The following is a 72,089-nucleotide window of genomic DNA, read 5'->3' on the forward strand; positions in this document are numbered from 1 at the left end:
GGTGTTCAAGGGCTGATAAATTACAACTTCTAGACAAAGTTTAGCAGGAGCCCAAAGGGATGATTGATAGCCATGCCTCACTCCAATTTCTCTTTGTAGGAGATTTAAACCCTTCTTACCTGACCAATTTGCCACATGCTCCGGCATATTAAAGCATCCCATCTCCTCCCCATTCTCCTCCATTTCACGAGTAGCTCTAAGCTCACATTACCCCTAATACCTAGACTAGAGGGTGTTAGGAGACATCGCTCACACCACGTGATCTCCACCATAGGCATCCCAGGACAATGGCCAGCTACCAAGACACACATGCATATAATCAGCACTCTAAATCAAGCATTCTGATGGGTGAACTGTGTATGCATGTGTGCATTCATGTGTGTGTGTGTGTATGTCTGAGAGAGGCAGAGAGAATGATGGAGATAGAGACATTGTGAATGGGTGTGTGTGTGTGTGTGTGTGTGCGTGTGTGTGTGTGCATGCGCGCATGTGTGCGCATGTGTGCGTGTCTCTGTCTGTGTCTGTGTGTGTGTGTGTGTGTGTGTGTGTGTGTGTGTGTGTGTGTGTGTGTGTGTGTGTGTGTGTGTGTGTGTGTGTGTGTGTGTGTGTGTGTGTGTGTGTGTGTGTGTGTGTGTGTTTGGCTATGTCTGTGTGTGTTCGATCCCCGACCAGTAGGAAAAATGTGGGCGAGGGAAGTGGTAGAGCACTACTCTCCCATGCCCACATCCACGGCTGAGGTGCCCTTGAGCAAGGCACCTAACCCCGATCACTGCTCCCCGGGCGCAGCTGAAGGCAGCTCACTGCTCCGGGTTAGTGTGCTTCACTGTGTGCCTCACTGTGTGCTTCACTACCCTGGATGGGTAAAATGCAGAGACTAAATTCAGAGTGTCTGTGTCACTATCTCTGCCGTTAAAACAGTCACTAGTCACTAGGGCTCCATTTCCATTCCAGAAAGATGGAGCGACATAATTGTGTTGTAGTCTTGCCCTGGTGATAGTCATGGAGGCATGGAGGAGAGGGCCTGCAGACACATCATATATCACTGCTGCTTCATCTGCATGAGTGCTCTGCCCAAAGTCAGAGGCAAAAGAAATCAGACGACAGATTTTGGTGCCCTTTTTATAGCAGTGTGAATATGTGAATTTTTCTGTGGATGTGCGTATGTGTTCACTCTGACACATTCACTCACACACCCTTCCACAGCTGTGTGTGTGTGTGTGTGTGTGTGTGTGTTAGTGTGTGTGTGTGTGTGTGTGTGTTTGTGTGTGTGTGTGTGTTTGTGTGTTGGTATAGTCTTGTTTTCCTTGCCACAGCTGATCTTCCCATTTGTTTTCTCCCCTGTCTGCTTGTAAGCCACCTGGCAGCTGAGGGCTACAGCATCCACATCAGCAGTGGGTGGTGTGGAGTTGGGATGGAGTGCCTGTGTACTAGGAGCACTACAGAGCCAAACCAGGCTCTAGATTAGCTCTCTCTCTCTCTTTCTCCCTCCCTCTCTCTCTCTCTTTCTCTCTCCTTTTCTCTCCCTCTTTCTTTCTCCCCCCTCTCTCTCCCTCTTTCTCTCTCTTTCCCTCTCCCTCTTTCTCTCTCTCTCTCTCTCCCTGTCTCTCTTTCTCTATCTCCCTGTCCTTCTCTATCTCTCCCTCTTTCTCTCTCTCTTGTTCTCTGGCTTCTCTCATTCGCCTGTTTCTTTGTTTTAGCTCTCTGTCTTTTGCCACAAAACATGAAAGCTTGCAAATTCTCTCCTGCTGCGTGGACTCCCAAATACACCCTGTCCTACATTCATCACCACAATAAGGAGCTGGATTCTAACACAGCTATCACATACCCCACACAGTCACTCGCACACACACCACATGTTCACACCACACACCACACACCACGCAGAGCTCAGTCACACCGCACACATCCGTCCGCCCCCACTCTGCTAAAAATCTTCAAAATATCCCATACCCATCCCTATTGATTTTGTTCCTATAGACATGCGCTGCCCTCACATACATATAGTAAACCACACAAACACACACACACACACACACATAGTGAACACCACACAAACACACACACACACATAGTGAACACCACACAAACGCACACTTACACACATAGTGAACAACACACAAACACACACACACATAGTGAACACCACACAAACTCACACTTACACACATAGTGAACAACACACCAACACACACACACGCATAGTGAACACCACACAAACTCACACTTACACACATAGTGAACAACACACAAACACACACACACATAGTGAACACCACACAAACTCACACTTACACACATAGTGAACAACACACAAACACACACACGCATAGTGAACACCACACAAACTCACACTCACTTACACAAACTCACACATAGTGACCGACACACAAACTCACACTCGCACACATAGTGAACACCACACAAACTCACATAGTGACCACCACACAAACTCATACTAAAACACATAGTGAACACCACACAAACTCACACTCACACATACTGAACACCACACAAACTCATACTAAAACACATAGTGAACACCACACAAACTCACACTCACACATACTGAACACCACACAAACTCACACGCAGTGAACACCACACAAACTCACAATCTCACACATAGTGAACACCACACAAACTCACACATTGAGAACACCACACAATCTCACACATTGAGAACACCACACAATCTCACACATACAGAACACCACACAAACTCACACATTGAGAACACCACACAATCTCACACATAGTGAACACCACACAAACTCTGCCCAGCTCATTTGGACTCACACACTCTCAGTCTCAGACTAGCGATACTCTCCACCTTCACGCATGTCCTCAATGTCTCATCATTGCCCTGCCGTCCTATTGTAACCTCTAGTGTCGTACACTAACACACTCCCTCCACACCGCCTCCATCCCCTCAGTGGGCTAAAAGCACCCTCTCCCTCTACAGGAGAGTTCAGTGACGGCAGCGCAGAAGCTGGAGGTGTGTACCAGGTGCTGGAGATGCCCTACGAAGGTGAAGACATGGGCATGATGATTGTGCTGCCCAGGCAGGAGGTGCCACTGGCCACCCTTGAGCCCATCATCAAAGCCCCTCTGCTGGAGGAGTGGGCCAACAATGTCAAGAGGCAGAAGGTGGAGGTGTACCTGCCTAGGTAGGATTGCCAAGAAAGAGAGGCAACCAGTGTAGAATGGCTGCATATATGAGGCTAATTCTGTAGTTCAGATTACAAACCAAGAAAGAACTCAATGTTCCTCAGAAAGTTTAGGGAATGCAGAATGCGATATGAAAGAGAACTCTATTGACCTGAATCTCAATTCACTACTCTCACCCACTCTCACAACCATCTTGTTAGTGTACTTAGCTTAAGGCAAAAGAAGAAACTGTACTATTAAAACTCCATTGAGAATAGCACTGCCTGCCTACAGTTTTGTGCATTGGTTCCTGTAATTTGGTTTTTGAAACATGGTTTTGATTGTTTGATAGGATGAGGTTTCTGTTTGTGTATGTGTGTGTGTGTGTGTGTGTGTGTGTGTGTGTGTGTGTGTGTGTGTGTGTGTGTGTGTGACAGGTTCAAGGTGGAGCAGAAGATTGACCTGCGGGACACACTGCAGGAGTTGGGCATCAAGAACATTTTCACCAAGGATGCAGACCTCTCTGGCATAACCACTGACATGGCCGGTAGCTATCAACAAAAACACATGCAGCCCACATAAACATCTCATACACACACACACACACACACACACACACACACACACACACAACACTATGCTCCCTAACTCTACCAAACTAGATGCACTGTATTTGGTCAATGCAGAAGGGTGAAGTGACAGTTTAATTACAGGAAATGCCAGCAGCTTGCTTCCTGCAGTGCAACGCTGTGAGTCTGGTTCATGCCTGATACCTCAGCTAAAAATAACTACCTGATAGCTTTTATCTGCTGTGGCTCTGGTCCCCTCACCCGTTTCCCTCAGCTCCACTGGCCCACCACAGGGTAGGCTCTAATGATAGGCTCCCTCCAAAGGTTATGCAATGATGGAATAGAAAGAGAAGTCTAGCTGAAGGAAATCTGAGCTGACATGCTATGAGGCAGTTTTTTATATCTTTTATGATGCATCAATCAAAATGAAAAATAAATAGAGGCAATACAAAATAATTCTAGCTTGTCTTATATGCTGTCTACTCGCCAAGCAATGCCCTGTTCCGCGTTTAGTGGCTCTTTGATCAAGCACATTCACAGGCACCACACACACACACACACAAACTCACGCTAACACATTCACAGGCACCACACATGCCTGTTTTGTTAATTACATCTGATAAAGCATCAGCTGCCAGGACAGCTTCCCTACTCTCCATCTGTTCTTCTTTCCTTCCTTTTCATGGTGGTGTCCTATTGGCTGCCTCAGATGGCAAGGATCTGTTCATCGGGAAGGCTGTGCAGAAGGCGTACCTGGAGGTGTCAGAGGAAGGGGCTGAGGGTGCTGCAGGATCAGGTGAACGCCTCACTTTAATCTGCCATCCTTGATAATCACCTCCCTCCATACTCTAAACGTGCATATAGATATAACACTGTCTGTCTGTCTGTCTGTCTGTCTGTCTGTCTGTCTGTCTGTCTGTCTGTCTGTCTGTCTGTCTGTCTGTCTTTCTTTCTCTCACTTTATTGCTCACTGTCTCGCTTGGCCTCTTCATCTCAGCCCACTAAGCCATGAGCGTTTTCTTTGCATTCTCTTGCGTCTCAACTCTTTCCATGCTCACTTACCCCGTCTGTTGTCTTGCTGTGCAACACTGTCGTTTGACTATTTATAGCTGCTGAATTCTTCATGGATAGCAGCAAATGCTTACAGTGCCCCCTTCTGTTAACTGTTTGCTATGGTTTATATGTGGGGTATGTGAAGGGTGTGTTCTCCATAGCACAGAGGGGCATGTGAGACGTGCTAGACGTGTGGTCTTTTACTGAGGAGGAGTCTTACTGATAATATGTCCATCCTGCAGGTATGATTGCGCTCACAAGGAATCTAGTGCTATATCCCCAGGTTATGGCAGACCACCCCTTCTTCTTCATCATTAGAAGCAGAAAGACAGGTAAGGGCTTCGGTACATGCACACACACACAAAGCAGTTGCCTTTGCCACCTAGAAACACATAACACATGCTTGTATAACTGAGGCAGTGACAGTTTTTTCTACCTGAACTCAAGGTACCGCTTCCTCTGCCAATTAACTTCTCCCCGGAGACTCGTGTAGAGAACATTTCTCCACTTTGAACTAACAATGCTCCAGAAAATAAAAGAAAAAGAAAAGAAAGAACATTTCACTTAAAAAAAAACAGCTCTAAGGTTAGTCCTATTCTTCTTAATCTACCTGTTCTTTTCAAGGGTCCATTATTTTCATGGGGAGAGTCTTGAGCCCTGAAGTCATCGAATCCAGCATCCAGGACTTCGACGCTGTCTAATCTTCATGGACTACTCTTCTGGCATAAAGTCCCTAACACCTTGATTGTGTTTGTACTGTCTCAGAGTCTCAGAGCCTCAAAAGCACTCCACCTCACAGCACAGTAGTCTCACCGTCATCACTCGACATGGTTTTATAACCTTATGACAACGCATACAATATTCTCCATAACATACAAACTGATGTGTTTTGATACTGCAAGATTTAACCACTTGGGAAATGGACAGTGCTAGAATTATATGGATGAGGTGAAGGTCAGCGTGACCTTGAGCAGTGGGGGAGCAGGACACAAACAATACATCCATGGGTTAACCTCCATTTCTGTGTTTCTGTAGGAGCCTTATAGGCCAGGCGCACACATACTCTGCTACAACTCATCTTTTCTTGTATATTTGCTACTGTGTCACGTATAGGACGTAGATATTTATTGTGAAATTATTAGAAAACAGATGTGAGCAGTATTCTATTTAATCACTTTTGGAATCTTTAATTACATTGATTCTCTCTCTCTCTTTCTTCTTCTCTCTATATCTTTCATACTTCCTGAAGTTATTGCTTTTAGTAAAGTTAAACTGAGATATATGCCTTATGAGTTTCTGATTGAGCAGATGTATACAGGTCAGCAAGGAGGTTATCATGCCAGTGTGGCATTTGATGTACAGGGAATTTTAAAAAGAACATAGAACACCAGCTGTATTCACTCTTTTGAGAAATAAACACGAATGTGTTGACACCCATTTTGTCGTTGTGGTGATTGTCATGACCAAATGTATGCTAATAACACTAAGCTATTGTGAACACACAGCAATTAATCAAACGAAGCCAGATATAATGAAACTTGATTTCGGTGCCATCACACTATATTGATTAAGGACTCATGTTGCCCAAGAGGGTAGTTAAAGGTTAGTTGGCGTGGGTGATGATGACACAACGCGAGCATGAGCTGGTGTGGCAAGCTGTCATTCCAGTTTCTTAAAGGCCTACGTCTTATGAGAAAAGACTAGAGGGCGGTGATAGGGAGTTCAGAGACTGATACTGCATGCAATGGGAATAGTATGTTGTTTAAGTGAGGGAATATCATTAATGTAATTTAATTTAAATAACCACTTGACTTGTGCAATGTTGTTGATAGAATTTGTTAACACCAGCCCTAAACCTGTGGTATGCTCCACATTCCTGTACTACGAGTAGCATTTTTAACTTCCTTCTATTTCAAGTAGGCTATGTAGCCCCAGTTCAAAGGCATCCAGGATCAGTTATAAGGGCACGGAAACGAGCAAACAAAACCTGATAGACTAGGACTTTATTGGGCGCCTATTTTTTTTACCATCCCTTTTACACCTATTGTCTCTCACAACAACACGTATTTAATTGCACAACTTTTCTATTGCTATGAAAGAATGCTTTGTCCTGTCTGCCTTACCTGCAAAATACTTGCCGACACATTTTTCGCACCACCTTTGGATAACTTACAGCATTGCTAAGCAACAGCGCCTGCCCCTACTGACCTTCGTTAGACTCGCAGGTAGCTCCGTTGTGTCAGCAGCGCGAGTTTACGGGAATAGTCTTGCTTCTTGGCAGCACAACTTGTCCCAATGGGAAACTTCACTTTCGCTCCAAAACGCTGCTTCTGCCGTGTCTTAAATGCCACTGGATATCGCCACAGTCGTAGGACATGTCAGAGAGGTAAGTTGAACTGGATTGTATAAATGTATTTTCTCTTGGACAGCCAGCGTAGTTTGATGATTAAAGACATATTGTAATAGACATGTAGGCCTATGGTCAAGGTGTGTGGATTTGTTGCAGTAGTGTGATGATATTTCCTTAGTGTTTTTTAAGCGTCATTGGTATTGGTATCTCTATAGGCTAATACGTGAAGTGTCGAGGCAATCTTGTCCAGTCATTTTATTTACACAGAGCTTGCTGTAGCGTAATTCACTACTTCAGTAACGAAATAGCCCGTTGACATGTCAGTAAAATACACTGAATTAGAGACACAATGTTAATCAGGATGTCATTATGTTAGTATTATAAAGCAGTGACACCTGCTCAGGTGTCTCGCTGTTATGGCGACCGCTTAATCCGATGCAGGGTGCAGAGTTCACGGTAACCAAAAACGTAACAGAGCAGGGTCAGAATTTCAGCGCAACGGATGTAGCTGCAGTCTCCAGTTTCAGGGAACCTCAGCTGCTCGCAAGGGACCTTTCTTTTGTACAGGGAACATTTAATGTTACTTCATTTTCTGTCCGAATTTTTACCAGTGATGCCAACTGTTGGATACAAAAATACTTTTTTATTTATTTACTCTGTTATTTCTTGTTGCTGATTGATAATACAGCCGCGGAAAAAATTAAGAGACCACTTCAAAATTATCAGTTTCTCTGGTTTTACTATTTATTGGTATGTGTTAAAGTAAAATGTACATTTTTGTTTTATTCTATAACCTACTGGCAACATTCCTACCAAATTTCAAATAAAAATATTGTCATTTAGATCATTTATTTGCAGAAAAATGACAATTGGTCAAAATAGCAAAAAAGATGCAGTGTCTTCAGATCTCGAACAATGCAAAGAAAACAAGCTCATATTCATTTTTAAACTACACAATACTAATGCTTACACTTAGGAAGAGTTCAGAAATCAATATTTGGTGGAAAAACCTTGATTTAAAATCACAACTTTCATGTGTCTTGGCATGCTCTCCACCAGTCTTTCACATTGCCGTTGGGTGACTTTATGCTACTCCTGGCGCAAGAATTCAAGCAGCTCGGCTTCTTTTCATGGCTTGTGACCATCCATCTTCCTCTTGATCACATTTCAGAGGTTTTTGATGGGATTCAGGTCTCGAAATTGGGCTGGCCATGACAGGGTCCTGATCTGGTGGTACTCCATCCACACCTTTACTGGCCTGGCTGTGTGGCATGGAGCATTGCCCTGCTGGAAAAAACACTTCTCAGAGTTGGGGAACATTGTCAGAGCTAAAGGAAGCAAGTTTTTCTTCCGGGACAACGTTGTACTTTGCCTGGCTGAGGTTTGTAAAAGACCATAAGGATTGAAAAAAGCGGACTGGAGGGTCTTCTAGTTCGTCTTCTCTGATGAGTCCAATTTTCAGCTTTGCCCAACACATGGTCGTCTGATGGTTAGACGGAGACCTGGAGAGGCCTACAAGCCAGAGAGTCTTGCACCTACTGTGAAATCGGACTCATCAGAGAAGACCAACTTAGAAGAACCTCCAGTCCGCTTTTTCAATCCTTATGGTCTTTTACAAACCTCAGCCAGGCAAAGTACAACGTTGTCCCGGAAGAAAAACTTGCTTCCTTTTGCTCTGACAATGTTCCCCAACTCTGAGAAGTGTTTTTTCCAGCAGGGCAATGCTCCATGCCACACAGCCAGGCCAGTAAAGGTGTGGATGGAGTACCACCAGATCAGGACCCTGTCATGGCCAGCCCAATTTCGAGACCTGAATCCCATCAAAAACCTCTGAAATGTGATCAAGAGGAAGATGGATGGTCACAAGCCATGAAAAGAAGCCGAGCTGCTTGAATTCTTGCGCCAGGAGTAGCATAAAGTCACCCAACGGCAATGTGAAAGACTGGTGGAGAGCATGCCAAGACACATGAAAGTTGTGATTTTAAATCAAGGTTATTCCACCAAATATTGATTTCTGAACTCTTCCTAAGTGTAAGCATTAGTATTGTGTAGTTTAAAAATGAATATGAGCTTGTTTTCTTTGCATTATCCGAGATCTGAAGACACTGCATCAATTTTGCTATTTTGACCAATTGTCATTTTTCTGCAAATAAATGATCTAAATGACAATATTTTTATTTGAAATTTGGTAGGAATGTTGCCAGTAGGTTATAGAATAAAATTAAAATGTACATTTTACTTTAACACATACCAATAAATAGTAAAACCAGAGAAACTGATAATTTTGAAGTGGTCTCTTAATTTTTTCCGCGGCTGTATATTGATTTGAGAGTAATACATGCATACATACGTGAATTTTACAATGCAAATATGTCATTCCACCACTTAAGAAGTTGTAGGTGTATTTTTTATATTTACTTGAAAAATACTTTACAGTTGATAAGAGTACAACATTTGAGTTGTATTTCCTTGATCACTGTTCCCTTCTTTACCTATAAGTATGTATACAGTATATATATCTCCTTCTTCTTTTTCTTCGTCTTTTTCTCCTGTCCGTGTGTGTGTGCATATGCATGTGTGTATGTCTTTGCATGTGTGTAATAATTATTGCTACAAAATCATAATTTCCCTGGTTCCCTCCTGTGTTCTCGCTCCTCCTCCTTAGTTCCTCAGGAGTGAACACAAGCAGTGACAGTCTCCCTAAATCTCACACGTCTCACGGTTCTGATCTCCGAGACACCCACACTCCTCTCTCAGTGGAACAGAGCCCAGACTCTGGCATCGTCTCCACTCCAGTAAGTAATGCCTCGTAGCACTGTATAGGGACTACCATCACTAATGCGTGTGTTCAGATGACGGAGTGAGTCACGTGAAGAGGCACTGTTTCAAATTCAAATTATTGTAGCCAGGAACTGAGTTCATCTTTTACTCCTATTCAATTACCTTAGCGAAACCCCCACAAGTGGTTTGTTTCCTCAACTATTCCTGTGCTGGGGATATCCATGTGATCATCATGCTCCTGCCGTCTGACACTATGATGCATTTATGTCATGTCATGTCATACAATGCAAGAATGTTTCAGGCTTGAGATTTTCATTCAGGTGGAATTCAGTGTATTTTGCAAAGTCAGATGGACCCTCACCTGCTTTTCCCCCCGATTTTGGCAGAGGTTTATGGGCTTGGACATTGGTTCACCCATTCACACTGCATATTCCCTAGATTATACATCACCATGTGAATTGCTGGGGAGAATGACTTGTGTGTCTGTTCACCCCAGGTACACACATGAATGGTAAACCTCTATAGGCAGGCTCTGGTGTCACACTGCGATGAAAGCCAGTGCGAGGGGTCATCCATAGAGTGTAGGCTTACTCCTCACAGCTTAAGCTTTAGGCCACGCATGCCTCATGTAAATTTGATGCAGACCTCAGACCAGGAAAAAAGCACTTTGCCGGGGTCACCAAGGGTCAGCTAAACACAGGTCACAGACCAACCCCGGAGTGTACTTTAGCACAACATGTCTATGGGCTTCCACTACCATGGTTACAACTACATAAAACATGCTCATGTTCTATATTGTTTGTTGCTTGAAGGCATTTCTAAAAGTTTCCACAGACAACTGCTTACTCTAGTTTTCTGTTTCAGTTGCCATCCCACCGGTTTAGGTTTAGCTCATGGCATCGTCTGGAGGAAAGTGATGTCCGTGGGGACCAGCTTGCCTGTCCCAGGGTCAGAGAGGGTAATGGCCTGTACATGTATCACTGTGTCAATGTTCTACTGTAACGTGCTCCACATCTGCATTTTCACATTACAGTGACACTGATGGGAGGCAATTAGCACAGATGAGGTTTCATTGTAGAGATCGGATCTCTTGTGTAGGAAGCAATTAAGTCACGGATCAGCCTGGCAGTGTACCCAATTAAGAGACGTGGAATCAGGGCTGTGTTGTTTTGACATGGGAGATGGTTATCTGTGACGTCATCAAGCAGGGCCTGTTGAGGAAGAGCTGATTCTGAGTGGGGAGCTGAATGATCTGCGAGCCGGGGGGAGGAGGAGGACGAGGAGGGAGGACGAAGGACAGAAGTGGGAGGAGAGATTGCAGGAGAACTGGGAGAACTGTGTGGTGAGTGTGGTGTGGAACGTCACATGTCATTCAAAGCAGATATTTACTGTTGTTCTGAATGCACCACTGTATTGAGTATTGTTGAGTAAAATTGTTTTTGTATTGTTGAGTAGAATTAATAAAAAACTTCTTTACTAACCTTTATACCTAGATGATGATCTGACAAATCTGTTTGAGTGCTTGTATGTCCCTGTCTCATTTTATCTCATATCTCCCATATCTTTGATGCTATTTCAGGAGCTGAACCTATCCTACCAAGACCTAGGAGATCCATACCAGCTGGAGAACTTCACTCGGATTCTGAGGAGACTGATCCGTGTTGAGAGGCTGCAGCTGGTGGACAACTGTCTCAGAGACCTGAGCTCTGTCCGTCTGCCAAGGTACAGAAGGTCATGCAGTGTTGTAGTTCCCTAAATTCCCCTCAGATGATTCTCTTCATGACTCCCTTGTGGAGTAATGATCATCTCGTCTTTCATGTTTGTTTTTTTTAAACATGAAACCTGAAAATATATTCTGTGGTTTAGATGCAAATACCTGAATTTGCACCGCAACCACTTGACATCCATCCGCCAGCTGCCAAAGATGCCTCAGATCCAGCACCTGTGCCTGTCTGAGAACGGCATCGGGACCCTGGGGGAGCTGGCCATGCTGGGCGCCACTCCGCTTCAGTCCCTCACCCTGCGCCGCAACCCCTGTGAGTTCCTGGAGGACTACCGACCACGGTGAGACAAACCAAAAGAGAGAAGGAGAGAGAGAGTGCGTTCTTTCATGAAAGATAGAGAAGTGCTGTATTTTCACATTTATTCTCACTGTCCTATTTCATTCGGATTGCTCTGCCACAGCGTTTTCTCCTGCTTGCCAAAACTCAGTGTTCTGGACGGAATCCCAAAGCTGCCAGAAGATTCCGTGCCGTCTCACATTTCTGCAGCATCAAAACTGTGCACCATTTTGTGACACTCTGGGATGTGAACTCACTGTGAAGAAGCAAGAAAATGCTCCATACCTCTTTGGGCAAAACCAGGAAAAGCCATCAAAGTGTACAAAGTTTTATATACAGTATTATATTCATAGAATAAAAATACATTTTTATATAAGCTGAATGTCTGATTCCATTATTTCATTACCCAGATAGAATTGCTAGATTCTACTGATAATCCACTTATCAATTTTTCAATAGGTGAACTACACAACCTCCTCTACTCTCATATACTCACCCAGTAACCAAAGACAGTACGTTTTTAATTCTATCCTCTCTGTAACTCACGTAACTTCAGAATACGGGCATGTGGACAGTAGAGGGAATCTGGTGCCTTGTTTCTTGCTGATTAGTCATATAGTGTGACTTGTTTGGGCTGGAGACTGGAGATGCCTTGTTAAAGGTCATGTTTTGACTGGTTTGTCAGGTTTCTGGCAGTCCAAGCTGATGTTGAATGACATGAAGAAAGATACAGGAGGGAAGGGCTGTGGATGAAGGCAACAGAGAACAGCACTGATATCATCACATTCCTATCGTATGTTACAGTGGAGTGCTGCACCTAGGTGGGACTCTTGTGACCTGATTAAGTCGAAGGTATAAGGGCATTTTGTCCCTAGAGGGCAGGGATATCATGCATAAGAGATGATCTGGGAAGGGATACGGGTGAGAGTACACTGTCACACATATACACACATTCGCACACACCCCCACCCCCACACACACACACACACACACACACACACACAGACCCAGTTTCAGGCTCTCTATTGATATGCCACTGGTTGGCCTGTGATGAATCTCCATCATGTCATCACTGTTTCATTAATTCATATGCAACTCTGAAACCGCTGTTTTAATATTGGTGTAGATTTCAGTTTAGCTGAAACCTGATCGGACCAGGACGCATCAGGCTCCAGCCTGCTCACTGTGACGGCAGCCCCACAGCACTCACTGGGGATGGTGCCGGGGGGGGGGGGGGTTATGATAACACAATGCTTGATGCAGGTGATTGTCAGTTCTGCATTTGACACAGCAGACCATCATATCCTGAGATCTGTTGTTTCAAATACTAGGTCAAATAGATGGTCTCACGTTACCACTCTACTCATATCTTTTCACTGGCTACCTGTTGCGTTTAGTATTAATTACAAAAAATCTCACTCTTACTTACAGAGGATTACACAGTCAAGTCCCTGCATATGTGGCTGATCTTCTCCTCTCATCAGCTCTCTTCCTTAAGTCAGATACGTTAAATCTACTGTCTCTCCCACACACTCCCCTAAAGACCCGTGGTGATTGAGCTTTCAGAGCCGTAGCACCTAAACTATGGAATGTTCTGCCATACCTTTAAGGTTAGCTGATTCTGTGGATTCTTTTAAACAGCAGTTAAGAACATATCTGTTAAGACAGGCATTTGAATAACTTGTATGCACTAAGTTTGCACTTTTTGCACTATTTGTATTGTATACCTTTAGTTTTTGTACCTGCTCTTGTGTGATAGAAATTAACTTTACCTACTTGGTTACTTACCTGACCTACTTAGGCCAGAAGCTCTGCTTCTCTTCATGTTGAATTAAGTCACCCACCCCACATAAGGGAGACCAGGTACAGTAGTACCCCAAGGACAGTTGTAACTTGCTTAATTTCTCAGCTTGTGTCTAACATGCCATGGAACTCACAGACATATTTCTGCTAAGACTACAATTTACAGAAACACCCTTATCCACCACTATTTTAGTTTGAATAATGCATGGCTGTTGATGTCAAGTTTAGATTGCCCCTTTAAACTGGCATGTAACAGTTGTTCTCGGCCTCTGTTACAACTGTCCTCGACAAGTTACAGCTGCCGCCAAGGTAAATATAGGGACGAAAAATGTATGTTGCATATGTGTTAAAATGAAAATGTCAATATACCATTTTTTTTTGCAAAAAGACAGATCATGCAAAAGTGTTACAACTGTACCACTATCCAACTGTCCACCCCAGGGTGACATCCCAGTAGTAGTCCAACTGATTTCAGGACATAGCGGTTCTTTCGTCAACCTAGGTATACATTATAACCTATACATAAGGCTATATTGTTGTTCTGTAAATGAGCTGTATTCAACACAGGACGGATAAAGGTTGTTTGTCACAAAATATTATCTTTCATTCTCTTGTTTTCTGTTTATAAATTACAAATTAAAAAATGTTCCTTTCGACCTGGTTCTCCCCTATTATGTCCAACCATGCCTGCATCACTGAAACTCAGACCAATGCAGCCGGCCCTGCCACAAACAGCACCAACCTCACTCTGCACTCAGCAAAAGACTGTGCCTCTGTTCGACAAATCTACTTATGCAGCAATTAGGCGCGTGCTTGCGTGTAGTCGCGCCATGAGGTCAATAAAAGAAAGGAAGGAAAGTCTTTGAAAGCAATTTCTGTCCTCAGGAGAGGGGGGTGTACGTGCTTTTAACATCAAGGGACCGTCAGCTCTTTACAACCTTGGACCATATATACGTGCATTACGGACACAGTCACTTGAGCTCAGGTATAGCTATACACCATCTCACAATCCAGCTGTGGCTGAGAAGCACTGGGGGAGCGTAGAGTGGTCTGGTCACATGATGTGGACTGTGGAGAGACTTCAATGCACACAGAATACTAATGGACCAAAGGCAAGAGAAACACTGAGGAGATTGGGGGAGCAGAAAAGTGTGTGTGTGTGTGTGTGTGTGTGTGTTTGGATTACAATCGGTACATTAATGTATTTGTATTTGTTCATTAAACCACCCTTCAGCACCCTCTAAATAATCCACACCTTTTTGTGTTGACAACAATCTCCAACAATCAATGCAGTGCTCATCAGTGAGACCTTGTCCCTTCACCTCAGTGTCAGTCTGCTGGCTAACATCTGACTTCCCCAGTGTTGTGTGTGTCTGTGCGTTAGGTCAGATCAAACCAAGAGAACACAATAAACAGACAACAGAAAAATAAAATCCTTCACCATTTTTATTTACCAAATAGTTGGAACCTTCTATATGAATTGACATTTAAATGCAACAACATCCTCTCAGAAACTCTCTAGTCTTTCAATCTATAAGACAACTCTGTACAAAATCAATATATAAAATCTATGTTTTGCAGCAAACACATTTATGATTGGTGAATTGCCTCAGTAACATCGTTTCACTCTACAAGGACAAATGGATGGGGCCTTACATGAACAAAGATTAAAATACAAAAACACTTGCTTTCAAATGAATTTGACTGTGAAATGTATGGCAACTGAATAGTGGGTAATTCCAACATTCTGTTATAATATAAGTGAGTGAGTACTTCACTTAGACAACCACGATTTATAAAAAAAGGAACCAAATTATAAATTGTATCTTTTTTTAAACATTTACCCATTGGCATTTGTTTTGCTCAGAATGACTCCCTGTAGCTGGTAGCAGGGTGTTGGTGCTTACGCTTAAGCAGTATACTTTAAGCATTAGACAACTTACCTACAGCATACAGTCCCATATCCTGAGAGGATACATCACAGTTCTTAGAACAGGGGATGGAGGGGAGGGAGGAGTGCATGTAGCCAAACCAATGGAAACTGGGGGTAAACCAAATCTCTGATGGGTTCAGTGTCAGAGATGGAGGGTGCCTTGTCTTTATGGGGAGGTCACTTGAGTAACCCAAGCAATTCATTTAATGAGACAAATAAATATAGTGACATGTTTTAAGTAGAGTACAATGATAACGTAAAAGGGAAAAAAACATGGTGCTTTTTATGTTCTCTACTACTAAGATCGATAGACATGATTGGCAAACGCAAACTGCAGACACTTTTCACCCTCCCATACCTTCAGGTACAGGTAGGCATAAAAACACTAAATCAACCATTGTTACATTCATCAGTTGAAGGGATCAGCTTGTTTCTTCTGTGTTGGAAGCTAATCTGGCAATTCTGGGTGTGTGTATATATATACACAGTATTTAGTATATATACACACACACACACACACACACACACACACACACACACACACACACAGCATTGGCATATATATACACAGTATTTAGTATATATACACACACACACACACACACACACACACACACACACACACACACACACACACACACACACACACACACAGCATTGGCACACATGTTTAATACTAACAAAGTTTTCAACTGCATGATTCAATGAAGGAGTTGAATCACATGTTGCTGGGCAGACAGCACTGAGTAACATGTGAAACAGGGTCTGACTGAGCTAAGCAACGGCACATGCTCTGGAAGGTCCCATCTCAAGTACAGACAAATATTTGGTGTAATCATGTGTGAAGAGATCCTTACTTCCTAAGCTCTAGTCTGACACCACTAGGCCCTGGCATTCTTTAGAACTTTAAATCTAGAGGTCAGAGGCCATAGCAAATTTACAACAACAAAAAGTAAATTTACAAAATGTGTACAAAATATAAAACAACACATTGACTGTGCATGTTAAGATTAAAATTAAATAACTTTCAGAAAAAAAGATAAAAACTACAATGGCACTTGAATCAGTAACAGCCTGCCTGGCACAGGCTTCCCAGTGACAACGTTCTGTGATGTGTTTGACCATCTTTAGGAGTTGGCTGACTCCTTGTAATGGACTTCTAACAGTGTTTCAATGCTGAGATACAAACGAATATCAGACAATCTGATTGACATTTAGACAATTTCTTTCCTCTGTGAGTGGGTGGGTGGCTTGTCAATCTCCATGGCAACACAGATCAGTTCAGATCCCGTGTGGAAGGGAATACGGATCCGTTCCCAGCAGACCTCATTATTCCCCCCCGGAATTCCATGCTCTGTGCATTGTATGTCATTCATTCAGGACGAAAGCATTAAGAGGTTTATCCCCTTCTGCTGGGATTGGGAATGGGAATGGGAATGGGAGGCTGGCGGGTTACTGGTCCACTCACATCTCTGCTCTGCGGTTGGTCCGTTTGTTTGGTCCACCGGCCTCCTCCTCCTCCTCTTCCTCCTCCTCCTCTTCATAGTTCTCCTCTTCGTTGGCTGCCCGGTCCTTATTCGGCTCTGCATCCTCCTTCACTGCTACGTCTTGATCTTTAGCGTCTTGATCCTGCAGAAGATCAATGATGGAGGGAGAAGAGAGAAAAAGGACACAGAATATAAAGCATTTTGGAGTATTCTCTGAACCACACTAAGGAGTAAGTCCTGAGGAGAACACAATGTTTAGCCTCATTTCTCTACAGAATCTCTACTTCCATAACATAACAAAGTGTCCGAAAGTATTCCCGAGTTGGGTTGAGTCCCCCCCCCCCCCCCCCCCCCATTCCTGAATGACTACGTTCTCAATAACAGCATGACGTGAAGCACAAGTTGAAAAAGCCTGCAGTGAAGTGAAGTGTTCTGGAACAATGCTGGCGCTGAAGAGTATTTAGTCTTGACTGGTCAGGGAGAAAACGGTGGGAGAAAGTGGCCTGGTAACCAGAGAGCAGTGGAAGACTCTGCAATCGATCCCCATTCAGCTCGGAGGAACAGCCAGGGCTCGGGTTACAGAGCTGGCCAACGCACCTATGAATATGCACGCTGGACGGGGACCAATCACAGCGGCCAGGTTTTAAATGACCAAGACCGTAGCACACATTAATGGTTAACACTGTACTTCACTAAAAAGCACACTGCACAGGGTTTGGTAGATGAACAAGATATCGCAAAAGATATGGGAATCCAGGAATGGGAAATGAATAAGGTGCGAGGAAGATATGATGACAAAGGTGGAAGAGTTTAGATTAGAACTACTTGCCCACTGATTTCAGACAGAAATCATTTAATGTCAAATCATTCACAATCTGTGATACCTCTACTTTTGGCTTTTAATTGGCTTTTTCACTCCAAATTACCTGTTCGTTGTTCTCATTGTAAGGGTCCTCCTCCTCTTCCTCCCCAACCTCTTCCTCTCGTTTGGCATCAACAGCCAGGTCTTCCTGAACCTAGTGGAGAAATAATGAATATTCTTAGGACAAGGGTGTGTGTGTGTGTGTGTGTGTGTGTGTGTGTGTGTGTGTGTGTGAGAGAGAGAGAGAGAGAGAGAAAAAAAGAAAGAGGGTGAGTGAGAGAGAGAGAGAGAATAGAAAGAAAGAAAGAAAGTGAGGGTGTGAGGGTGAGAGAGAAAGAAAGAGGGTGAATGAGTGTGTCAGAGAGAGAAAGCAAGAGAGAGAGAAATGGACAGAGAAATACTCCTACCTCATCATCGCCCTCCTCCTGGTACTGGTCGTCTATGGTGTCCTCCTGCTGGTCCGGGTTGCCTGCCATCTGTGGAATAGACAAGATGAGCCATCAGGCCCTGAACAGCAGCCCTGTGCCCCACCCCAACCTACCCCAACACTGGCCAACCAGCTCAACCAGAAACACAGACCTTGCTGCCCAGATACCCTCATGCTGATTGAGCTGATCATCTTTCTTTTGCCAATGACACCTGAGATTACCATCAAACACTATGGGACCTGAGAGCTAGTTTCAAATCAGATTGCTGAGGCACTCTCCAAAACCAGAATCATTTTATCTGATGATGTGCATTAGCTTTCCTGCATGCTGCTAAGAGACGGCGGCAGTCGAAATCACAAACACAAACTCAAATATCTGAGATGGGGAGGTTTCAGCACTGTTCTGGCCACGGCTGACACAAATTAATCCAGAGGGACCCTTCAAACATTTGGTTTAAAACAAATCCCCAAAAACCTGGAGGAATGAAGCAGCACTCAACTGCCTCCTCTCAGTTTGTTATTCTCGGGCACCCGTTTCCTTTTGTCTTCTGCTCACTCACCACGAGCTGCTTGTCGGCGGGGGGGCGCCGCTGGGTGTTTGGGGCTGGAGGTTTGGCGGCTCTGGCAGCGGCGGCGGCAACAGCCTCCTGGTGCGCAGCCGCCTCCTTCTGCTGCTGCAGCGCGGCCTCCTCAAACTCGTCCTCTCCCTGGTTGTTGGGGTCGTCCTCCGGGTCCACGTCTGTCTCCACCGGCCTCTGCAGGAGACAGAGAAAGACGGAGAGAGTGACAGAGAAAGAGAGAGAGAGTGACAGAGAAAGAGAGAGAGAGAGAGAGAGAGGGAGGGAAAGAGAGGGGAGGTGAGGACAACATCTACCATTTCATATGAGTGTGCATTTGAGTGCTGACACTGTAGTTTTCTGCAGGATGAACAGCCCCAAAGGAAAGCTCTATCTCTGTTCCATCATTATTTCTACTGTCAACAGATACACATGTTCCAACTACATGTACGTACAAATAGGTTTGTCATGTTTGCAAGGCTGATGGCAAGAGGGGTAAGCAGTGTGTGGTCAATCATTATCTTAACCCTGGCAACAGCGGCTTTCTCTGATCATGGCTGCAAATCTGCTCATCTCGGCACGCTAACTTGTTAGGATATGTTTGCATGGGGGACTTAAAAGAAGCATATTTCAGGAGTCTCCCCTCACCTCGTCCTCCTCCTCCTCCTCTTCCTGATGTCTATGCTGGCCTTCCTCCTGCTTCCCCTCGTCCTCATCGTCCTCCTGATGGACGTTCCTCTCTGACAGACAAGAGAAACTGTTAGATCTCCACTGTCATTCCTCCATGTTGCTCTGAGATATTGAATGTGTGCTGCTTGTACCTTTGTCTTCCTCAGCCTTCGCCTCTACCTCCCCTTGGACGATGTCTGCATCCAAATTCTCATAGTGAGATTTTTGTCTGCGATTGGAAAAAGAAAAAAAAAACATTTAAGATCGAAGTATAAAAGAGGCGGCTCTTTTAAACAGCTCAATTTAACTCTATTAAACATCACAAGGTCTCTTAATATTAAGCAACTCTCTGTGATTAGTCTTCAACCATACAGATGACTACTGAATAGTTTCAATGTCTGTCTGCATGGACTTAATGGAACTGATTTAAATAAAAGATTTTGTAATAAAATAATCCATAGGAACTGATTGAATCCAAGTTTTATTTAAGACTTAAATTGGTTTCTCTTACATAGACACACACACACACACACACAATGAAACACACAGACACACAGTCACACACACACACACACACACACACAGACACACACACACACACACACACACACACACACACAATGAAACACACACACACACACACACACACACACACACACACACACAATGAAACACGCATACACTCACACACACAATGAAACACACACACACACTGAAACACACTGACCTGAGCTGGTCTTGGCGTAGGAGCTGTTCCCTCTGGTCGGCCTGCCGGTGCAGCTGCTCCTCGCGCTCCCTTTGCACCCGCAGCCTCTCCCCGCGCTCCTGCAGAAGTTTCTGCTGCTGCTGCTGCAGGGCCTGCTGGCGCATCTGCAGCTGCCGCCGCTCCTCCGCCTGCTGCACTGCCAAGCGCTGCTGATCCTGCTGCTGCTCGTACGCAGACTTCACCCGCTCCACCTGCACCTGGTCCTCCTGCAGCCAACGCAGGAAAACATCTCAGTATGCACAAGGCATCACGCACACACACACTGATGTGTCCTTCCATGCAACCAAACACACAGACACATGCATGCACAACGCATATACAAGGACGTAACTGATTTGGATTACTGAGGCAGAAACATTGATGATCTCTATACTGAAATGTTAGCCTGGCCATTACCAGCCTGTGACTCCATTTCTTTCCGTCAGTCAGTCTGGCCTAACCCCATGCATTTTCATTTCCGAGATAGGCGGGTGCTTAGCTTGAGGTTTAAAATCATTGGAGTTCCCTTAACCAATCAGCAACGTTTGGTAAGCATTCGGTAGATTAAACTCTTCCCAAAGCCAGTTGGGAGAAGAGCTACGACGTCCTTTCCAATCATAAAACTTACAAGACAATACTCTTGTTCTCCTTTTAATTTTCTGATGTTCTCGAGAGTTGAGACAACTTTTCCGATAGCTTTTCGTGTCTTCCTCCAAGGCGAGTTGTGCGTCACAGCTCTGAACTGTTCGCTGATTGGTGCGGTTGTATGGTGAAGCCTGGAAACGATGTTAGGTGGGGTTAGGCCAGACTGAGTATGAGCTTGAAATCAATTCAGGCGGAAATACGTAGGCTGGTGTCACCAGGCTACTGAAATGTAGCCTTCACGAGGAATAGACGTTACGTTTTTAAAGTGAGGGAAATGCCAGCATAACAGCCTGAAAGACACACAGCGTGCAGGTGAAGCAGCGCAGTTTAACCCTGAGGAGGGCACTGACCGGTTTAGAGTGCTGCTCTTTGGCGATGGCATTCTCATCTGGCTGCTCCTCCTCCCGCTCCTCCTCCTGGTGCTCCTCCTCCTGGTGCTGCTCCTGCTGCTGCCCGTGCTCCTGCTCGTGGTTCTGCTGCTGGTCCAGGTCCTCCACAAGCTTCTGTGGCTGACCTGCCTGCTCCATCTCCTCCTCAGCCAGCTCCCTCCTCCTCTCCTCCTGTGCAGCACCTCCTTCCTCATTCTGACCCACCTCCTCTTCCTCCTGGCCCCGCAGCTAAGCGGAGAGGAAAATCAAATTTAAATATTTGTGTGTGCATGTGTTAAATATATATATGTTTGTTTGTGTGTGTGTGTGTGTGTGTGTTTGTGTTTGTGTGTGTGTGTGTGTGTGTGTCTTTGTGAGAGCGAGTGTGTTCTCACTGTAGAGCTTCTGCAAACTAAGTCTGAATTGATGTAAGTGACCCAGCAGAACATTAGTTCTTTTCACCAAAGAGCAATTTTTTATTTGCTGATTGCATTTGCATCAGGGGCATTTCCTGTGGGGATACGTTCCTATACTCTCTGATAAAGAGATTGGCCTCAGCATGTTATAAAGCGTAATTGTAAACACTTGACAGCCTATGTATGTAACCCATGTGCGATGTACTGAATGGCCCATGAATGATGTATTGTAGGAATGTCTGTATGTCTGTATATACAGTCGTATGCAAAAGTTTAGGCACCCCTCTAATGCTGCATGATAATTTACTCTGTCTTCACCAAAAAAAATCACAGTGGTCAAATATTTATTTTGTAGTTATCACTGAGTGCTAGGGTGTTTTCCAGACAAAGATATTTAGAGTAGCAGTATTTATTGGTGTGAAATTAAATCAAATGTGAAAAATAGGCTGTGCAAAAGTTTGGGCACCCTGATAATTGTGTTGATTTGAATACCTGTACCTACTCAATGCTGATAAAATGCAACACAGAATTAGTCTGGTTAGCTCGTCAAGCCTTCAATTCCATAGAAAGGTGCATCCAACCATTAAAAAAGGTATTTAAGGTAGCCAATTGCAAGTTGTGCTTCTCTTTGATTCTCCTCTGAACAGTGGCAACATTGGGGCATCAAAACAGCTATCAAATGATCTGAAAACAAAGATTGTTCAGCAGTTTTGTTTAGGGGAAGGCTACAAAAAGTTATCCTGGAGGTTTCAGCTATCAGTTTCCACTGTGATGAATTTTATTATGAAGTGGAAGGCAACAGGCACAGTTCTTGCTAAGGCTAGAAGTGGCAGGCCAAGAAAAATAACAAAGAGGCAAAGGCGAATAATGGTCAGAATGGTCAAGAATAACCCTCAGATCACCTCCAAAGATCTGCAAGGTCATCTTGCTGCAGATGGTGTCACTGTGCATTGCTCAACCATTCAGCGCACATTGCACAGAAAACAGCTGTATGGGAGAGTGATGCAGAAGAAGCCTTTTCCGCACACACGCCACAAACAAGCTCGCTTGAGGTTTGCCAAACTACATTTGAACAAGCCATGCTCATTTTGGAACAAAGATAGAGATATTTGGTCACAACAAGAGGCGTTACGCATGGAGGCAAATTAATACAGCATTCCTAGAAAAACACTTGCTGCCCACAGTAAAATTAGGTGGGGGGTCCATCATGCTGTGGGACTGTGTGGCTAGTACAGGAACTGGAAATCTATTTAAAGTTGATGGTCGCATGGATTCAACTCAGTACTAGCAAATTCTTGACTATAATTTTCAAGAATCTGTAACAAAGCTGAAGTTACGGCGGAGTTGGGTGTTCCAGCAGGACAATAACATGAAATATTGCTCCAAATCCACCAAGCCATTTATGCAGAGGGACAACTACAATGTTCTAGAATGGCCATCCCAGTCCACAGACTTGAATATAATTGAAAATACATGGGATGTCTTGAAGCAGGCTGTCCACGCTAGGCACCCATCAAACCTTACAGAGCTGGAGCTGTATTGTAAGAAAGAATGGTCCAAAATACCTTCATCCAGAATCCAGACACTCATCAGAGGCTATAAGAAGCGTCTAGAGGCTGTTATTTTGGCAAAAGGAGGCTCTCGTAAATATTTTTCTGTTGGGGTGCCCAAATTTATGCACCTGTCTAATTCTGTTATTATACATTTGGAATATTCTCTGTTTATCTAATTAACCTTATTTCACTTCTAAAATATCACTGTGTCCATGTAGTATTATATATGTGACAAAGAAGTTCCTGATCCAAACGCCCAACAATTCATAAATGAAAGTAATAAAGATTATCAGGGGTGCCTAAACTTTTGCATACGACTGTAAGTCATGGGCCCTCTACCTTGGTCTGGGTGTCCTCGGCAGGTTCTTCCCTCTGGGCAGGCATGTGTCCCTGTTCCTGTTCCTGTTCCTGGGCGGCTGGCTCCAGGGCCGCTGGGCTGTGTGCCTGCCGCAGGCTGGGCATCTTGTTCAGAGTCTCCTTCAGCTGCTTGTACTCATCCACCTGAGCCTGGAGCAAGAAGGGTTGATCACAACACAGAGTACCAAACAAAGAGGACAGAGGAATACATCATGTCCTCCCCTTCACCATGCATTGCAGTGCCACCACCTTCAGTTCAGTTACTCACCACCACAAATGAGAGTAGGTTCTAATACTATTGTAATTTATAGTATTTCATATCCTTATTTAATATAAAATAAAATATAGTTTATACTATAAAATAGTATTCATATTTTTGTTGATTTAGTGGTTCTGTGTGCTACATACTACTAAGTACTACATACTTGTGGCTTAAAAGGGTAACTCAAAAGATGGTCATACCGCAACACCACATGTTTGAAGCACATTTAACTGGACATGCAGCCAACTGAATCAAGCAATTATGAGCAATATGAGAGGTTAGGCAGGAGTTAGTCCCGGAAAAACCTTTGAGCAGCCAGCTAGCCACCCAAGCAGCCAACTGGCTTCAAGCATTAAAACTCATTAAAGAGACGAACCCATAAGGCTTTATTAGGTCATTAGAACACAAACATGCTGTAACCTATTGGCAAACAAATACTTCAAATGACAGCAAGTTGTATGGGGGCATAGCTTAACCATCCATATTTTTTGTTTATATACTTTAATTTACAATGGAAATATCCTGCAGGCATCCATTCCTGAAGCCCTCCTGCTCCTGTTCATTCTTACAGCCTGCAGTTCATCCCCTCTCTTCCCATCACCATATTCATTTCACACCTGACTGCCTGGTACATTTCCTACATTCTCACTAGATTCCCTTGCTCTCTCATTCATTCTCCCTCCCTCCCTCCCTCCCTCTCTCCCTCCCTTCCTCCCTCCCTTCCTCCCTCCCTCTCGCACTCCCTCCTCTTCTCTCTTTTCTCCTCTCCCTCTGCCTTCCTCCTTCTCTCACTCCACTATATTTTTCTGCTTGATTTGCTGAAGTATGCGCCTGATGTTCCGGCCCCACCCCCTTCTCTCACTGACCCTGCCCAAAAACCCTCTCTCTCTGTCACTCTCGGTAGCCTGACGATACTGCAGCCATGTCGGGAGAGTCCGTCTCTGGCCTGCCTCTGCAGCTGGACGGCTGAGACAACATTACATCTCACAGTGAACACCGCCAGAGTGACACACACACACTCCCAGAGTCATGCACTCAAAAATAACACAGGGTTAGAATTCAGAGAGGGAGAAACAGGGAGGCATTGAAGGCGACTCAGAGAAAGAGAGAATGTGTGTGTGTGTTAAGAGTGTGTGTGTGTGTGAGTGTCAGAGAGTGTGTGAGTGAGTGTGTGTGTGTGTGTGTGTGTGTTCGTGTGAGTGAGTGAGTGAGTGAAAGAGAAAGAGAGACAGAAGTGGAGAGAGAAGCTGGTAATTATGAGTATCAAATAAGGAGGGAGGGAGAGAGCAAGGAAAATAACTGAGGCATATATACTGAGAACAGAATGAGCAGACAGAAGACAGTAAAAAAGAGAGCGGATGGAGAGAGTGTAGAAAGAGGAAAGTCAGACCGACAGACAGAAAAGGGTGTGTATGTTGTGTGTGTGTTAATGACACACGAAGGAAAGTTTATTAAGAGGGTTCAGTTTAGAATTCACTCTGAGGACCAGGCCAAGCTCAAGGCTTCATCTCTGGCATGCAGCATCAAGCCCCCAAGCCCCCATGCCCCCCCTCGCGCACCCCTCCCCTCCCCATGCCAACCCCCCTCCCCACCCCCACACCCTGACCTGGGCGACCGCCAGTGCACTCTTGTGGTCCTCAAGCACCATTGCAAGATTGTCGTGGGACGAGCTTAAGTCCTTGTGCTGTTGCTACATGGGGAAGGTGCAAAAACAAGGTGCAGACATCACAACCAGAGACCAGTCAAAACAACCACACAGTGAACTCCTCTAAAACTCCGCTGAATGTCCAACCCTGTGGCTGAGAAGTGATACATCTTAAAGAGGAGGCCAGCTTCCAAAAGGATTTCAGATGATTTAATTTTGCATTTACAGAGACTTAACCAGCAGGCAATGACAGCACACTGTTAACAGAGAGTGGGAGGATCAGACTGAAATGCCACTGAAACTCCTCAGAGAATCTGGATAAAGGTTAATACTCCTGTTATCCGTGATGCATTCAGATGGCACTAGTAAATCTACTTGATTATGCAATTGATATAAATAGAACTTTTATCACATTTGACTTTTCGGGCCGAGGCCAACTTCAAGCTGACAAGTCCAATGTCTTTTCTTAAGCATTTGGATTAAAAGTGAATAAGTAAAGCTACTACCATGATCATAGGAATCACACATTATGCTAATACTAAAGCAACAGTGCAAACCTGATCCTGATCACCCAGAAGAGAATGGAAGAGTATGCTGATGTACAATCACATCCCCAACAGCCCACTCCCAATAATCAGTCCCAGCCATCCACCACACCTTTGCCTGAGGTTGTGGCCTGACACCAAACACCTCCGTTGCCTTACCCGAGCATCCTGAAGCTGCACATGGATCTCCTGGTGGGCCTTCCTCAACTGTCTGTTCTCCTCCCGCAGGTTGTATATGCTCTCTACAAAAGAGAGAAACCAGGGGACAGAGGGAGGGACAGTTATTTCATCAGCCACCAGGGGGCGATGAAACACAAACCAGGTGGATGGGTGCTAAGGTGGATAAGACGGTGGGATTGCTGAGGGGATAAGGGTGAGTGCGAGAGAGAAGGAAAGAAAGAGAGAGAAGTGTGTGTGTGTGTGTGTGTGTGTGTGTGTGTGTGTGTGTACCTTTTAGGTTGGACAACTCGATGCCCTTGGTCTGCTGTAGCTGGTCAAACCTCTGCTTGTGCTCATCCACGACTTTGCTGTGGTCCTCCCCCTGGACTTGGTGTTGCTCCGTCAGATCGTAGAACTGCTTTTTCAGGTCCTCATGCTGGTTCTATGGGCACAACACCAGGTTCAATGGCAGCAACCAGAAGACAAGAAAGGACAAGATCAAGGAATAAAAAAAGCACTTCACATGCACAACACACATCTTGTTTTTATTACAGAGGTGACATGACTTGTGCTGAATGCATATGCAACATATTCAAACCTAAAGGAGTCTAATGTCTTTATCCCACTGACCTTCAGCATCTGATGCTGGACATGTAGAGAATTGTATCTGTTGCTGGAATCTTGCTGTGAAAATCCAAAACATACAAACCATACAGATCCAAAACATACAAACAAGAATAATGTAATGTAGTGAACATCTTAATCTCAGACACATACCAGTCAATGTCAGCCAGTCCACGTAAAAATGATTTGTGAATGTTTGTCTAAACATGCCATGGATGTTTCTACCAGTTTCAAACCAGAAAATCATACTCTTAGACAAACAGCTCACAGAGAGATAGATAAAAGAAGAAGAGAGAAACAGACTGACACACACACACACACACACACACACACACACACACACACACACACACACACACACACCTCCAGATCAGGTGACTAGGGGAGGAGGCTGCCTTAGAGAGAAGTGCTCTAGGTTGAACTGGAACAGGCCTGACCGCTCACGCTAATGGCTCTAGGGCTTTGACCGCAGCGCCAAGGCAACGACACGCTACGCATGTATAGTGTTGCTCACAACCAAAGAATCCTTCTGCACATCGGTGACCCTTCACTTGCCTTCTCCTTGTTTAGAGACTGCTGGGCTTCCAGTTTGTACACCAAGTAATCTGGACAAACAGAGAGAATTGAGAGGTTAGGTTGTGTTTACAGTGTGTTTACATAGGAATGTAATTTGATGGCATGTAGAAGGGCAGACGATGTGGGTATATGCAGGACAAGCTATTCATTAATGCAAGTTGTTCAAAGTCCATCTATCAGTCAGGTCATATAAAACGTCACCCATATCCTGCTACTAGACCGGTTTGTTAAATTGTAACAGGCTTGCTTGTAGTCCCAATACAAATACTGAATGCCTTCACTGATGGGTCACGGTTAATCACTGAGTTTTAACTGAGAAAAGAGAGCAGACCTTCCTAAGGGAGACAAGCCCTGCCACACTGACAAATGGAAACCTGCACACACTAAATAGATATCTGCTGATGTTTCAGACCTGACCTGACACCTCACAGTGTTAACCTCCCATAGGAGATGCTGTTTCACTTAAACATGCATTTCATTATCGACCTGATGAACCAGCAGCAGCATTTACTGCACTGGGGGGGGGATTGGGGTGGGGGTTTGGGAGTGTAGAACTTGCCTTCTTTATTTTTTTTGTGGTCCACGCGTTCCTTCTGGAGGGATTTCTCCAGCCGAGAGCGGTGTTCGTACACAACTGAGAAAAGATTTTAAGAGACAAAAGGACGTTACTGTCAGAGGGAACCAACTGAGCCCACAGAGTATGGGCCCACAGCGTGAGGAAAGGCACTTCCTGTAACATGGTAGAGGGAACTGACACACACACATTCACATGAATCTTCTGCAACAAAAGTTGGGATGTGGCATTCAGAATTTACAAAAGCTGGTGATGAGAAGCTTAGCACTCTGATGACCAACACATATGCTGTAACATTATGGCGTACCATACTTTTGACTTAGTGCTTAGTGCTTAGTTTACTTGGTTAACATGGCTGACTAACTTTTCCTTCATTCATCTGTAGTACTCCACTATTTCACTTTTTCACTCAACTATTTCCCTACTTACCAACAAACAGACACAGTTGTTATTATTATCGCTTTCACACTGAAGGTTTACAGAAGCCGATTTGGGTTTGAAAGTTTAATCCCTACAGTAGTGTTTCTTGTGACCTGTAACAGGGAACACAGAGACCCGAACTAACTCACTCAATCATGCATGCTCCACACATGCACACGCACACAGTAGTTGCAGAGACTCTTGAACATATCTGCAGTGTCCATCTCCCAAACTAGAAGTGTTTCAGTCAAGCTGTCCCCCTCCCACCCCCAAATCCTGCAGATGGAAGTTTACAAGGGATGGTTTTTCAGTCCTGCTCATGCCCTCTCCAATGACAATGTGCCATCTGCAAAAAGCACCAATCTTGCGCCTGCTTATGTAAAACATGGGTTATTTTTGGTCCAGACACGAATAACAAAATGAATCTACTTTTACATAGATACATATATTCTGCGGCAGTCCCATGACTCCGACTTTCTTCTGCTTCCACGCCTGCATCAGTTTCTCCCCGCCCACACCTTGCAATAAAACATTAGTCCCCGTGAGAGACCAGCGGGTTCCACGGTTCTGCCCAGGGAGTGCACGCCTCTAACACAAACCACACTTCCGCACTGTATAGGCTTAAACTGAGTGGTGTTCACACTTCCCACAGTTTACACATCGTATCAATGAATTTGACATCTCAAAGCAGTATTTCTGTTCCAAAACTAGCGAGCTAACTACCTAAAAGGCATGCAAAAACCTTGCAAAAACCTTGCCACTGATATGGGGGTTGCAGCAAGAAAAAAACCGCAGAATAGCCATAATACTTATTGGAGTTTTATTGGAGAACTGGTGAAAGGGACGACTTGACTAAAGGCTACAGCCATTTTGGTGTGAGGAGAGGCAGAGTAGTCACACCTCTGATGACATAATGAGGAAAAAATGGCGACAGACAACCTAAAAAAATTACCCTGAAAAACCAAGCAGTCAGGGTGAGTGCTGCACAGGTAAGCAGCTCCTTGCATCAACACTAGTCCCATCCGCAGTGGCTCCTACACACAATCTTAGTCTTAGTCACACAAACAGACTCTCATTGTCCCACAGGCAAAGCTCTCTAACACTCAAGCAGACGTGTTCAGTGGAACAGGGGCAGACATGGAGATATAAACAAGAGTAATTCCTCTTCCTGTAGTTACTCCACCCAGTCCTGTGCACCAACACAGCACCATACATCAAATACATCCCTTTCAGAGAGTCAGCGACCTACAATTAAATTATCTTTCTTCCCCAGTATCTTCTTTTTCTACTGCCTCATCACTAAGAACCCCCAAAGACATATTTAGCAATAAAACACAAGGTACTTTGGCTGATTTTTTGAAACGCAGCACGGCTGAAAGTAAAGTGACTGTGTCGGGAGAACGTGATAAGGAGATGTCATGACAGAGCACTGACCTCAGCACTGAGCTCTTGCTTAAGGTCAGAGTGGGTCCATCAACATCCTGCCAGCGGAATAAACCCACTCGGCCAATGAACCAGCGGGGCCTCCCTTTCCCCTCACAGGGAGGAGAGCGGACTCACTCTCGCTCACTCTCTTCATGTCCCACCCTCTTCCTGTTGCCATTTTTATTGTATGCCTGAGCAAGAACAGCCCGCCAGCTGGGTGGAAGCCCAAAACAATGTCTGAAGAGAAATGGGGTATACATTGAGACTGTGACAATGGAAAACAAGTGTGAAATGGAAGCCATGAGTAAGCGTATTCTGCTTTTGTAATGTTTTGTAATGGGCTTCTATGAAGTAAACCTGAAGAACTAGCAGGTTATTTGCTCGACTACCTGGACTAAACCTCTCCCTGTGGCTAGGCCTAAGAGATGACAGTTGAAATCGAAATAAGGATGATGATGCATGTTCTGAACAAATGCATGCCATCCTGCAAGCCAACTAGACAAAGGACATTCTTCAGAGGATAACTCAGCAGCATCTAAAACAACAACCCACAAAGACCTAAGGAGTGATTGTACTAATGATTGACTGACAAGTTATGGTCAGAGGATTCCTTGCATAATTCTACTGTCTGGGACACAAAGTCAAAACTGGCTAGATCTCCATGGAGACATAAACATGACTTTCCCTTTCACACCCAAGCCTTACCCTGTACACCTTGCCTTCCCATTGTTGGATTGCTAGACATTCACAGCAGTCAAGAACTTAAAACCAGTGTGTTCTTCATAAAATAAATTTAGAAGAAACTAATTATTAGACCAACAAAGTCAATGGCATTCAACGCTCAATGGTGTTTTGAGCCCTCAACTTCGACTGCCAGGCAGCGGCTGCCTGGAAGGTGGTTCCGCCCCCAAAACTCTTATCCAATCAATGTGCTTCCCACCTCCAAACCTCTGGTTCCGCCCCCAAACCTCTGGTCCAATCCAAACACTTTGAGCCCAAATTCAAACTTTCTGTATAGTGCTCTCATTCCAGCTCCAACTTCATTCTACCTCTCAGCAACGAGTGAAAGCTCCAACTTTACAAAGGTATGTAGCTAATATATTTCTATTTTAAACATGAAATGGCTAATTGTGTTTGCTTCAGGGCTGTACATGTAAGATGGGCCAGCTAATGTTATGTTTAGCATGCAATATGTTAACCATATTTAAAGATAGATCGTGCTAATCTTAGCTGTGGTAATGTCTTTTCAACCTGCTAGCTAGCTCAATCTGGTTAAAACATTAGGTAACAGTAAGCCTACAAAGTAAAATGTATTACTGTAGATTAATCACTGTATAAAATGGGCCGGCTAATGTTATCTTTACCATGCAGTATGTTAACATAAAGATAGATTATGCTAATCTTAGCTGTGGTAATGTCATTTCAACCTGCTAGCTAGCTAAATCTAATTTTAGCTGTGGTAATGTTATTTCAACCTGCTAGCTAGCTAAATCTGGTTAAAACATTAGGTAACAGTAAGCCTATAAAGTAAGACTAATTACTGTAGATATGTATTTAAGTGATTAATTACTGTAGATATGTATTTTAGTGATTGGTAATGGTTAGTGGTTATCTTTCAAATGACGTTGAGCTGCTTTGGAATAAGGGTAACTCTCAGGCAGCCAATTGGTTTTAGATACCTGTGAGGCACTTGATGTTGAGACTGGTTGACTACCAGGCTGCTTACTAACACTGGGTAACTCTCAGGCAGCCAATTGGCTTTGGGTGCCTGTGAGGCACTCAATGTTGATACTGGTTGACTTCCAGGCTGCTTTGGAATAAGGGTAACTGTCAGGCAGCCAATTGGTTTTAGATACCTTTGAGGCACTTGTTGAGACTGGTTGACTTCCAGGCTGCTTACTAACACTGGGTAACTCTCAGGCAGCCAATTGGCTTTGGGTGCCTGTGAGGCACTCGATGTTGAGACTGGTTGACTTCCAGGCTGCTTTGGAATAAGGATAACTCTGAGGCAGCCACCAGTTGTTGTAATAGGCTTTTTAATAGACTTCATACAGGTGACTTTGTGACAGCCAGTGGAGAGGAATCTAGGCATGGTGGATTAACGTTATGCTTTAGACTGCTTAACACTGGCCATGTAGACTACAGTTCAGGTCATCACAAGATAAAATAGTTTAGGATGTGTGTCTCAGGGAGTCATAGGCTTATGTTTTCATACTTTTTCCCCGTTTCAGGCAATGGAGAAGAATTGGCTGAAGTCAATCGAAGATGGCTTAAAGAAGGAAAGGGACCCTAGAATCAAGCAATCCTTTGATATTCTTGAAGGGAATATTCCTGAGGATTTTTTTGAGGAAATTAGATTTTTACCATTTTCACATTATTCTGTATCAACTTGGTTACTGTGTGTATGAGTGTTGTACTTGGCCTTGGCCTTGGCCTTTCAATAAAGAATACGTCACACCCCATCAGTCATGTCTCTCCTCCATCATGAGTGTCCTCTGATGATACATTTTTTTTAAATAATTAATGTAAGTTGGGGTTTCATTAACTTGTGACACTCTACTGGAATAAACCCTATGTGAAGCTGTAGAAATAAGTGTTGAAATGTATTTATTTCATTTCAGGCCCAGCTAGCTAAATGATCAGACTAGTTAAATCAAGATGCCAAGTTCAATACACTTCCAATTCATCATGTGTTTCCTCTGATGATATGAGCCCAGATATAGGATGTGGAATATTGCAAATTACTTGAACTCCGTGGCTCTCCCTGTGGCCATAGTGGGGTTTAGAGCAGGCAGCATGGCCACTTCTTTAAAATCAATGGCTGCCTGAGAGTTACCCTTATTCCAAAGCAGCCTGGAAGTCAACCAGTATCAACATCGAGTGCCTCACAGGCACCCAAAGCCAATTGGCTGCCTGAGAGTTACCCAGTGTTAGTAAGCAGCCTGGAAGTCAACCAGTCTCAACAAGTGCCTCAAAGGTATCTAAAACCAATTGGCTGCCTGACAGTTACCCTTATTCCAAAGCAGCCTGGAAGTCAACCAGTATCAACATCGAGTGCCTCACAGGCACCCAAAGCCAATTGGCTGCCTGAGAGTTACCCAGTGTTAGTAAGCAGCCTGGTAGTCAACCAGTCTCAACATCAAGTGCCTCACAGGTATCTAAAACCAATTGGCTGCCTGAGAGTTACCCTTATTCCAAAGCAGCTCAACGTCATTTGAAAGATAACCACTAACCATTAACAATCACTAAAATACATATCTACAGTAATTAATCACTTAAATACATATCTACAGTAATTAATCTTACTTTATAGGCTTACTGTTACCTAATGTTTTAACCAGATTTAGCTAGCTAGCAGGTTGAAATAACATTACCACAGCTAAAATTAGATTTAGCTAGCTAGCAGGTTGAAATGACATTACCACAGCTAAGATTAGCATAATCTATCTTTATGTTAACATATTGCATGGTATAGATAACATTAGCCGGCCCATTTTATACAGTGATTAATCTACAGTAATAAATCTTACTTTGTAGGCTTACTGTTACCTAATGTTTTAACCAGATTGAGCTAGCTAGCAGGTTGAAAAGACATTACCACAGCTAAGATTAGCACGATCTATCTTTAAATATGGTTAACATATTGCATGCTAAACATAACATTAGCTGGCCCATCTTACATGTACAGCCCTAAAGCAAACACAATTAGCCATTTCATGTTTAAAATAGAAATATATTAGCTACATACCTTTGTAAAGTTGGAGCTTTCACTCGTTGCTGAGAGGTGGAATGAAGTTGGAGCTGGAATGAGAGCACTATACAGAAAGTTTGAATTGGGGCTCAAAGTGTTTGGATTGGACCAGAGGTTTGGGGGCGGAACCAGAGGTTTGGAGTTGGGAAGCACATTGATTGGATAAGAGTTTTGGGGGCGGAACCACCTTCCAGGCAGCCGCTGCCTGGCAGTCGAAGTTGAGGGCTCAAAACACCATTTTCAACGCAGTGGACTTGAGCATGTAAAGTCAAACATAGATATGCGGATACATGTTTATAACCTCTCAAATTAAAAGAAGATCTCCCAGCTACTGAGGGGAACCCCAAAGTTTCACCTGAAACAGAACAAACCATTTCCCTATATATACAACGCAGCAAATGGAGAAGACCAGTCATTAAGAGGATTGCAGTGCCCTGCGTTACTTCTTACACAAGAAAACCTAGGTATTAGAGAACAAAGAGAGTGCAATATGCTCCCACTACTTTTAATTGAGATTTATCTGTTATTCCCCTTTCTGTTCGTTTTCAGGCCTGCAGCAGAGGGCATACCATCACTTACCAGCCCACTGCTGTGATGAATTACCAGAGAAGCAATAAAGACAGGGCTTGTGAAATGAATGGAAGGAACAATGTGAGTGAGAGCATGTGAGTTTGAACGAGATCTCTGGAAGTAAAGAGAGGGAAAAAGGGAAAAAATAAATCACACAGCCTTCCAGTTTATCGAGTCATAAGCAGTGGCGCAGAGGTAAACACAACACAACCACTAACACACTTGTGTGCATTCTCAAAAGTGCCATTTAATGAGGACGCAAAAATGTCCAATTCCTTGAAGTGAGTCGTATAAACAGAGATCAACATTGAAGGCATATGTTTAAATTCATTAAAACGACAAATTACTTCATCACTACCCAACATCTCAAAAAAGTGTTTGCCAAAGCTAATAGCCATTGTGGCGTATCAGATGGCAGTTTTAACCGGTCTTTGTGTGTGAGAGAGGGTTGGTTCGACCGGCTTTAAACTCTGAGGAGGACCTGGGCAGCTTTGAGGAGCACCTCCCTGTAACTTTACACTACTGGGAAATCTTTGATTGGTGAGAACGGAACGGAACTTCCAGACAAGCTCGTGACCAGTGAGAAAGAGAGTGAGCGAGACAAGGGTACATTTCGCCCCTCTCCTCTTTTCACTGGCTCGATTTCCTCTTGTCCTCAATACTGCCATGATACCCTGCTTGTGATGAAGAACTGGCAGATGGAACAGTGAAAGGTGCCTACTTTCCCAAAGAATGAACCACCAGATGAAATCCTAGAACATTTTGAAACAAGATTAGTTTTAACCCTCCAGGGTAGCTAAGAGAGTTCCTCATATGTACAGTAAAATACAACATTTCCTGCAATGGACAGACCAAAAAACGGATTATGTATACAAAGGTGTGGACATCGAATCACAAACTTAAGTTCTTAACTATGACTGTGTTTACAAATGTCTGATAATGGTGACACCCTCACAGAATGACAGCAAACCCCTTTTCAATTCAGGAGGGTGTCAGCTCCAAAACAAGGGCCAAAGGAGGCATATGAAATTACTTCAGCATCTTGTTTCATCAAGGTCTCCCAAGGACAGAGCTCTCACACCCGTTTTCCACCAGCACAAACTAAGTGCTTGGTCTGGGCTGATGCTAGTGCAAACCCTCTAAGGTGGGAAGTGCACCTGGGGACATGGTCTGTGTATGGTACGCATATTGCAAACTTAGTCAACAGCCCAGTCCGTGCAGACTGTCCACACCGCACCAACGTTTTCAAGCACTGACTCAGGGTTAAGGGAATACAAGATCCATTTAAACTATTCATTCAATTACCAGCCACTTTTATCTGAAGCAACTTGCCGTACAGATGCACATTTTCATTAGTATGTTTCCTCCCTGGGAATAAAACTACTGGAGACACACTAATAAAATTTGTATTTCATGGTTCAGCTAAACATATCTGATTTGATTACCATTAGCAGTAATTTAAGGTAGGCAGATTGATATTTAGAAGAGTAAATGGTTAGGGAAAAACTATACACCTATAAAAAACAACAGAATATATTCACACGAAGTAGAGATATTATTTCAAACTCTGTGATTGAGCTTGTGAGCTGAGTGTCCGCAACAGCAGAAACATTTGTATACTATGGAGACATTCATGCACTCATCCGTGTCAGCATTGCGTAAAGGCGTAGCGATGGGAGTATATCTGCCCCTTATGTTTGCTTTTCTTCGGGCTAAAGAGCCACATCATTACATCACTGTATACCTCTCCGCTTTCCAACAAGGCTAGCATCAAGCACATCAACAACAGCCAGCAAGAAATTAGTACTCACTAAACAGCTCTGGGTTTTTATATATATGGTGGTCATAAAGTTTTGGTTGGTCACGATAATCCCGGCTCCGAACCAGTCCTGGAATTGCCATGGTGGAAAAGGGATATCACATGCCTTTTTCTGGCTGCACTGGGCCCCTCTGATGACTGAACATGAAACCTATGACACCTATGCTGTGACACAGTGGGCAGACAATACATTGACACACTGCCCCACGGGCTGTTGATGCAGACCACAAACATGAGAAAAAAAGGCACTATAAAGGCTAACCTACCAATTAACAACGCATTCCATGCAGAGTCCCTGGGAAGGATGGCTGTTCTCAAGACAGCTGCTATCTGACCACTGGCTCATTATGACAGATAAGGGAGAGAGACCTGTTGAAGACTGGCAGTGAAACTGAGCACTTGAATGGCATTCAAACATCCCTGCCACTTCATGTCCAATTTTGGCAGTCATGACATCGCCCAAGTGAGTTGGGTGAGATATAAGTGACCGAGATGTGGGGTGAGTCCCGCATGCCAGTTTACGACTGTTGGTTATAACTGGAAACAGTGAACTGATACCCACACAACAGTTCATGCCAGAACCTCTATGAATAGATTCCAATGGATGACAAAGATTACCAGACTGTGTTGCCTCTGATAAGCCAAGGAAAAAAACAATTAGCCTTCAAGACACCATTTGCAATGGTAAACAAAAGCCCTTGATTTCTGAAAATAGTGGACCCAACAAGTGCTCAAGCATCATAGTGGTTCCCATGCTGTTCTCTCATAGTGGGTATTGCAAATGCAAAGTACTTTGAGAAGTGAAATGTAAGCTTGTTCAGTTCCCTGGATCCAATTTTACCGGATTTCTTGGAATCTTTTCATAAGTTGTATAGGCTACCACACAGTTTGTCTTCAGAACTCGTGCGTGACATTTTTTTCAAATAGGCAAGCACTGAAACAGCTAGGTCTGTTTTCGTCCCCAACTACAGACAAACGAGTTAGACTTAAAACTGTTATAACACACCAACGAAAGGTACAACACATTCGCACCCGGACACAATGCAAAACATACATGGGGCGGTGAAAAAGCCCCAACATATAAGTTTGCGCATGTTTACCTTGAAGCTGTGCCGAGAGCGACTCTTGATGCTGCTGGTATTTGAGTGCTAATGACTCGGTCCTTTTAAGCTGTTTATGCATTTCGTATGAGACCATACCGCCGTATATCATTCCGAATATTACACTGATGGCCAAAAGAGACTGGAAGATCTTTCTCTGCCTTCGAGAGCAGACCCCGTTGCCCATGGCTGCGTCGCTAACCCTTCGCAGTCTGTCAACAAAACTTCACTGCAACTTTTTCAAACTTCTTGCCCGTCCTTCTCCCCTGAAAATCTTGTAACTTTACTCAGACCTTATCAGTGTGGATCCGGCGTGAATGACGACAGGTCACGCATTCCTTCACTTAAAAAAAACTGTACATTGATGACGAAGTAACCTTGTTATGGGTAGCAACAAAGTAGCGAACCTACATTAGAAAAAAGCTTAAATCATGTTTTACCTACACTGGTAGCGCAACAACTTAATATCCCCCAAGTTAAGAGAAAATTCATGAAATAACTCAATGGCAGTATTTTCTCTTTTTTGCGAAACTTATTTGCAGATATTCAGACTGTAAGGCTACTGCACATTCCTTACAAACTTCACACCAGCTCAAACATCTGACGAACACGGCCTACACTGCACCTTTAATTTTAGTTACGTGTCACCTAGGTGCAGCTGCCATCCAACAGAAGTTGGGAAGGAAGTCCCTCCCCTCGGGAAGTGGAATGTCTCCCAAATGGTGCCAGTATGGAAAACCAGCATTGGCTGGAATAATACTCAATCAAGCGCAATTAGGCATATCTGACACGTCCATGGGAGGGCGCACAACAGCGGTTTGCATACAGGTTTATTAGTCCAGACTGGCCAAACTGGGTCGTTGTAGACGCAGAGGCGTAAGCACGTAATTTACACAAGGAACTTGTTTTAGACAAGTTTTGATTTAAGGTTCGTTTTAGACGCAGAGCCGTGTTGCAAGGCTTGTGAGCCGTGTTGCGTGTTGCAAAGCAAATTGGCGCCAGAACTGTCGAATTTTTTTTTGAGTTAAGTAAGCCTATTTATTGCAGCAGGACAAAGGAAAAAAACTTACCGGAGCATGAAAGTGTAGTGGGCGAAAGGCTTGATGTTATGAATACATGTGTTACACAAAATACAAATGGCGAAAAAGACAGCACATGACGCAAAAGTTCGTTTATTGACATCTTTTAATGACTGCGACAGGCTTTAAAACGATGTGTTTATGAGTTACATTATTCAAAGATGAGGTGGTAAACGGCGAGAGAATCTCATCATGTTGTCAATGCTTGTAACTACAATGGTGCTGGCCACAAGGTAACGGCAGGTTACTGTTAACTTTTGTATGAGCAGACCGGGCTCATTCTATCAAACTCGCTGGTGCAATTGATGGATTCACGTCAATATGAACTCAATGAAAGATATCACCATGACTCACAAGTGGCGGAAAATGAATATGAAAGTACCTATTTGTTCGTGAATGACCACATTCTCTCCAAACAATCGCGGGTGAGAATGGGATATTCGCGGTAATTTGAGCGTCCTTATAAGTGTTTAAAGAGGATTTGTAAAGGAGTTCATGTCTTCGGACCTCTTCTGTTATGTTTGTTCCTAATCCATAAGGAAAGGCTTGTGAGACGGTAAGCAGGGTATTCATGATTTAAAAAAATGTCTGGGTCTAAAAAAGACTATGCTACTAACCCGGAAACGTGAGACTCTGTGTGAAAGGCTGTGGTAGCCGGCCAATCACAGCCTTTGCGAGCTGTGTAGGGCCGTAGTGTTTTTAAAACAGAGCATAATTCGGCCTTTACGTCTAAACAGAGCATAATTCGGCCGACGTAGCAACGATGCAACGACATTTAGATTCACACGGGACACTCGACAGGAAAATATTGTAATTTGTGCCAATCAACCACCATTAATTAAATTAAAAAGCATATCCGTCATGTATCAGCCAAAGGCACAGTAGAATCACAGAGAAGAGGTTAGAGAAAATGTATTTATTTATATATTCATTTTTATTTATTTAATTGCACAGATAAATATTGCACTTTATTGAGATGTTTGGAAGCACTGATAAATCTGAACTAAAGGGATAAACAGATTTAAGGGACTATAACAACTGTGTTCCAATAACTTATAAACACCCCACGTCTAACAAGACTTTTGTTTTCACAACATGGCAGCAAATATATTGTACCATTAAATTATAATTATAAATATACATTTTCAACTTGAAATTATGAGGGGAAAATACAGTGTTTCCTTGTTCAAGTACAAACATATGTCTAGTGAAACAATAAATACAATTGTTAAGTCTGCTAGGAATTTGTTATTTCATCAGTGTAGTCCCTTCGGAGTATTATAAGCTTAATGTAATAGAATATTGACAGAAGGTAAACCGTTTATCATCACAAAAGTAATTGAAATGATCTTCAAAAGATTAAAAACATAAAAGCCATTCAACCCTAACGACTAGAAAACAACTAAGGGCTGAATTCAATGTTTAAGTCCAAATGCAACACAAACTGTACACAAAAAGTGTATTATAACAAATTTCACCATTATAATAAATTCAGATTCACATAATTAAGATTTTGAAATAACAAATGAGGTTATTGAAAACACACACACACACACACACACACAAGTAAGAAAAACACTAACCCAATCACAACCATTCAATGAATGTCATCCATTCTGGGAGATGAGGTAGAGAAATGTTAGTGACTTCACAGACATTCTTGCATAGTCAACAGTCACAGACTTGACAAGGGGTATGGCTCAGCACAATCTGAATGTGTGAGGCAAAGGGGTACGACAGATCACCCTCTCGACAACACAACACTTACTAAATCAGAACATCTAGAGGGAAACACAAAATACATATAGTTCATGTTCACTAATATGATACGCATCAAAATAGGAGCACCTCTTGTACGAACACACTTTTACTGAGGCTCTAAGAGTGTATATATAATTGTATTCCATGGAGTTCTTTTAAAGAAACGTTCAGTCCACAACCCAAATAAGGCACGACTCGAAGGACCTTGGGACAAGGACCACCACACACAATCGACACCAGGCAAGAGTCACCTGTAAAACTAGACATCAGAAGACAAAGGCACAGGGGGAAAGAAAAGAACGCCACAGGGTGGGAGAACAAAGTACCCAACTCACCCCAAGAATGTCATGAGAAAGTACATTGTGGAAGTGTGCAATGATCAGAGGGATATCTGTTTAGATTTAGTTTAGATGTTAATATACCCGTGATAAAGCATGGACTTTGGGATATTAGTACACTCTCACAGTCCCTTGTCATGATTGTATCTTTGTGTGTTCATTCCAAAGGACATTAACTGTTAATAATACCAAAAGTTAAAATTGTATACTGTAGGGCTTTGTTCGAAAAACCTCTCTTAAGCCATAGTGATGTTTAAACAGGCACCACATAAGCAATATTTCCCTAACTTTCCTTATAAACACAAAGTGGAATATGTGCATGCACGCAAGGGCACACACACACACACACACACACACACACACACACACACACACACACACTAATGGGTAACGAGATGAAACCTCCCCAAGATCAAGCCTGCATCACAGACAGAGTCAGGTCTGTTACTTTCACGAGGCATCAATTATGACACATTCTTGAAGTGCACATCCATAATGATTTGCCTGAAGGGTTCAGCTCATGCGGCTTTGGAACAAGTCATCCTCAAAAGTTATTTCAGCAAAGCATCATGAACATAACTTCAGTTTGTCTGTTACAACAACCCTGTTCACCCTAGCTAAATAACTATCACAGTTAGAGGCACATCCAGGCAAATACACACAGAGGTAAATATCACACATGCCTTGAAAATGAAGTAATTCCTTATTTGAAGTTTTGCCTGTCAACCCAAAACAGATAACAGTCACCCCATAAAATAACTTAACAAGTAATCTCAACATGGCTGATACTGCTCAGATGGGTACACATTGCATTCTAAAGCTAGAACACAAAACCAGCCTTGAGTGTGGCACTGATACAAAGAGTAGAAAGGAAACCAAACACCATGGACACATTGTCCCAATCTCATTGACTTACTATAAAAAAAGATCCCAATTCTCCATTTGTTCTATTCCAAAAATCCCAATTCTCCATTTGTTCTATTCCCACCATTGATTACAAACAACAAAAACTTCAAGAACAACTAGACATAAATCTATATTACAGTTCCCACTTTTCCATAACAGTGTTTAAGGTCTTTCTGGAATGCTCTGGTATACTTCCTCCTAACTCACATCTCAGACATTTTGAGGGACATCTCACACTCCTCTTCAAACAGAAGAGGTTCTTCTTCTGAAGCTTTCATATCCTGAACTGCTTCACTCGAGCGATTCTTTCTGTACATGATAAACTGAGCTGTTACCTAGGAGGGGAAAACAGTTGTTCAGGAAAAGAAACAACAACGCTGTTCATGCATAATGCTGTATCGCAGTACTAATCACTCAAATATGTTAGGTATGGACAATAACAATAACTGTTGCAGTTGATAGTGGACCTCACACGCACATGCCTACACATACAAATACAGAGACAGAGAGAGACAGGAAGAGAGAGAGAGACAGAGAGGGTGGAAGTGAGAGAGAGAGAGATTTACACATCCATTTAAAATAGTTCTCATGAGTTCCTTTAAATGCCATGTCACCTTACTTTACTTACTAAAATAAATATCTAATGGTCCAGTTGTTGGTCTGAGCAGGAAAAGGATACAAAGAAGTCAAGGAAAAAGACTCCCAGGCTACCTATGAGCCAGGCCAGGTGGCTGAGTATGAAGGCGCTCTTGGAGCCCTTCAGGGCGGGGAGCATGACCATGAGGCTCAGGCCGTAGGTGCCGTTCCCCAGCATGGCCAGGAAGAACAACAGGTAAGACGTGCCTTCAGTGGACTGCCTCTTGAACTGAACACAAGAGGAAGAGCATGAGACACAGATGATTCTAAGCAGATGTATCATGTGTGTTCTTCAGCCTCCCCACAGCAGGTCCTGCCACATTTCATCTTTAGCAAGACCACTGTGTTGTGATGGGGGGGGTGGGGGGGGGGGGGGGGAGAGAGAGAGAGAGAGAGAGAGAGAGAGAGAGAGAGGAATAGAGAAAGAAAGAGAGAGAGAGGAATAGAGAAAGAGAGATAGAGAGAGAGATGGTGCACATGCAGAAAAAGTTTATGCCTGTGAGGAAGCTAAGTCAATCAGCTACTTCTTAGTGTGTCCAATCTCAGAGGGGATGAAACAATGGAGCAACTGTGAAGCAAATCACAGCAGGAGGTAGCATGGTTGGAGTTACACTACTCTGCACAAACCTCCATTGTCTTAAGTGACTGGTTTCCATTAATCCCTCATGTAACACCACCAATTCTGCGCCTGTTGGTCCCTCTATTTCCCATTCCATAATCTCTGTGCCAGCTCACTTGCCAAAAGGTTTTACACACATCCCAAAGTGCCACAATGGCACAAAGAAACGCACATTTATGTGGAGCTGAGGGAAACGAGAAGAGAGGTAGCATATGGAGGACAGGTATCCACAGGCGTAGCCCGAAGTCATCAAGCTGCTGGACTTGCTCTGCAACTGAGAGGTTAGAATGACAAAAGGGTCAGTTCCAAATCCTGGTGCATTCAGGCTGCATATAAAGCAATTCTGTTTACAAAGATTACAGCCAGAGTTTACACAAGCGCAGTGAAATGTTTCTCACTTGTAAATTGGGGATAACACTGGTCTTCTCCACGAGTTTGGGCAGCACCACACAAACAGCGGTGCCAACTCCGAACCAAATCAAGCAGACCCACCTTAGTAGAGTCTTCCCTGAGCAACACAAGGAATAAGATTTGGGAAAGAGAGAGAGAGAGAGAAAAAATATTTCATGTGTAAAATATTGTATGATTTAATTCTTGAACCACAGACTAAACATGTTCAAAGCAGGTTAGTGGGGTTTTCACAGTTCAACAGAGTTGACAGTTCAACAGTTGGTACTTTCCTTCTTGTGCACCGTTTGCAAATAACAAGACCAGAAAAAACGCAGAGTCAACAGCTTCTCTGGTGTAACACCTTGATACTAAGCTTTTTCTGAAAAAGACAAGTGAGCATCTGTTCCTCTCCTCCCACTGCCACTCCGTCCCACACACAATCATACCGAACAAACAACTCACTTGGGGATGAGGGCAGCTTGCCGGTAGTCATGTGCAGAGGCATATCGCAACAAACATTTCTAATAGGTTGCAGGTGTCATTAGGCATCACATGTTGCAACAACATCTAATAGTTCAGTGCAAAACTCGGGTACTTCAGTACATAAGAGGAAAAAAGCTTACTGCGAGTGGAGTTGTTTTTTATTTTGTAGTACAGATACTGAGAGATCAGGATGGAGTCAGTGTAGATGTAGAACACAGCTGTAACAATCTGAAACATCAAATGCAAAGAGAGAAAGGTCATTCAGTTACAGGTCTCCAGTGAACAACACCAGAAGACAAAGGCACAACAACACTTAATTGGTGGGAGACAGACATTTGTTATGCTTCTTTTTAAAGGCTTTAAGACAGCTCCCTCTGCAGGTTGATACAAAATAGCAATCAAAGCAGCTATTCACCCTTCTATAAATCAGGTTTTTTTTTCCCCTTATTAGAGCGGGTTGAATCTTATCAGTAATAAAGTTTAATATCAATAAATTCTGATATTATTTTTTAGAACAATACTATTAATATTTCAATATCTCTTTTACTTTAACATGAGTTATTGGACAAAATTGTGCACAAATGACCAATTAAACCAGGGCAGTAAGACATGAAAGGCACCCATCTTAAAGTTAGATTTAAAAACCGCAAACACTGTGACATGCCTAAACTAGAAGTGCCATGGTAACCAAACTCATGGGCACATGCTGTTGCTTGAATGGAATGAGGAAATAATAGAGCCATAGCTATTCTTGAGGGGGAAATGCTCTTGTCTTTGTAGCCTACCTGAATGGGTAGTTGGCTGGTTAAAAGACATCCTGCAAAATTGCTCACATCTCCACCCAGAAGGAAGAGAAGGAAGCCGACGGACATAGCTTCATCCACCTTCCCACTCTTATAGGCCTCATACACTTGCCTGTAGAAGTACAAACAGTCTGTAAGCCTATCATATATTTGCATAGAAAATAAAGATAAACTTGTTGTACGACTTCCCATTTAAACCAACAGAAACAGCCTTGAGTAAATTGTCATCAGCCATCTGAGATTGACGCTCAAATAAGATAATAGTCCCAATAATTTAAACAGTTTCAACTTAAATGTAGCCTTACTGTTATGTTAGTAATAATTATACTTTACAATTAGCCATAGACTGGGCTAATAAGCCTATATTGTGGGAAAAGGTAAATTACACCTGGCTAAATTCGCACTAACATTACAAAGCGAAGTATTCCCTTTTCAGCAAGAAGTTAAAACTTACGGTAATGTTGAGAACAAGAAGCACAACATTGAGATAAGGCCGATAACCACACTCCAATACTCCCATTTGTTTTCAACGCATTCTTCGAATAAGAAGAGAATCCACGGGGTCCCGTTAACACATAGCGCTCCATCAAGCACCATGGAGAAGTTGCCAGCCACGTCAACAGAGGTCTTTTCTGAGTATCGAACATGAGCCATGAAAGATACACCGTCCTTCTAATTCAACGAAGCCGTCTTGATTTCTTCAACAGGGGACGAATAAACGTTCATGAATTATTGTATCCTAAATTCGTGCCGTTCCAGTTCCTTGATGAGGGCATACCACACCTTCATCTAAACAAACGGGCGGGTGGTGTTTGACGGATGTCATATAGTGTGCTGCAAAAGTTAAAAAGGGGGGAACAGCATGAAAACAAGTTAATAAGAAAGGGATGACATTCAGGGTGGATGAAGTGGTGGATGGGTGGATCAAGTCACAGTTAGCCTAACTTTGTAACTGGCGGTTCTGTCTTGTGACATCGTTTTGTGTTATTGCAGCTTTGTAAACCAGTCTTTTTCAAAGATTGCAATAAAATCGGTATCTGTCTTATCGTGGGATATTGGTAGAAAAGTAAATACAGCATTTTAATCGTTTGCACATCTTTTAAAAATGTTTGTCGAGTGGGCGCTCTTCACTTCACTTCCCTCTCTGTTAGTGAGTAAGTGTCTGTAAGTAAAGAAGACAATGAAGAATTAGAGGTTAAATACAATTCTCATATGCTTACCACATCTTGGGTAGCTGACGTGGCCTCTGCGTGGCTTTGGAAAGTCTATCCATTTTTGGGTATGACGTTTATTGCCAACGTGCCGGTAGTTATTGTTTGTTAATATATTTGAGCGACTTTTGCACACTTGAAACAGTTACAGCCATCAGCGTAGCCTATATCCGGCAGAAGGATCATCATATTAAGAGTCCTCGATGATGTTCAGCTCAAGCCTAGTAGCTTTCCACTTTAATTATGTTGAATTAGCTACCAGGACTGTTTGATGTATAAAAGACAAAAAAATAAATAATCAGAATTTCTAAATAAGGGCATTCGAATTTAAGACCGTAGGCTTTCACTGATTGTATCTGGCTTAGATTTTGAACAGTGAGAAAGGGCAGGCCTATACATAATGCATTCTTTCCTTACTGTCTGATAACAGTAAATTAAACAAAGTAGTGGCTCAGTGTCTTGCTGAAGTCGAGGATGTTGGCAACCTCATTGTTGATGTTCTTTATGGCGCTCAAACGATTTGCCTTGTGACCTTTCTCTTTGTTCATCTAGTTTCCAGGGCCCTGGATGCTGGGGGACTGGAGATTGCGCAGGGTCACAGAGGGTCTTTTGTTTTTTTGTGGTTATTTTTTTAAGGTTCCTCTATGAAACCTTGGGAGGGAGGTGTTACGACCCCCTGCGACCCTGCAGATGATGTAGTGGTCATGCATGGCCTGCAGGTGGGGACGGACGATTGCTTGATCGACCGATTAGATAGATAGATAGATAGATAGATAGATAGATAGATAGATAGATAGATAGATAGATAGATAGATAGATAGATAGTTGGATACTTTATTTATCCCGAGGGAAATTTAGGTCATCCATAGTAGTTTATACACTTACTCACAGGAGGCATACATACATAAATCACATACACATAGGGCTGTTATACTCTAAGATTACCCACACCTGGGGAGGTGTGGAGGATAAAATGGACCAGTGGACATCTGTCTCTCTCTTTCTCGAGCTGACTCAGCGTACAGACGTTAAAACCCTCTAGACACGTAATGTTGTGATTTTTGTATGGACTTAATAAATACGCGTTATTTTGTAGAAAACCATTATCCTCCAAATGTTTATGTTGCGGTCAAGAGCCGGCCGTAACGTTACACTTACCTATAACAAAATCCACTGGAAGTGTTCAATTAAAAAGATATACCCTGTCTAATCATTATCAACCAGGGCAAATTATACTGCAACTACTGATACATTCTTGCCATAGTTCTCAAATCCCTGTGCAATATACTTAATTATTACACGTATTATTATTGTAATTATGATTTACACCTATTTTTATAATTGTGCTATTTTATAATTGGTTTAACCTTTCATTTAAAAAGTCCATCATTAATGAATTAGAATCAAAATGAAGTTTAAGGAGATTTGGCTTTCCCATATTGAAAAGAATGACTGAACTACACCAGACATATTCATTACTGGGTTGTTGAACAAAATGGCTTTAATATATAACTTATTTTCAGCTCACATAATAATTGCAATGATGCAACATAGCTTTTTTGCTGTATGAGTATTGAGCTTCTACTGTGATCTCAGTTTTAAACACAACGAGCCAGTTCAGAATAACCTATTCAAATCTTTTTCTGTAAATCTTGTATAATCTCATGGCATATTAAATTACAAAAAGAGATATCTTTATTTTTCATTTGTACTCATATTTTGATTATTGTAATGTGTTTTTCACATACACCCCCACACAGGCACGTGCACAGACATTTTTGGGGACTGGGGCCTCATTACAGAAAAAATCCAAACTGCTCATACTAACTTAAGTTAGGGACTCAAAGATAGGAAAAATCCTAACTTCCTATTACAGAAGCAGTAGTTCTTAACCTGTTGGTCGTTTCCTATCTTATCTTTGGCCTCCTATCTTATCTTAACTTCAGAAATCCTAACTGTTCTGTCAATCAGATTTTTCGATCGTCAATCGTCAAGTTATGTCTGTTTCTGCACTTACAATGTGCACGAGATTGATGGAACACATCACTTTTAAGGTTAGCGTTAGCGTTTTGACTAAAACTAAAGATGTAAAATGGCAAGAGGTCACCGAAGCGGTCTCGGCGGTTTGCGGAGTGACTTGGGCGGTGGACAGCGTTTAAAAAAAGTGGTCTGCTGTGGCAAGCGATGCTAAGACCAGAGGGGTATTACTGAAGAGGGACCAGGCAAAGACAGGGGCTGGTGTGCCTGAAGTAAAGCCAGATCCTGGCCGACATGGGTCAAGTCTACACCCAAGGTAAGCTGAGTTCTAAGCTAGTTTCTTTCGCTAGTTAGCCATCCAGTTTAGCAATTTCTGCTAATTTTAATGTCTGACTTCATTAAGACATAAATAAAGAACGCTCACAGTAAAGTTAAATTAGGCATAAACCTGTAGAGTGAACCACAGATTCACAGAATAAGTATTATAGTGTCAGTGTGTCCGCATTTAGGGGGTGGGGTGTACAGTCAGCTGGTACCTGCTAGCAGTGGCGCCTCCAGAAAATTATTCCAGGGGTGGCCAGGTAACCCAATTTAATAATCTACTATTTATTCTAATGAATCTAAATCTTTGTAATATGGTGTATACAGACATATTTTGATCTCTTGACTGTTAATGGCAACTCTCAAACAAGCAATCTTGTTTTACATGTGTACGTATACTATAGCCTATTTCACAGTAGCTAAATAGTAGTACCATTTATATAATATTAGGCCCATACATGTGTCAATGTGGTCCGGTCAGTTTTCCATATCGTATTCGCATGTAGGTGTGAACATTTTTGAGGGAATCGGCTCTTGTCGTTGCGTGTCTATGTGCAAAATGTTACCTTGCCTCGGTCATGCGCAAAGACGACAGAGATGTGCTCCCACCTGGTTTGTTTACTAGCAACATCAACGTGGATCCGCATCGTGCACAGGCAGTGTAGTGGCAAAAAGTTCCCTTCTTTCTATCAGTATATAGTTCTTAATATTTTCTTTGAATGTGAGTAACGTGGGTTTTATTAAAGCATAGCGTGTGTAATGTGTAGCTATTTCATTCCGTTTGTTAACCTTTCCGACTGTCTGTATTTACTAACCAGCACAAGACGTAGCCTAAAGGAAAGGGAATTAACCCCGAAGTTAAAAACATGTAATCTACTTCAGCAGCGGAGCATTTTACTCCCATGCAAACGGAATGAAATAGCTACACATTACACACGCTATGCTTTAATAAAACTCACGTTTTATGAGACACCAACAGAGGCACAACAGACAAGTCTTACCATTGAAGATCTTTTTGCACGCCGACGTTCTTTCTGAAACTATCTACATCCAACCATCAGGGTTTATCCATGTTGTTGTGGAGAACGAGAGTTGCATCAATCATACTTCATTAAAACTTCACACTTCTTACATTGGACATATCCAATAGCAACGTCGCAACATAGCAACGTCAGGGAGGGAGGAGGGGGAGCTAGCTACAATGTCAGCAAGAGCAGCGCTGCTGTATCTTGCTACAAAATCGTTTTCACATTACGAACTATTGTGAATTTAAAAAAATCTAGAGTATTAGAGTATTATTTAAAATAAATATGCATAATAAAAATTGTCTTAGGGGTGGCAAATGGGGTGGCAAAGAATGATTTTGGGGTGGCAGCAGCCACCCCCTGGTGGCGCCACTGCTAGTGCTAAGCTGTAACGAAGATAATTCAAAATGTAGCAACTACGTTAAGCCTGTGATAACGCGGTTTGAGGAGAGGCTACATAGTAACCCTAACTAGGGTGACCAATTAACAGCAAAACAAAAGCCAACGCTGATAACTCCCCTAACATGAAATAATTTCTGTATCATTTGTGTTGTGTATTATAGGCATTCCAACCGGCACAGAGGTGGGCCTGAATGAGGAGGTGGAACACGAAAGTGTCGAGCATCCCGCCTCAACTCAGGTCATGCTGACATTGATGAGTTCAGAGTGTGACAGCAGAACTCTGCACCTGCAACAGTCATCCCATTGCCTGGTAAGTTTATTTTTGCTATTTGAATATTGAAATGACTAAATGTGCATTTTTACAATGCTATCTCCATCATGACCAGTTGAAGTTTGTAATGTACCTGTTAGTCTAGGCCAACAGAGTAGTTTATGTTATTGACACACCCACTTTGCTGAAAGCTCGAAATTGTGAATAGATAGGCACCTTCATCTGTACAGTAGGGCAAGCCCCAGGCTGCCCCAGGCTACTGTTCAAGGCATGTTGTCTAGTTTCACAGTTTTAAATTCTTCTCTACAGCTAAAAAGAAGAAGTGCACAGGCCTACAGGAGGAGCTTCTGGAGTTGGAGAAGGAGGAGCTGATGATCATGCGTGAAACATTAAACATTGAGAAGGAGAGGCTACAATTAGCAAAAGACAAATTTAAATTTATGAAAGACAATTTTAAATCTGGAAGGTACTTAGATCTCTATGTCATTTTATTTAAATTTGATTGCACTACATACATATTTTTCACATTTACATATTTATACACCAATTTATTTATTCATATTTACATTGTACATTTTGAATTGTTATTCTTATGGTTGAATTAAATATTTAAAATCAAACTGCAATGTTTTGTTTTTAATTAAGCATAGTTATCTTGTAAAATATGCAATTAGGTTGTTTCTGGCGATTCTCCCAGTCTGTGTTCAATATAAAAGAGTCATGGATTGATCCAGGCCACTTTGCCAACAAATGCCGTATAACCATATTATGGTCCCCTATGGCCTGGACATTGATGGCATGGTATCCCTTACAGCATACGTATGCCGGCTCACTTGGGCCACTTGGAGCTTTAATGGGGAAAAGTGACCCATCAATAAGCCCAATTACCCCTGCCATTCCACCCTGACTTAAAAACTCCTCCTTAATCTGCTGCAGCTCTTCTCCACGAGGAAACTGAATATATTTGTGTGCAAGATTGCAGATGGCATTGGTGACTTCCATGAGGTTGCGCGAAATACATGGCTGCGAAACGGAAAATAGGCTGGCAACCTCAGTCTGGAAGTCCCCCTTGGCAGAAAAACGCAGGGCGTTAGTTACCTGCACAACCACTGGCAAGGGTCCATGACTCCTTGTAGGCCTCTCCAGAGCTGGACGCAATTCTTCCACCAAACACGTTCGGGCCGGATCCAGTGTCCACCCTAAGACATTTTCTCTGGATCAAACAATGTACGCAAGAGACTTTGTGTTTTGTGGCAAGCACTGGAAAGTTTGAGGGTCTGCCATGCCCACACCTTCCGACTAACTTTTAGTCGCCCATGGCTGAAGAGTAACCTGACCACATTTCAAGGCGTTACCATTAAATCTGTCGGAGGAGTTTGATCAGATGCGAGGTGTGCAAACGCCGTCAAAACGCATCTTCCACTCAAAATGGCCGACTTCCTGTGGACCTGCCACCATGGCGTCAAGAGACTTTTTGGTGCATCCAAGCATGATGAAGACGTGTACCGAATTCCGTCAAGCTACGCCAAAATAACCCAAATGCGCAGGGTTTGCAATGTTCTAGGGGGCTCTATGTTCTAGGGGTTCTAGGGGGCGCTACAGAGCCATTTTGCTCCATCCATGGACAAAAACTCTACCGAAGATGGACGGTTACAGGTTTGATGTCCCTGGCAAATTTGGTAATTTTTCGAGCACTTTGACATATATGCAATTAAAACACCTCATTTTTGCTTTTTAAATTTTAACTAGGTGGCGCTATACATGTAATGACTGGTTATGGTATGGGTTGACATGGCCCCTTAACACAAACATACAAGAACAATTTGGCCCTACGGTTCTCGGGAAATTTTCGAAGAAAACTGTGTCGCCAGTTGGTGTATAACCCTATAAATCAATTTATTGCATGCCGCACACATGTGACATCACACACGTTGTGGTCAGCATGTGAGTGTGAGAAATTGTACGAAATTATTAAGTTCCTTTGTTTCTGATGCAGCAATCTTTATTCCAGTAAAGTGCAGTTAAGAAGCACTAGAAACTACTCTGGATTCAGCGTTGTAGGACTGAACATCAAGTATCTCCAATTCTAGCCATATATACTGTTCTAACACCTTCTAGGTTTCTAATGTAACCCTAGATGCAAACCAGTCTGGCATCTTTTTGTTGATCTGTATGATAATCTGGTTTGTTTCTCAATTGCCTCTCCCATTCCCATACTATGACTACACTATAATTGCAGTCACTCACACCTCAGTTTGCTTCCTGACCCCAGGTGTCTGAGCAATACCAGTGTGGGGACCTTTCCTTTGTGACCATGATAAGATAATCATTTTTTATATTCTGCTGGCCAACTTTTGGTGGTCACAGCAGCTGCTTAATCGTGAATCTTACATATGTCAATAATGACAGAGCTATCAAATCATAATTAATCACACCAAAAGAGAGCACTCTCACTGCAAAGGAATGAAAAGAAAGCAATAGGCCTCGCAAAACAAATAAATAACCAAACACAACTTGGAGGTGGTTTCACACACACGTTCAAAAGGCACACATTGTAGCAGAACATACAGTCCTGCTCACCATTATTGGCACCCCTAGTGAATATGAGCAAACAGGGTATGAAAAAATATGTCTGTGCTGTTTATCCTCTTGGTGTTTCACTCAAAATATTCACAAAAATCTTACCTTGACATTGAAGTTAAATTATTGTAAGAGAAAACAACGGTTGAGATTAAATAAATATTTTTTTACAAAAACATGTGTGCCACTATTATTGGCACCCCTAGAAAAATCTTATAATTGAAATCTAACTGAAGTATATTTCCAGTCATGTTTTACATTTTTAAGTTCACCTGTTTAATTATGAACTCTTAAGAGGTTTACCATGACTTCCTGTTCCACTGATGTACAAATATGAGATGACACAGGCCAAATTCCATTAGTCATTCATCACAATGGGAAAGACCCAAGAACACAGTGACGATGTGCAATGAAAAGTTGTTGAGCTGCACAAATCAAGAAATGGACACAAGAAAATCTCGTACCAATTGAAAATACCCATTTCCACTATCATGGAAATAATAAAGAAGTTTAAAGCGTCAGCCAGGTGATGTTAAGAATCAGCCTGAAAGACGACGTGTGTGTACATTGACCCCACGCACCGTGAGGAGGATGGTTCAACTGGCAAAATAATCTCCAAGGATCACAGCTGGAGAATTGCAGACATTAGTTGAGTCTTGGGGCTAGAAAGTCTCCAAAACTACCATCAGACGCCACCTACATCACCACAGGTTGTTTTGGAGGGTTGCCAGAAAAAAGCCTCTGCTGTCAATCAACAACAAACTAGAGTGCCTACAGTTTGCCAAATGGAAGTCAGACTTTCAATGGGACTGAGTTAAATGGTCAGATGAGACCAAAATAAAGCTTTTTGGCAAAAACAACAAAGGTGGGTTTGGCGTAGACAGAAAGATAGCCATACAGAAAAGCACCCCATACCTACTGTGAAGTATGGTGGCGTATCTTTGATGTTGTGGGGCTGTTCTTCCAAAGGCCCTGGACATCTTGTTAGGATACATGGTATCATGGACTCGATCAAATACCAACAGATATTAAATGAAAACCTAACAGCCCCCTCTAGTAAGCTTAAAATGGGCCATGGTTGGACCTTCCAGCAGGACAATGATCCGAAGCATACCTCAAAATCAACACAAAAATGGTTCACCGGCTGCAGAATAAAGGTTTTGCCATGGCCATCACAGTCCCCCGACCTAAACCCCAAAGAAAATCTGTGGGATAAGCTGAAGCCGAGTCTACAAGCGTTGACCTCAGAATCTGAAGGATCTGGAGAGATACTGTATGTAAGAATGGTGTCAGATCCCGTGCCATGTGTTCACCAACCTTATCACGCATTATAGGAGAAGATTCAGAGCTGTTATCTTGGCAGAGGGAGGCTGCACAAAACATTTCATTAAGGGGTGCCAATACCTGTGCACATATGTTTTGAAGAATAATATTTATTTAATATAAAAAAAAAACTTTTTCTCTCAATTATTTTACTTCAATGAAAAGGTAAGATTTTTATGAATATTTTGAGTGGAAGACCAAGAGGATAAACAGCAAAGACATGTTTTCATAGCCTGTTTGCTCATATTCACTAGGGGTGCCAATAATGGTGAGCAGGACTGTAACCCCCAAAGCAAGCCTTGAGCTGCTGGCTTAATACTAGTTGCACTTGAAGAGCAAATCTGGTTCAAATGTTCCACCACTAATCTCGTTTTAAATATAAATCTAAAGTAGGGAAAAACAGTGGCTACAAATTACTCCTGCAAGTAACAAACGACACATTAGCCACATGCCCATCAAACCCATACTGCATTAACAAGCTATCCGTTTAAGAATGAATTCAATTAATACCTGTACGTCTGTGCTGAGGTCATAAAATGTAGACCGGAACAAAGTATTTTAAGCACGGTGCACTATGAAGACAATAAGTGCATATTCAATACAAAGCAGTACATGTGAGTGTGTATTTTATATTTCTATTTCTATTTCTTTCAACGAGTAAGATGTGTATTTCTTTCAACAACTTTAAATACTTTAAAGAAATAAATGACATTGCTTGACCGTGTAGCTATTTGTTTTGTCCCTGTGAGAATGAGTAAGATCTTTAGTAAGTGTCTCAACAACGTTTATAGTAGGCTAACATCTTTAATAAGAGTCTCATGTGCGCCCGCGCCCCTGCCTCTATGCAATGCGGAGTGCCAGGCGTTTTGATTGGAGAAACTCTGCATACAACAACTGTTGCATGGGTTCTTCAGCAATCAAAGCTTTATGGAAGAGAGCCACTGTTGAAAAAATAATCGACTACAGTTCGCCAAAAGGCATGTGGGAGTCACCATGGTCAAGTGGAAGAAGGTTCTGTGGTTTGATGAGACCAAAGTGGAGCATTTTTTCAACAGTGGCTCTCTTCCATGAAGCTTTGATTGGTGAAGAACCCAGGCAACAGTTGTTGTATGCAGAGTCTCTCCCATACCAGCTGCTGAAGCTTAGAACTCCTTCAGAGGAGTCATAGGTCTATTGGTGGCCTCTTACTAGTCTCCTTCTTGCACGGTCACTCAGTTTGTGAGGACGGCCTGATCTAGGCAGATTTACACATGTGCCATAATCCATCCATTTCTTGATTATGGATTTAACATAATTCCAGGGGATGTTTAGTGCTTTGGACATTTTTTTGTATCCTTCCCCTGACTTATACTTTTCAATAACCTTTTCTCTGAGTTTCTTAGAGTGATCTTGGGTCTTCATGGCAACAATTGCCAGAAATACTGATTACTAAATACTGACCAGTGAATGGACCTTCCAGACAGAGGTGTCGTTAAATTACAATCACTTGAGACACATTCACTGCACACTGATCCCCATTTCACTTATTGTGAGAATTCTAGCACCAATTGGTTGGACCTCTGTTGAATTAGGTCAGTCTATTTTAAAGGGGGTGATTACTTATGCAATCACTTATTTTCATTACATATTTTTATTTAATTTACATAACTGTATAGAAATCTGTTTTCACTTTGACATTAAAGAGGGCTTTTTTGTGATTTTTTTTGTCCAAAAAGCAAACTTATATTGACCATGACTGACTTATAAAAGCAATAAAAGGGTAAAACATCCAAGGGGGTGAATACTTATGCAAGGCACTGTAAATTGAAGGATTATCTCGTTACTTATTTTTCTTAACTCAGACTTTTGCTCTTTTTAAATTATTTTTCTTTACTTGGCTTGTATCTCTACGTGGCTTATGGCTGTATTGTATCTCTGTATTATAACACACAGGGTGTAACACTGCAACATTCTTAAGGCTTTTGGGTGCTATGCGACTTTTTAAGGTGTTTATACTTCAATAGTTGTCAATAACCCCTCAACTCTACCATAACCATTAACACAATTCTATGTGATCGTGCTCTATTTGACTTTTACTTTTGTGTTGCTTATTGCAGCCGACTTCTGGTTTTGTGCTGTGAAAGGAGCCCTCAGGTGTGACATGCCATCCAGGCAGCTCACACACCCTGAAGGGAGAAGCTTGCAACCCGAGGCCCTGCCCCATTTCTGAACCAAGCAGGAGCAGCTTGTATAGCCGTCAACTGTGTCAGTTGAGGAAATGCAAAGTCCTAAATTACATTTTGGTAGTTGTGAAGGAAAAAAAATGCCCCTCCTCAAAATGTAAAAACTTCTTCACACACCATCTTCACAGGAGAATTATCACAGTATCCTCAGTGCATACTGACATTCGACCATGTTTACGTAAAACATAAAACGCAATATTATCATATTTGGTTGCACAACTTATAAAGATGAATGAAAAGTTTCAGGTAGAATCAACATAAAGGGACAGTTGTCATGTCCCCGAGCTTCGGAATTTGAAGTTCTACGAGTCAGACTTGCTTAGGGATTGAACATGAGTCGCTGAAATTGGGAACCAGCGCTTAGCCCAGTGTGCTAGTGAGGACCCAATTGCAGGATGTTGTCAACTTAGTTTCTTTATTTGCAAAATAGGGATATTTTCAAAACAGTGGTAATCCCAACTCACAGAATATCAGTTGTAACTCCAAAAACACAGAAGATAGCAGGGCAAAAGTGTAATGTAAAGAGAGGAACTGTTGCTTTCAGGCAGACCTTAACGATAGCTACCCGGCGCAGGCTTCAAGAAGCCAAAAGCGGCTTGAGAACCGCAATGAGACACATACTTTTAACTAGCTAGGACTAGAGGCACAGAAGTGCTTGTGAACACGCTTGTCCTCCTGGGAAAGGACTAAGCCAGAAAGTGCTTGAGAGCACTACTTGTGTTCTTAGGCACGGCGCGTCTTCCATGAACAAACTAACAAACCGATAAGGCACACATAAACTAGCCAGGTCTTTATACCGGGGCTAATTGAGTTAAGTGGCAATTATACAGAATTAAACAGTGTGTAATGAGAAACAGGTGAGAACACAAATCACAACAGATGCACATGTGTGCGAAAACAAGTCTGTTCTTTTGACCTTTGGCCACCAGAGGCCGCCAATGTGCCAAATCGTGGCAATCGCTGCCCGAAATCGTGACAATAAAGACTTAACTCCTAGTTCAGACAGGTGTTTACAACACCAGTGAAGTATATGTCTAATTACTGTAATCAGCAGAGGACTGGTCTGACTCTAAGGGATTTATGACTACACATAACACCAAAACTCCTTTACTGACGCATAATTAATTCACATTGTCTTTTCTTTACTACATAAATATGTGGTACATAAAGCTCTGGATTCTCAGATAGCCAAGTTGAAGTCAAGTACCACTTAAACATATTCCTAAAAACAGTAGACAATGTCCTTTTGTTTTGCAAAGATGGCTCGCAGTTTAGATATTTATTCAGAGCTATGTCTTCAAGACAGAAAAAACACATGTTCTGCAGTAGCTTCTCATTCTCATGACACAATGAGTTTTACACAGCTTAGGGACATTTCTTCCATTCAGCTGAATAAATACAGCAAATAAATGTCTTGTTGAATTTTGCTGACATCAAATACAATGTATTACAGGGCAGCCAATGAATAGCACCTTTTGGCATAAAGGCAATTATGTCAAATAACTCTTAAGCAAATTCCAGGACGCAATTCTAAAAATAAAGTAACAATATTAATAATAACAAATGTACGCATGCTTAGACTGATCTAGCCAATTACGAGATAAGGGTGACCCTTTGAAACACTATCTAAATAGGTAAGCTACCGTTCAGACATTTCACAAATATGAAGCACTGCTAAAGATACAAGATTAGGTGCAATTACATTTTACACCACCAGAGCACGATACTAGACCATTAAGTTTCCTACCGCACTTTACACCTCACCCAGGAGTCAGGATAGTGGATAACATTACAGTATCTCACTCATCATACTGTGTGTGCGGTTTATGTGTGCTTATGGGTGTGTATGGGTGCGGAATTATAGCAATGCGTATGCTGTGCACGTGAGCAAAAGGCAGAAACAATGATCCACTGAAGCCTTTGAATAACGAAGACTTTCCCCTCTGTTGGTCACATAACACACCTACAAAGTGACAAATAATGATCGCGATTTTTAATTCTCCCAAGGAATATTGTCCGGAATTACACCTGTTGCTCAGCGCCATGTCATGATGGACCGCTGGGTGGAGTGCAGTGCCACACACTTAAAGGCACTGTAAGAAATTCGTCCAGTGGGACAAGTTGGAACTGCCAGCGAATCCCTTCGTTTTCAGTGTTTTTAGAAATAAATGAAGGGGTTTTTGAAAGAACATCAGAAACAAGATTACTAGGATACAGTGCGACGGGTGAGTGCCTCTCAGATATTTAACGGAAGTGTACAATCGTTCTGAAATGATGCGCTGTGCTGGCTATTGCCGTGCCATGGAAATGTGTCAATAACCAACCATCACTAGTGCTAGAGCAAAGTTATTTCTAGCGACAGGGTGTAATGGTCTTTCCTTGCGACAAGCTATCTCACCACGTATCCTGAGTGTGACGTTACAATGTGATGGGACACTGGTTGTTGTATCAGAGTCGTTGCTCGTTCGTTTCCTTGCAAGTCCATGTAAACAATGACACAATTAGGCAACATCGTTCCCTCTTTGCGCTTCCCTCTGCTCACGGATGAACTTGAATGCACGCACAAATTAGCCCTACAGAGTTGGACTGAGTGCGCTTCACTCAGACAGTGATGTTGATGACTCCATTATTGACAAGCTTATCAGGGTTTAACACGCTCATTCATTTGGAAACTGAACTATTTCAGCCAGTAGGATTAAAAATACCAACCCCATTGAGATGGACGAGCAATGCCCTTGCGATGAAAGAGTTCATTTGGAAATGTTAAGAGCTGTAAGTCCAAGTCAGAGTTTGAAGTCTTTGGTTGGCTTACTCAGACAAAAATATCACAGTCTATGTACCATATCGATAACTTTTGAACTTCTCCTGTAGTCAATCAGGCTAATAATATTTTTTACACTGCCCAAGAATGTTCTAATGCTGCGCAGATATGTTCCTCGTTGGCACATCTGTGTTTATTTGAGCAAAGACAGTGTAAATGTCCAAGACTATCACGCAATGTTTGTATTTGATTGTGATTGTAAGGATACTGCTTTCTCCCTGAGGCGCAATGCTTGAAGGCTGACGTATCTGAGCCGCGGGATGAACCTCGAGCCATCCGCCAATGTGACATCACCTTTATTGAACGAAATGTTGATTTTGTACTCTAGGCGGCATGCCTTTATGGTGGCTCCGCATTCCTTTAAGGGCAGCACAAGGTCATGTAGTTTCATAAGACGACGTTCTTTTCAAGTGAACCCGCCTCTAGAGAAGACAAACATGCACAACTCGCAACCTGATTCAGCTTTTAGGTTTAACTGCATTCTTCAAGAATTCAGCGCAAAACCTTCAGCATTAAGTATTAATATTATAATGGGGCTGCAGTCTCTCTCTCTCTCTCTCTCTCTCTCTCTCTCTCTCTCTCTCGATGTGAGGAAGTTTACCTAGTGCATTGTTGTCATGGCCATTCACCAGCAAGGACTGCCTTATGGAAGTGCTGTTGGAAAATAAATATTAAAATGTACCACGCAGAATCTTAGACTTAAATAGACTTTTCTCTCAGAAATGAACATTTGTTATTCAGACATGTCACAAGCTCAAGAATAGCCAACGTCACTGCCTCTCTGTCTATATCAGCACATTAACTCTCTAGAAAAACGGTTCTGATGTAAGCTAGCCTCTTTTTAGTAGTTTCTGTATGACTTGTGCCAAATTAGTCTCTCTTCTCTTCTACTCTCTCTCTCTCTCTCTCTTCAGCACTCCATCCCTCCCGCCATTTCTCCCTCTCTCTTTGTCTGTGTATGTGTATGCACATGAAAAAGATCTCCAGTGGATAAATGGGACATTTTTTCGAAGGGCACCTCCTTTGTTCTTCACTGGCTCTGCTATTTATTTCTGTCATGACCTCCAGTCTGTTTAATTGTTGCTTCCTGGCGTACTCATATATTGCGTACACATTTGCATGACTGAAAGGCAGAGGAAATGGAGGAAAGGGAAATATTTCTGTCATTCTCTTCTCTCTCTTGCTTTTGCTGTGTGTGTGTGTGTGTGTGTGTGTGTGTGTGTGTGTGTGTGTGTGTGTGTGTGTGTGTGTGTGTGTGTTTGTGTGTGCCTGTCAGGCACCCAAGACTAGATCCCCTAAGGAGAAATAGCTCACAGATCACAGAAATGCTTTGAGAGAACTTGAGATTGAGAGAGCATGTCAGAGCGAGAGAGAGATTGTGAGGGAGGGAGAGAGAGAGAGAGAGAGAGCGTGGACTCTGGGGATTTGGGTCACTGCAGAGTGGCAGAGAAATGTTCTTCGCTGGGCTCCTCAGAAGTCAGGCAAGCCTAACACAGCCTCCACACTGATCCTGTCTCCCCTCTTATGGGACACAGCTGTTATGGTGCAACTCATAAATAATGTACCAAACACAATCATTGCTGCTGCTGGAGTGTAGCTCATGATGCAGGAAGGTGTTCATGTTTTCTTATGTCACTTCTGTATTATTGTAGATTATTAAAAGATAGGGTGGTGTGCATTCCTTGACAGCTAGCATCTAGCATCATGAGCATGGCATGCATGCATTGACAGGTACCTCCTTCACAGTTACCTCAATGCACAGCAGCAGTCAGATATCTTAGACATGTGTGTGTGCTGTATGGATGTGTGTCTGTCTGTGTGTGTGTGTGTGTGTGTGTGTGTGTGTGTGTGTGTGTGTGTGTGTGTGTGTGTGTGTGTGTGTGTGTGTGTGTGTGTGTGTGTGTGTGTGTGTGTGTGTGTGTGTGTGTGTGTGTGTGTGTGTGTGTGTGTGTGTGTGTGTGTGTGTATGTGTACTTGGGCATGCTCTACCTATAAAAAAAACACATACACAATTTTATATTGTTAAAGTGTACTGACATGTAATGCAATGGTGGAACTGCACTGTGCTGGCCAAGGCAGAAAGGAGACATGACCTTCTTACAGGATATTAAAGAGGAGAGGAGTGCTTGAACTGCTTGGCAGGCAGGGCTGGGAACTGGCTTTCCCCTTGTGATTCACCTCTTCCAAATACTTCAGTTACTGTGGTCAAAACACTTGATGTAGTTTTAGTTATTGAATCAGCTGTTTCATATTTGCAATATTTAGGTCCATTGTTTGTATGGCCTGTATTATACATCATTCAATTCAAATATGAATGTGCAGAAAAGACCTGGAAATAACTGCAGTTTGCATTTGAAGCATAAAATGTATATTTCGGAGGGTACTTGTTTGGATGGACTTCTCTGTATTATTGATACTAAGCTGTAGGTAACATCCTCTTTGTGTCTCCCTGTGTCTTCCTTTCCAGAACACAGTGGCCCTAACCAACTAAATTGCGTTGTATGTGGCCAATCGGGGGGACTCTGGGATTGGGTGTATTTATCTGGCTCATTAGTGCCGGGCTGAATATTCGGATTGTTATGGTAAAGCCTCTTTTGAATGGCATGCAGCACCCCCCCCCCCCCCCCCCCCCCCCCCCATCCCAGTCACCCCCAGCAAAACCCCAACCCCTCTGGACAAAGCCCCCTTTGACTGAGAGTATGAATGAGAGGCTGAGGCGTAACACTTTCCCACTTGGCTCAGGGACAGCTTGTGCAGAGTGTGTGCTGGGTTAGGAGACGCTCTGGACAGGGAGCTGACCAGAGATGTGGACAGGGACAAAGACAGAGAGTCTAACAGACAGCCAGAGGAAGGCAATCAGAGGGACTGATACACAGTCAGATAAGAGAGAGAGAGAGAGAGAGAGAGATATCCAGACAGACAGCAGATAGAAAGACAGCTGAGAAAAGGGAGAGAAAGAGCAAATGAGAGAAAGGGAGAGGGAGAGAGGCCAGGCCTAGGGGGGAAGTGCGCAGCAGGTGGCCATTACACAGGTAGGCAAGATGAACCAGAAAACTAAAGGTTCACTGTTCTCATTCACGCTCTCTCCATCTATGGCTCTTTTACACTCTTTCGCCACCCTGTCATTTCTCTCTTGCCCTCTCTCTGGCCAATTAAAAGCTGTCCATGGCTTGACACCACTCACACTATCCCTCTGTGGTCTCCACACACCCCTCCGTCCTGCCCCACTGCTCCTCACGGGGCTCTGCATTTGGGACTGTCTGCCCAACAGGTCTGGGTCCTCTCTGGAGAGGGTCAGATGACCAGGTACTCTCTCTCTCTCTCTCTTTCTCTCTCTCTCTCTCTCTCTCTTTCTCTCTTTCTCTCTCCCTTTGTCTCTCTCTCTCTCTCTCTTTTTCCTTGCAGCGCTCATTGTGTCGCTGAAGGCTGCATTCCAGAGATTGCTGAGCTGGGACCCAGTGATAAATTGTTACTGGCTGATTGTTTAAGCGCTGAATAGCTGTGTTTCTCCCCCCTCCTGCACAGCCGAGAGGGCATGGACACAAAGGGCATTAGGTGGCGTGTCTTTTTTATGTGTCCGCCCGGTTTCTGTGTCTGAATCTGTTATGTGTGGGATGGTGAGTTTACACACGGTTCACAAATTTACTTTAATGAATGTGTTAGTATTAAAATGGTTATTACTAATAAAATGGCTTTAATTATATTAATGAAAAGACAAGGTTTTAGTTCTTCCATTAAATTGCATACATCTTGGCTTAGTCTCTTTCATACTCTGTCGCTCTCTTTCTTCGTCTTTCTTTTTTTTATCTCATCACCCTCTAATGAAAGGGTAGTGAGGGGTTTGTAGAGTGTGTGCTGTGTGCCTGTTGTGCTCTCAGACATAAAGTTAATGGGTTTGTATTTATGGTATGGGTGTTTGGACAGCGGTTTCGCATGGGCCATTTAGCATTCTCACCCGTCGTATCCCAGTAATGTTGTGGCAAGGGAATGTGTGGCCAGGGTCTTTTGAACGTTTTCTGAAAGTGAAAGGGCACCGCTGCCTGCTAGCCTTGGCAAGCGCTAACGTCCAGTTGGCTGGCTTATTCAGGGGACAGATGACTGAGAACCTGCCTAAACTAGCGCTGCTTGGCTACAAGCTCTTCAAGCTGCCATGTGAAGCACAGACACTGATGAGGATGCTCTCATTCTTAAGCAACATCAGTGTACGACTATAGGCTAATTATTATGCTCTGTCATTAATAAATTATCAGATTTTTTGCTCCTACATCCACCCCCTTAGGGTCTCCAAAGTGAATTTGGATGTTATCAGCTTTTCCTAAATGCTACTGAAGCATTGCAGTATAGTGTGTATGTGTGTGTGTGTGTCTGTAAGTATGTGCGTGTGTGTGTGTGTGTGTGTGGTGTGTGTGTGTGTGTGTGTGTGTGTGTGTGTGTGTGTGTGTGTGTGTGTGTGTGTGTTTGTGTGTATGTGTCTGTGTCTGTGTGTGTGTGTATTATAGGAGGGGGGGTGGGTGAGCATGTGTATATGAGAGACTCTTGCTATGGTGTGTTTGTGTGTGTTTCTGGTCCTGTACTCCGTCATCCCTCCTGTGGTGATAGCAGCATGTGGTTCTAACCGATTCTGGGACACCATTGATGTGCCCTGTTTTGCTTTCCAGGAAGAGTGCAGATCAAAGGCTTGGCACAACCCCACTTGACCCCATCATCAACAGCAGTTTGGCCAATCAACTAGAAGCTTGAAATCAGAACCATGCATTCAGTCAGAATCCTCAGTGGGCCAAACCTGTGAAGATGTGTCTTTTGTGTCAACACTTCACCAGGGGAGATGAGATGGTGAACAACAGAGATAAATATAGAACAGTGTTTTGTAATGGGATTATTCTGAACATGCCTCTGTTTGGATTGTGCTATACTACTCTACTACTATGCCCTTCTCTCATTTGGTCGTCAGACAGAAATGGCGCAGTATCAGTGAGATGTGAATGGTGCCTGTAACACCATGGAATTGGCATTTACTGAAGGGCCTAGTTTCAGATAACAGCATACCACTTCAGTTCCTGGACCTTACTGCCAGCTGAGCACACATGGGCAGACACTGTGCCAGTAGTCACTGCCAATCTGATCCCTCTATGGCAATATCAGGACATATGGTCCGGATAAGGACGGATCATGGTCTTTTAGCAGTCAGTGTTGTATTATCTCTCTCGATGGCCGCTCAGCTCACTGAGGTTCACTGGGCCAGGAATGCCATCTGAGTCCTGTTGTCAACCACCTAATTGGGGTCTCATGTTTTGAAAAAGATAAGTGTGTGACTTTCTAGGGTTGGCCATGTGACAAGTTGAAATAAAGGTTCACAGTGGTGAGTTGATTTTATTGTGCATGGGTCGGATATGTTGCACAAATCAATTACCTTAACACAGGCCCTGTTATCATGCAATTTTAAAATGCCTCAAATGTGGTTTGATTGGATCGGATCACAATACATCTTGGTGGTCGTTTACTTTTGAACTTAGCGCTGTCCAGCTGTAACCCGGTCATCCAAGATGCATTTTAAAACCAAGTGTAAAACAGGGTCATACAAGTCTTTGGATGGAATGAATTGCTCTGTGTGTCAGACATAATCAATACTCTCCCACCCTTTTAATTAGTGAAAATCAATGTATCACAGCCGAAAGCCGACACAGTTCATTGCTGGCCTAGAATAGGGCTGCCACGCATGATCTAAAGTGCTACACCCCTACATCACCCACAGTGTTAATGGTTCAGCCGTAGAGCCTGTGGCATCCTGTCCCATTTGGCAACCTTAGTAGAATCTTTAGAGAAGTGAGGCTAGAATGGATGACTGATCAGTTTGGCCATGCAGTGAAAGGATAACCAAGGCAGGGTGCTGGCGGCTTCCTCTTCACACGTTCTAGTGTTACTACTACACGTTTAAGTGAGAAGGCACTTTGGCTCCGCAGTCTTTAGATCAAAATGTTAATGTACGCTACAGTTCCGTGTGGTAGGCTGTGTACTGAGGACGCACACTTATTACAAACCAGCTGTTAAAAGCTGTCTTTGTTAATAGACTCCTTTTTTTAATGAATCACGTATTTTTCGAAGGGGAATGTTTCACACATTACAGATTAACTGGGAGAGAGGCAGGGCTTACTGAGGGGTGCACCAAAGGGATTCTTCATTCATTCATGTACGACACACAACCTTTCAGGGGGTGAGGACATTTCATGAGTCACTGACTCACGGCATCATTCCTCCTCAAGGGGCTGGTTATACATCACAGATGATTTGCATCATACTTGCCAGTCACTTTGTTTTCTATTGTAATCTGGCTTTTATTAAAACTTTGGTTTTACATCAGTTCCCTCAGGGTAGGCCAATGTAAACACAATGAAAGTGGAATTAGAATGAGTGCTAATGCTAGCGCTCTGCTATATGTCGTCATTAACTTGTACTACAAGGGCAATTTTTCCATAAAAAGACCATTGCTCCATAAAAAATGAGTGCATGAATTGTTCTAATTTAGAGATGATCAGAGGAACAGTGAAAGAAACCTACCTTTAGATTATCCTTATAGAGTAGGGAAAGGCTAGTGAAAGCAGGCCTGGTAAAGCTCATAATCATTGCTACCAATCAATGCTACTCCTCTGTTAATACTTTTTGTTTTATTGTATAATTTCATTATTATTATTTATATTAAGATGGAGTTTTTAGCTACCATTACGCCAGCTACCATTCAACATTATTGTGTCACAAGAAATCTTAAGCTTGATTGTAAGAGGACATGACCTAAAGGCACTGATATGTTCCAAGAAACTTTTTGAAAATACATGAGGAGTTCTGTCTGAGGCGTGACTATTTCTTGCTCGACAAGTTATCTATTTTGCCTTTAGTTAGCTGTCTCCCCTGCTTTCTTCTCCTCCCAGTTGTGTGGTGGGGGTCTGATGCGTAAGAGCAGGGTGCTTGGCCCTCCACCCCCAGACGGAGCATGCTGCCAGGCTGCCAGAGTTGGGTCAAACCCCAGGGCCCATCAACATCAGCAGCAGCAGGCACAGAGCTGGCCTCTGCCTCGGCCTGAGTCGCTCCCAGCATGCACCAACTCTTTAGCCTAGTGCTGGGCCAGAGAGACCTGTCCCGCGCCGGAGACCTCTTCTCCCTGGAGGACGCTGAGATCGAGGACTGTCTCTCACAGGCTCTGGAGCAAATCAAGGCCATATCCTGCTCTCCGGTAAGTTTTTGGGCCCATGTTTTGTCCACATGCGGCGCTGGCTTGTGTTTAGAGTGATTGCAAACTGGAATTTTCTTGCCTCGGGATAGTTATGTTCTTATAAGTGTCCCAGCTCACTTTGTCGTAAAGGAACACAGCAAAGGAACAGTACATATTGTAAGCCCTCAGGTGATCAGAGGTCTGCATAGACTTAGGTATTGCCCCCTGTAGGACAGAAAAGGAACTTCATGATATGACCCCAGTGTTACTCTGGTACTGTGAGAGTGAACTTAAATAATGAATAATATATATAAAAAAAACATGAAACAACTTCATGTGAACATAGTCTTAAGCCACATTTCTGTATTGCTACTTAATCTGAATGAAGGATTCCATTTCATTCTGTTTTGTGCTTTCCTCTCTGTTCTGTTGTGCTAGTTTTCTCCACTCTCTTCCTGTCTCCCTCTTTCTTACCCTTTTTCTTTTAATCTGTCTCTCTCTGTATCTTTAATTATTGTATCTCTGGGTTTTTTTTCCTTGAAATAACAGATTTTTCAACACATACTGTTTTCTCCAGGGCTGTAAGTGTCCTCGTTTCTGTGTCATGTTTTTTAATGATGATTTCATCTACATGGCATTGAAACTAGTTTAAAAACAGTATTATTTCAGCGTCATAAGGGAACGTTTGTGGTTGGCGCTGTTCACAACAGGCAATCTAGTAGGTATTTGCTTTACTCCTTGCTTTACTCCTTGCTTTAACGACTGGTGTTTATTTACCAATGTATGTATGTTAGATTGCTTGGTTGTTTGTTATCTGTGGTGCATTTTGTAGGATCTCCTTTTAATATACATTATATCTGTGTCATAACTAACAGTGTTGAATGGTGGTTGCTTATGGACACTACAGCAACTTGACTCAACTTGACTCCAGTCTATCTGTTTTGTTTTGTTTTTCTTTTGTTTTTCCTAATGAATGATACCACGGAGACTGTTGTTATACATTTTAACGGGCAAACAACCAACTGCAACTCTTGTGTAAACATGATATAAGTCCACACTCTTTTCTACCAACATTTATAAAATAAAGTTTATCAATACAAATGTGGTTTAAATATTTGGGTTAAACACAACCCAGATAACCCGCATTTTTCCAACTTGAAAATGTGTTCAAAACGTGATATTAGTGATTATTAGTGAATAGTGATAGGTATTACGATTCCATTTGAATGTCCAATTAAAGCTAGATATTAACATGACTGTTTCCCTGGTAGGACTACCTGACCAATGACAATGACCAGGCAGTGGTGGAGATTTGCATCACGCGCATCACCACGGCGATCCGAGAGACGCACTCCATCGAGTGTCACGGGCTGGCGCTGGTGTCACTGTGGGAGTCGTGTCTTGAGCACAACCTGCAGCCACAGGGCAAGGATGAGGACACGCCCCACGCCAAGATTGCCTCGGACATCACCAGCTGCATCCTGCAGGTATGCAGTGTCTCTCACAAACAGATCATACACAAGCAGGCCCACAGTCGTAAAGGCACACACACCAACGCGCACACATTCATAACATACTGTGACAAAGTGCCGTCACTACAGTTCAGTATGTGTTCTGACTGTCATAAGCACGAACCTGGCTCTTTGGAGTCGTGGTTAGGGTGCAGGGTCTTTCCCCCACTGACCCAGGACTTTAGGCTGGTAGGGTAAATGCTCTCACCCTTTAGTACAAAGTGTAGATATGAGTGCCTCGTACATAAACACAATGTGTCATTGTGTTGTATTACAGTAACTATACCTCTCCTTTGTAGACTTATGGCTCTCACTGCAGTTTCCTGTGACATATTCCCACCTTGGTTGCATTAATGTTTTGTCACTGTTTAGAAAAATCTGCCACAGTGTTAGAACTGTTAGAAAGAGGTATGTTAGTGCAATCATATCGACATAAATGTGCTTTCTCAAATGCACCATGTTTGCAAGTCTATATCAGTCCTGAGCAACAACATGAAGCATCCCAGGAAAAGCTCCAGAGAGTTTGTCGTATGAGGAATTAATTAGAGCTAATTGGAGAGAGAACAGAGTGGAACAGAGTTTAGTGATTCCAAACTGACCTGACAGCTCTGACAGAAGCTATTAGCACTAATCTCCTCACAAGTGTTTATAGTCAAGTCTCCAAGTTTCAACAGTTTACAGCTCCTAAGTCTTTTATTTCTCTCTCTCTCTCTCTCTCTCTCTCTCTCTCTCTCATTCTCTCAAACACACACACACACACACACATACACACACACACACACACACACACACACACACACACACACACACACACACACACACACACACACACACACATACACACACACACACACTCTCACACACACACACACACAAACTCACAGACACACACAGACAACATTGTGTGTTTGTACCTTGTTGCCTCATAGTAACATATACTCATAAGTTCCTCAGCTGGTCGTAAGACACATGGGAGCAATGCATGCTGATGATGGGGATGGGGTTTTTTTTCTCCAGTATAACGCATGAATTCTTTTGAGCTATTTGTGAAGAGAGTCTTTGAAGCTTTGAAGCTTGGTGTCCAAGTGTATTTTTTTATCAGTGCAGAATTCACATTTAGTCTTTTTCACACAGTAGTAAAGACTATCGTAGTCTGCCAGGGCAGTGGGCAAGGATAAACATTACTACTCACTGAGTTTGTTTATCTGTTGCATAGAGACAGATGGTTATTAATATACTACGAATACTACACTTTATTTTATTACAACGCAAACTAATGAAATTGTTGGTTATATTAGCTCTATTGGCATTATTATGATTTGAGTTGCTTTAACAATGCAGTAATGATTTTGAATGACTTTATTATGTGTTGGCTGCACACCGCCCTAGATACCGATCTAGTTCAAACAGTTTCTCCTTTTACACCCTAGGGGGCGCTAAAGCTTTTCAAATGTTTCTCTGTTTCCCCCAGTCAGTGAGCACAGACTTTGACAAACAGTAACTCAGAGTTATATGTCTGGCTGATGCTCTCCTATTTCTGAGCACTGTTACACATAATATAACACCATATGGATAGCAGATGTAAACTTTGAATCAAAAACTCCATATTGAGAAGGTTCATCCTTTGAATCCTGATGAGCAAAGTATCTGTCCTTGCTATATCAGATCAGGTGCGCTAGCTTCCTATGATTTTGATTGATCATGGAATGGCTATAGTTTTATTCAATAAATTACAAAGTGCAAATCAGCCAAATGCAAAAATATGGTGTTTCATCCCTTTTAAGGGACTACCCTACATACTTCTGCTAAACCCACTCACCCACTCAGAAAGGTCAGCTCAGTGACATCATTTGCATTTGAGGTCTCTTTTCTCTGTTTGGTCTACACAGAACTATAACCGGCCTCTGGTGATGGCATTAGCAGTTCCAGTGGCGGTGCGGTTCTTGCAGAGGGGGAATCGGGAGCTCTCCAGGAACATGTCCAGCTACCTGTCTCTGGCTGCCATCGCCAAAGCCGAGCTCTTGGCAGAACACACAGAGGCCATCACCTGCAGCGTGCTGGAAGGTAAGGGTGACTGGTTGTCTCGGTGACCAGGGACTGGTGGCCTGTCTATTCCCTCCAGTGGCTTCCTCATAGGTGGGGAAGAGTGCTCCTTTAAACCCCTCAATATTTATAGATGTTGATAGAAAGTTAGGGTAGTTTCAGAATGTTGTCGATGAACAGTTGATTCTCTCATTTTACTTCTCCTAGTAGACTGACTCAATAATAGCCATAAGCCAGCCATTGTTTCTTTGCAGTCGTGAGGTCACTGAGTGCATACTTGTAAGTCTACACCCAAACGGTTTCAGGGCCTTTATGTGCTGTTTGAGAAGTAAAACCTCAAGACAAACTGGAGGTGAGTGTTTTGTTGCCTTGCCGACCCCACGACACTTTTAAATAAATATGTTGACCCTGACTGTCAGGGTTCGCTCGGGGATTGAACACAAGTCGCTGGATTTGTGACCCAGCACTTAACCCAGTGGGCTAGAGAGAGGACCCAATGGCAGGCTGATGTTCTTTGGTTTCTTTATTTCACAGCAGTGGTAGCTCCAACACACAAAAGATCCGAAACAGGGCAAAAGGCCAAAAACTAATAAAATACAAAAAGTAACTCTTCAGGCGGACCTGAACAAAAGCGGCCTGAGAACCGCAGCGAGCAACAAAAGGCTTGAAAATCTGGTCAAGACACCAACCCAAAACTAGCTAGCTCTAGAGGCACTTGGGAGTGCAGGAGAGGGCTGCATGTCTTGTAGCAAAGCTAACACACAGTGGGACAAAGACAATGTAACGACCCGATGAGGGCCAGATAAACTAACTCATTTATACCCTGGCTACAACGGGGAACAGGCGGGTGACACAAATGGGTAACAGGTGAGAACACAAATCACAACAACAACACATGTGGACAAGACTACATAAAGGATGTCCTTTGGCCACCAGATGCCGCCAAATCGTGGCAATGGCCGCCACGATCGTGACACTGACGCCCTTAGTGACATGGTTTAGTTGGGGCTCCTCAATTGCTGGGTTGCGATTGAAGTCATTCACATATTTTAAGCACATTTATTTAAATGCGAGTTCCATCCGCAGTGTTATGAAAATTGTATAAAAGTTGTTAACAGCTTTGGGATCAAAACTTGAGGTTGTCAAGGCAACTTTAACGGAAACGTGTCATAAAATCTCAACAAATGCAGTCTGATGCGAATAAACCCATTTTCATCAACCTTAGTTGCATTATACCCTGTGTGAATCATGAGTTAATCCCTCGCCTGAGCGAATTAATGTCTTATTCGACTTTAAAGATTTACAGCAGAGCCGTCAGCACTCTCTGAGCTCACAGACACTGTCAGTTTAGGGAGAGGCCTTATATGAAGGATTAGAAGGAAAAGGGTTGGAAGCATGTGTTTAATGACTTGTGTAAAGCCTGATATGAAGGAATAGAAGGAATGCTGGAAAGGAACATCACACTTCATATGCTTACAATTCTTAATTAGGGCTTACAAGAAAACACATCCTGTCCCATACGGGGAGGCATGGGAAGTGATTATTTTAACCCTTTAATCACAGAGCTTCAGGAAGCAATAAGTGCAGTCAATCAACAGGGTTGCCTTGATATAGGGGCGATAATGGCTCAGGAGGTTGTTCAGAAATTGGAAGGTTGCTAGTTTGATCTTGAGGCCTCCTCACCAAATGTGGAAGTGTCCTTAGGCAAGACACTGAACCCCCAAACACTCCCGATGTGCAGGTTGGCGCCTTAGATAGTAGCCTCTGCCATTGGTATGCGAATGGGTAGATGTCTGAGGCATTAAGCTGAAAAGCGCTTTAGGTGCTCTCTGAGTACAGAAAAGCGCTATATAAATGCAGTCCATTTACCATCTAATAAAGAAGCAGTCTATGGCCACAAAAGCCACAAATCTTACACATGAGGCTTGGTTTTACTTTACAAATTATTTTCGACTACGTCATTATTTTCAGTGTCACCGTTCTCCTCTGCTATACTTTTCAGCAAATTACCTTATGGTCTGAAAGTATCGAAACGAGGCTTCGGAGGTTTAAGGATGTCATATATATTGCATAAATACACCAGCAGAGGTTCGCAGGGCCCTTTAGCATTTGCTATGGCCATATCTACAGTAGCTATTATTCACTTCGATTGGTTACAGTTCATTTCTTCAGCCCAGCTGGGAGAATGTTTTGCACATGTTTTTAAAATCATCCATCCATATCAATATGATCAGAGATAAATATGTCCTAGAGACGTATAGGGTGCATTCCAACATACTTTATTAATACATGTCTATTTGTAATACTTGATTCGATTTAGTAGGATTACCTCATCTTCTCTTCAGATGCGGCTCCTTGAGGAACAATGTCAGATTCTAGAAAATAGATAACAAGTAAATTACATACCAGAGGGAGACCATGGAATATTTTTCCTCTGATATTAGAGCTATATCATCCCGATCTTGGAAATAGTTTAACATAAAAGGTTTTTATTGATTTACAAATTCATAGAGTAGCCTTACACAACAGATATTCTGTTTGGATGGCCTACGCATGACATTGTTTTTGATTGCATCTACTTCCTGAAATGGTTTTGGCACAGCCATGGTCCTACCTTTAACTGACATAAGCTGCCATTGTCATGGGAATCATCTTGTGTGTGCGCTGCTGATGGAACAGAGTGATATAGATTTATGCTGACACATAGACCTATTTGCGTCTCCCCTCTCTCAGCCAAAGTACACCTCAGCTTTCAGCTGTTCAAATACCTCCACACGAAAGATTCTGTTGCCCTTGACGAGATAAAGATCTCTCTAATAAAGCAGTTATTACTATTGTTGAAGTGGGATGGGGCTGTGGCTGAGGAGCAGGTCAGGTAGCCTTGTCATACTATAGCCTGCCAAAAACACTT

At 42.8% G+C, this 72,089-nt stretch overlaps 4 protein-coding genes across 5 annotated transcripts in view; 2 read left to right on the forward strand and 2 right to left on the reverse strand.

Annotated features, from left to right (window-relative positions):
- LOC308370655 (neuroserpin-like) overlaps positions 1 to 5,921 on the forward strand; it is a 16,479-nt gene extending 10,558 nt beyond the window's left edge. The window contains exons 5-9 of the mRNA XM_080845346.1: positions 2,963 to 3,167; positions 3,585 to 3,694; positions 4,426 to 4,512; positions 5,012 to 5,101; positions 5,394 to 5,921. Coding sequence (XP_080701472.1) covers positions 2,963 to 3,167; positions 3,585 to 3,694; positions 4,426 to 4,512; positions 5,012 to 5,101; positions 5,394 to 5,470 — 569 coding nt within the window. The 3' untranslated portion in view covers positions 5,471 to 5,921. The remainder of the gene's footprint in view (positions 1 to 2,962; positions 3,168 to 3,584; positions 3,695 to 4,425; positions 4,513 to 5,011; positions 5,102 to 5,393) is intronic.
- A 9,270-nt stretch (positions 5,922 to 15,191) lies between these two features.
- On the reverse strand, positions 15,192 to 37,852 carry golim4a (golgi integral membrane protein 4a). Its single transcript, XM_080845164.1, has 16 exons — positions 37,253 to 37,852; positions 28,153 to 28,227; positions 27,573 to 27,622; positions 27,024 to 27,077; positions 26,685 to 26,835; positions 26,394 to 26,476; positions 25,651 to 25,734; positions 23,765 to 23,932; positions 21,439 to 21,705; positions 20,426 to 20,670; positions 19,851 to 19,927; positions 19,678 to 19,769; positions 19,033 to 19,227; positions 18,453 to 18,521; positions 18,110 to 18,199; positions 15,192 to 17,325 (listed from the first exon to the last, which is right to left on the reverse strand). The coding sequence occupies exons 1-16, from the start codon at positions 37,437 to 37,439 to the stop codon at positions 17,161 to 17,163; spliced, it is 2,052 nt and encodes a 683-aa protein (XP_080701290.1). The 5' UTR covers positions 37,440 to 37,852; the 3' UTR covers positions 15,192 to 17,160.
- Positions 37,853 to 41,509: 3,657 nt separating this feature from the next.
- Positions 41,510 to 45,623, reverse strand: LOC308370665 (lysosomal amino acid transporter 1 homolog). Its single transcript, XM_080845357.1, has 8 exons — positions 45,488 to 45,623; positions 44,722 to 45,101; positions 44,250 to 44,379; positions 43,605 to 43,692; positions 42,990 to 43,099; positions 42,764 to 42,865; positions 42,016 to 42,201; positions 41,510 to 41,671 (listed from the first exon to the last, which is right to left on the reverse strand). Exons 2-8 carry the CDS (start codon positions 44,919 to 44,921, stop codon positions 41,540 to 41,542), a joined length of 948 nt encoding a protein of 315 aa, XP_080701483.1. The 5' UTR covers positions 44,922 to 45,101; positions 45,488 to 45,623; the 3' UTR covers positions 41,510 to 41,539.
- Positions 45,624 to 65,507: 19,884 nt separating this feature from the next.
- Positions 65,508 to 72,089, forward strand: part of veph1 (ventricular zone expressed PH domain-containing 1) — a gene marked incomplete at both ends in the record, with an annotated part of 57,276 nt that continues 50,694 nt past the window's right edge. For both annotated transcript variants that reach the window (XM_080844750.1, XM_080844751.1), the window contains 3 exons: positions 65,508 to 65,645; positions 66,896 to 67,111; positions 69,025 to 69,199. In XM_080844750.1, coding sequence (XP_080700876.1) covers positions 65,508 to 65,645; positions 66,896 to 67,111; positions 69,025 to 69,199 — 529 coding nt within the window. The remainder of the gene's footprint in view (positions 65,646 to 66,895; positions 67,112 to 69,024; positions 69,200 to 72,089) is intronic.

This window comes from Sprattus sprattus (assembly GCF_963457725.1).
Source record: "Sprattus sprattus genome assembly, chromosome: 9".
NCBI classification, from domain to species: Eukaryota; Metazoa; Chordata; class Actinopteri; order Clupeiformes; family Clupeidae; genus Sprattus; species Sprattus sprattus.

Excerpts from the sequence above, each read along its gene's own strand:
- golim4a (XM_080845164.1), bottom strand. The coding sequence starts at position 37,439 with ATGGGCAACGGGGTCTGCTCTCGAAGGCAGAGAAAGATCTTCCAGTCT. Across the intron at positions 27,078-27,572 it reads AGTCTCTAAACAAGGAGAAG|CAAGATTCCAGCAACAGATA; the intron begins GCAAGTGAAGGG and ends GGATTTTCACAG. Across the intron at positions 19,928-20,425 it reads CTACGCCAAGACCAGCTCAG|ACAAAAATCTCACTATGAGA; the intron begins GTCAGTGTGTTT and ends TTCCAATCGCAG.
- LOC308370665 (XM_080845357.1), bottom strand. The coding sequence starts at position 44,921 with ATGGCTCATGTTCGATACTCAGAAAAGACCTCTGTTGACGTGGCTGGC. Across the intron at positions 44,380-44,721 it reads TTCTTGTTCTCAACATTACC|GCAAGTGTATGAGGCCTATA; the intron begins GTAAGTTTTAAC and ends GTACTTCTACAG. Across the intron at positions 42,866-42,989 it reads GTGTTATCCCCAATTTACAA|TTGCAGAGCAAGTCCAGCAG; the intron begins GTGAGAAACATT and ends CTAACCTCTCAG.